The 60,948-nt window shown below is 42.7% G+C and overlaps 4 protein-coding genes and 1 pseudogene across 4 annotated transcripts; 4 read left to right on the top strand and 1 right to left on the bottom strand.

Annotated features, from left to right (window-relative positions):
• Positions 1 to 7,220: 7,220 nt before the first annotated feature.
• Positions 7,221 to 15,595, bottom strand: iqub (IQ motif and ubiquitin domain containing). The gene is made up of 12 exons (XM_045688108.1): positions 15,039 to 15,595; positions 14,765 to 14,899; positions 14,521 to 14,688; positions 14,210 to 14,385; positions 12,481 to 12,636; positions 12,192 to 12,402; positions 9,835 to 10,010; positions 9,499 to 9,669; positions 9,173 to 9,349; positions 8,106 to 8,355; positions 7,825 to 8,009; positions 7,221 to 7,620 (listed from the first exon to the last, which is right to left on the bottom strand). The coding sequence occupies exons 1-12, from the start codon at positions 15,382 to 15,384 to the stop codon at positions 7,405 to 7,407; spliced, it is 2,367 nt and encodes a 788-aa protein (XP_045544064.1). The 5' UTR covers positions 15,385 to 15,595; the 3' UTR covers positions 7,221 to 7,404.
• A 3,017-nt stretch (positions 15,596 to 18,612) lies between these two features.
• Positions 18,613 to 21,681, top strand: LOC123724552 (ankyrin repeat and SOCS box protein 15-like; annotated as a pseudogene).
• A 737-nt stretch (positions 21,682 to 22,418) lies between these two features.
• LOC106561129 (ankyrin repeat and SOCS box protein 15-like) lies at positions 22,419 to 27,346 on the top strand. Its single transcript, XM_014124771.2, has 5 exons — positions 22,419 to 22,504; positions 22,664 to 22,765; positions 22,946 to 22,983; positions 26,434 to 26,565; positions 26,735 to 27,346. Exons 2-5 carry the CDS (start codon positions 22,734 to 22,736, stop codon positions 26,755 to 26,757), a joined length of 225 nt encoding a protein of 74 aa, XP_013980246.1. The 5' UTR covers positions 22,419 to 22,504; positions 22,664 to 22,733; the 3' UTR covers positions 26,758 to 27,346.
• LOC106560956 (ankyrin repeat and SOCS box protein 15) lies at positions 26,800 to 29,376 on the top strand. Its single transcript, XM_014124427.2, has 5 exons — positions 26,800 to 26,905; positions 27,021 to 27,266; positions 28,133 to 28,260; positions 28,605 to 29,138; positions 29,239 to 29,376. The coding sequence occupies exons 1-5, from the start codon at positions 26,800 to 26,802 to the stop codon at positions 29,374 to 29,376; spliced, it is 1,152 nt and encodes a 383-aa protein (XP_013979902.1).
• A 10,700-nt stretch (positions 29,377 to 40,076) lies between these two features.
• On the top strand, positions 40,077 to 49,032 carry LOC106561026 (leiomodin-2). The gene is made up of 3 exons (XM_014124581.2): positions 40,077 to 40,500; positions 41,286 to 42,605; positions 48,680 to 49,032. Exons 1-3 carry the CDS (start codon positions 40,225 to 40,227, stop codon positions 48,704 to 48,706), a joined length of 1,623 nt encoding a protein of 540 aa, XP_013980056.1. The 5' UTR covers positions 40,077 to 40,224; the 3' UTR covers positions 48,707 to 49,032.
• The last annotated feature ends 11,916 nt before the right edge of the window (positions 49,033 to 60,948 follow it).

Raw genomic sequence — 60,948 nt, 5'->3', positions numbered from 1 at the left:
CTTTGCTCTCTGAGCGCACACTGGACACGCTTCAGGTTATTCGGCGTAGCTATGTGTGTGGAAAACATTTAATCACGGGTAAGTCTGTTTGTAACTATTGCTTGTAGCTGTATAGTCCGTTTGTTGTTGGTCTTGGCTAGGTTAATGTTCCGGTCGCTAGCTAGCACTCACTCACGTGGCTGTTAGCACTGACATGAAAAGGGGCCTGTGGGAAGCCCTACATTATTACGTTTTTCTAAGTAGTGAGAACACTTAAGAGCAGGTCATCTTTAGATTTTAGTTTTGCAATTGACTAAAACAAGCATGCAAGAAAGTTGCTTATGAAAAAAGTAACATTTTTGCTGTGAGCTAAGGTAACCAAGGTTGTTTTTCCTACAGTTGGGTGCGGCTGCGACGTTCTGATAGTGACTGGGACTATAGCCTCTAAACATGGTTGAAACTATAATTTTGATTTCGTGGATGGTCAGTCCTTGTATCCATAGCTCTGTCTATACATTTACGTTTATCCAGGCCCATCCCTCCAGCTTTTTACCAAAATAACTTTTATTGTTTCAACTGCGAAATTGCCGCTTTAAAGCCACTCTGCATACCATCATCAGTGGGCCACCACCAAAAATTAACAATGGAGCAATTTTGCATCCCATAACACTTGATGGAATAACATTCCGAATGCACTGTATAGGCTGTCATTGACTTGCCTAGTTAAATAAAGGCTACAACAACAAAAACATTTCAGTAGGCTGTTGCTTCTATGGAAAGTGTTCAGCTCCCATTACTTTTTCCACATGTTGTGACGTTACAGCCTCATTCTAAAATCGATTAGAAAGAGAGAAAGAAAGAAAGAGAGAATTAGAGAGAGCATATTTAAATTCACACAGGACACCGGATAAGACAAGAGAAATACTCCAGATGTAACAGACTGACCCTAGCCCCCCGACACATAAACTACTGCAGCATAAATACTGGAGGCTGAGACAGGAGGGATCAGAAGACACTGTGGCCCCATCCGATGATACCCCCGGACGGGGCCAATCAGGCAGGATATAACCCCACCCACTTTGCCAAAGCACAGCCCCCACACCACTAGAGGGATGTCTCCAACCACCAACTTACCGTCCTAAGACAAGGCCGAGTGTAGCCCACAACGATCTCCACCATGGCACAACCCAAGGGGGGGCGCCAACCCAGACAGGAAGACCACGTCAGTGACTCAACCCACTCAAGTGACGCACCCCTCTCAAGCTCTGTCAGCTTGGATGGGGAGCGTCGCTGTACAGCTATTTTCAGGTCTCTCCAGAGATGTCCGGGCTCTGGTTGGGTCACTCACGGACATTCAGAGACTTGTCTCGAAGCCACTCCTGGGTTGTCTTTGTGTGCTTAGGGTCGTTGTCCTGTTGGAAGGTGAACCTTCGCCCCAGTCTGAGATCCTGAGCGCTCTGGAGCAGGTGCTCATTTAAGGATCTCTGTACTTTGCACTGTTCATCTTTCCCTCAATCCTGACTAGTCTCCCAGTTCCTGAAACTGAAAAACATCCCCACGGCATAATGCTGCCACCACCATGCTTCACCGTAGTGATGGTATTGGCCTGGTTTCCTCCAGCCGTGACGCTTGGCATTCAGGCCAAAAAGTTCAATTTTGGCTTCATCAGATGAGAGAATCTTGTTTCTCAGGGTCTGAGAGTCTTTAGGTACCCTTTGACAAACTCCAAGCGGGCTGTCATGTGCCTTTTACTGAGGAGTGGCTTCCGTCTGGCCACCTTAAAGGCCTGATTGGTGGAGTGCTGCAGAGATGGTTGTCCTTCTGGAAGGTTCTACCATCTCCACAGAGGAACTCTGGAGCTCTGCAAGAGTGACCATCGGGTTCTTGGTCACCTCCTTGCCCAAGGCCCTTCTCCCCTGATTGCTCAGTTTGGCCAGGTGGCCAGCTCTCGGAAGAGTCTTGGTGGTTTCAAACTTCTTCCATTTAAGAATGATGGAGGCCACTGTGTTCTTGGGGACCTTCAAAGCTGCAGAAATGTTTTGGTACATTCCCCAGATCTGTGCCTTGACACAATCCTGTCTCGGAGCTCTACGGACAATTCCTTTGACCTCATGGCTTGGTTTTTGCTCTGACATACTGTCAACTGTGAGACCTTATATAGACAGGTGTGTTCATTTCCAAATCATGTCCAATCATTTGAATTGACCACAGGTGGACTCCAATCAAGTTGTAGAAACATCTCAAGGATGATCAATGGAAAAGGATGCACTTGAGCTCAATTTTGAGGCTCATCGCAAAGGGTCTGAATTAGGGATGCACGATATATCTTGAAGCATATTGGAATCGGACGATATTAGCTAAAAATGTCAGCATCGGCCTGATGTCTAGTTTAATGCCAATGTGCAAAACCAATGTCAAAGCTGACGTGCATACTTGTATAACCAAAAATACAGTGCTACACATGCAACACAACATTCCTAACCTAGCCAACAATGTCTGCTGTGTGGATCTATTTTGAAGTTTCAAAGGAAGATAACAATGGTCCGGGAAAACTGTGGCCTTTTAATAAACACATTTCATGCAATTCTACATCATTTTAATTGGATCGAACCTGGGTCTGTAGTGATGCTTCTAGCACTGCGATGCAGTGCCTTAGACCGCTGCGCCACTCGGGAGGCCCACAAATAGGAATTTTTCAAGCAATGCTACAATAGCTTGAGATCTCCAAGTGTAACCTTTTGGTCAGTTTTCAAATATTAACACATCAGTCATCATAAGCTTTTACTCAGAAGTCTGAGTTTCTTATCTGAATTTAGGATCTAGCCCTGTGAATTTATTATTGGAAGCTTTAGAAAATATTAAACATATATTGATTGGATGAACATTCAGAAAATGATGCACTGTTAATGATCTCAAATGGGAGTATCTATGTGTTCACAATATTCAATGTTAAAAACACAGTGCAGTCAAAAAACGTGGTTTCCCCTTTTTTATAAACACTAAGTATACAAAACATTAAGAACACCTGCTCTTTCCATGGCATAGACTGACTAGGTGAATCCAGGTGAAAGCTATGATCCCATATTGATGTCACGTCAATCAGTGTAGATGAAGAGGTCAAAGACAGGTTAAAGAGACAATTGAAATATGGATTGTGTATGTGTACCATTCAGAGGGTGAATGGGCAAGACAAAATATTGAAGTGCCTTTGAATGGGGTATGGTAGTAGGTCCCAGGCGCACCGGTTTGTGTCAAGAACTGCAACACTGCTGCGTTTTTCACACTCAACAGTTTCCTGTGTGTGTCAAGAATGGTCCACCACCCAAAGGACATCCAGACAACTTGACACAACTGTGGGAAACATTGGAGCCAGCATCCATGTTTAACGCTTTCGACACCTTGTAGAGTCCATTCCCAGACAGGGGGGTAGCATGAAATTTCAGCTGTTTGCTAGGATGGAGGTTTGACCTGTCTGGTGACATCACCAGGCAGAAAATGTGTTAATAGATCAATAAGAAAGAGTTTCAAACCTCCCTGCCAATAACAGCTAGTTTTCCGTTTCCCCGTCCCAACTCAGACCACTTCCAGACAATCCTAGCAAAATTATTGCATGAGGAATTGCTCTTTGCTAAGAATTACAATTATTTAAAAAAATCCCAGTAAGGTACTTAATTGTTAACCAGAAATAATAGCTTTACATGCTGACCACACCGCTCGCATCATGTGCGTGTTGCAAAATAAATGTACACACGTTATTCAATCATTGCACACACACTGCTCGCAAGCGTCTGCGTGGCCAGGCGCTAAAATAAAAATTGGTTCTATTTGTGACGCTCAACGCGCTGCAAGTCTGGCCTCTCCCTTCTCCTCATTGGTTTTTAGAAGCATATACCCACTTGGGTGATTTGAAAGATTAACTGAGGTCCTCACTCCAGTCGGTTGTAGTAATGCACGTAAAGTTGGTTGCCAATCGATATATAAAGTCCAAAGAAGAAAAAGAAGCCTGAAGGAAGGAGGAGAGATGATGAGAAACAAATTCGGTTTACCGTTTTATCTGTGGATTAATTGTTGAAGTAGTGGACCTTGTGCATTCCAGGTAAAATAGCAATGCAATGTTTATATCCCAGGACAAATTAGCTAGCAACAGCAAGCTAGCTAGATAAATTGCCATACATATTTAATGATATTTGACCTGTCCCCAAATTAATATAATTGGTTCAGAGTTTGTTTTGATATTTCGACCTGCTGTCCTGATCGCTTCTGGTGTGGTGAACAAAATCAACGTGCGCGCGTCTAGATTCTAAAGAGTGCTGAGGGCATAATCAAATTATTCTCGCGATAATGATCATTCTCCTAGAGACCTGTGTCTGACGTCATTTCAATGTTTATCAGGCGTCTGTGACATGACGTGGGTGTGCATGTGTCTGCATAGCAAATCTTTATTTATTGAACATTATCACCCATTAGATTTCACCTTTTGAAGATGGACACGTCTGCCGAAGCTCAAGGAAGCATTGTGTGTTCTTTTAAACTCTCACGCCTTGCCACGTGCTACTGTATCGTCAGAAAAACAGACCCAATAAACATGTGCCTTCTTTCCCTTCAGAACATTCCTACTTCGTTCTTTAACACCGGACCTTTATCTGTAGCTAGCTTGTTAATGGGTTGTTAAATGGTAACCTCAATTGACATTATAAACTTTGACCCCCAGGTAAATAGACAGACTAATAATGCACAGCATTAGATACCAATCTACTCTCCCATTAAACTGGGCTTGTTTACAATAGGGAAATGAGTCACTTTGTTAAAGTGTTTGGTTTGTCTTATTGTGTTGGAAGGGTTGTCATTTCTATCCGTGTTTGGCTTGATTTAAAGGCTAACCCTGGAAACCGACATAATTAACCTTTTCTCACATAGTTTCTAAGCAAGAAATGAAGAGGGGGAACGACCACTTGGCCTTTCTATTTTTCATTCCATTCCACACTAATTGGACTCCTTTGAACTTTTCAATTAAGTGCTGAAAAAATCTTGAAAAGAATATTAAGCAGAGTTTATCTTTGTATTATTAAGTATTTTCAGCCAGGATAGGTCAATGAACAGGTCCAGTAGGGAATTACACTTTCTTCACCTCTTGAAAAGATAATCACACACCTCAACAATACATTTGGCTTTGGAGGTGATGTTCCCTCACCTCACAAAATTAAAGTTGTGTCACCCTGTCAAGGTAAAATATCTGCACTGTAAATGTCTGTGACTTTGTGTCCTGAAAAGGACAAAGAGGGTTAACTATCTAAGTGAGTGAGTCTTGTACGTATCTTGTAAGGGAGTGAGTCCTGTACATCTGTAATTAAATGGCCAATCACCTTTCATTTACATGTGGTGAAGTGGGAATCAACATCAAAATAAATAATGGTTAATATGTTTAAGAACTGAACAGAACGGAGTATCTTGACTTGTATTTTACACAAGGCTTTCAAGGTGACATGATCCTTTTGGATGGAGATTTGATCTTATGCAGAAGTGGCAGTAAAGCCAACCAAGCTGGGAGGATTAATACAATTGCACATCCCTGTAATGTGTAGAGTCAAATTATCATTTTGTAAGAGTCTATTGCTGACACATTTCAGTTGAATGCATTCAGTTGTACAACTGACGAGGTATCCCGCTGTCATGTTGGTATAAAGGGATCGGGAGACAGGCGCAGGAATGCGTAATAGGGGTTTTAATTCACCCAAATTACAGCGTGCCGGGGACGAAGACCAAACAAACATGTATACAAAACACAGGGTTGAAATCCAAACAAAAGAGCGAGGAGTACCTTGAATAAATACACCGGGGTGAGACCCGTAACACACACGCACACAATGATACCACACGGGACGAAACCCGTAATCATCTGCACAATACAAGTGGCACGAAAGCCAAAACAACACAGCACAAGTACTCACACGACCAACGGACATTGTAACAATAATCGACCATTAAGGGAGATAGCGGGAATGGCCTGTCCGATGGCGCTGCGACTGGTCCGTCCGGCGCCGCTGCAACTGGGCCCTGACGTCGCCGCAATGGGTCCATCCGACTGCAACTGGCCCGTTCGACGCCGCCACAACCGATCCCTCCGACGCCACTGCAACTGGCCCGTCTGATGACACTTCGGCAGCTGCATCAGGTCCTGATCGACCTGCACTGCATTTAGTAGGCACTAGATTCGATTTTCTTACCAGATGCATGAACAATGAAAACACTTACTGCGATGTCGATGAGAACCTATGGCCAAATTCTCAAGACAGGCTTGATGCAAACTAGTGCCTACTAACCTATTTTGTAATTATATCTGAACAATACATGTATTTTTGTTGCATCAATGATAGTGATAGTCTTCAACCATCACACATGGAATAGAATTATATATTACTATATTTATTATATATTTTTATATATTTTCCTACACTTTTGACAGTACTGTAGCATATTAAATTCAAAAGGTAATTTTGAAATCTGGCATTTTTTTGCTATTGGATTAACTGGTTGTCATTTATATTTTGGTGGTTTAAATCAATGTACTCGTGGTATTTCACATGTATGTGCCTAGTATAAAACAATATAATTTCCCCATTGTTTTGAGCATACAATATAGCTCAGTATTTGTATTATTTATTTTTGCCTTTTTTGCCCATCTTTATCAAGGGTGCCAATCCTTTTGGACCTCACTGTATGTACTGAGAACAATGTCTTTTTGCTATTGTCGTATTTTAGCCTGGTACAACCATCTCGCGAACTTACATGTAGATCAGGCTAGTAGTCTTTGACCATACAGTACAAAGCACTGAGAATGACCCTATGCCACCTGACTGTTAATCATTTAGATAACAGATAAGAAATGTGGCTCAATAACTTATTACGGACAGACATGAACACAAAGGTTTTAGATGTTCAATGTGATGTAAAAACAATGTAATAAATACTCCTTTATGAATTTCTGGATTTACTAATCAGACCAGAAGATCAGTTTATCACACATGAAAGTGAGCAGTTTGGTAAGGTGGGTATAGTACACTATCACATTGGATTTTGAACATTCTGAATTGCTGGTCAAAATCCTAACCCAAGATCCTTTTTAGGATCTTATGGTTTTCCAGTGTAACACTGTTGTATCTAGCACTGAGGTATGTACCAGCTTCTTACCAAGATCATGAGTCAAGATCTTACGAGATTTTGCACACAAAGATCTATTCAGATTGTATTTTACAGTATCTATTTAATATCATCACTTCTATCATGAAATCAGACATCCATGTCAAAGTTGCATAAGCCAAACCAGTTCAATGATAATCAAATACACTATTTTTATTTGACATACAAGAGAGACGGCGAGGAAGAGGGGAAAGGGGGACAGACTGATAACGAGACGGGAAGAGGGCTTCACTGCGTGGCCTTGCCACCAGCGGCTTGTGGGGTGGTAGTCAGGATCCTGGCTGTCACCGTGTTGATGGGCTTGGCGACTAACAGGTTGCCGTGGGCGGCTGATTGCGAGTCCACGTCCTGGAGGTATTTGACCATGACGGGGATCTTGGAGAAGTATTTCTTTGCCACTGTGTGTTTGTGTTTGACATTCCGAATGAACACCACTCCATAGGCCTGTCCATGGTCAACAGGGGTTGAAAGTTTAGACATTTCCACCCATCTACCTAGTGGTATCATAATCTATGACATTATATTGCCTAGAACTGATTTTTTTCCTATCTCTTAATATAGGTTATGTTTACTTAGTTAAAACAAAATCTGCTGGAGAAACGAGGCAATTCATTTTAAACCCTCAAGTGTGCGGGTGTGTGTGTTTACCTTCTCAATGTTCTCCATTTTGATGTGAGCAGCAGCTTCTTCCTTGGTGAGCAAGATGCAGTTCCAGGGACTCCACTCCCACTGGCAATCCCACCTCACCATTACCAGGTCATGCATGTCGCTCCACGCACTGAGGGCCGACTGGGCCCCCCACACTACATCTACCAGATACCGCAGGTCCTGCTCCTGTAAGATACACACGACCACAGTCAGACCCACACACAAACACAAACACACACACACACACACACACACACACACACACACACACACACACACACCCTGCAGCAGGTAGGTAATCTTGGCCTCTTTGTTCCTCTGGGCCTCAGTCTTGCGGAGCCTCCTGAGGATGGTCTTGTAGTGGGAGAAGTCCTCGCGGCGGCGAGCCTCGTTGTCCAGCTCCGAACAGCTACGACACTTGCCTACCAGGCGAGCATTGGCCGTAAGTGAAAAGTCAGTGGACAGCAGGTAGCGGCTGCAGCCGCGACAGAAGTAGATGTTCTTCCTCAACTGGGCTGGGTCCTGGGGGACCTGAAGGAGAAAGGAGGGGGATGAAGAGGAGGGTGAGGGTCAGAATAATACCGTTTTCTTAATTGGCCTAATTGAACCCACTGGGCGCACACTGGTTGAATCACCGTTGTTTCCACGTCATTTCAATTAAATTACGTTGAACCAATGTGGAATAGATGTTGAATTGACGTCTGTGCCCAGTGGGAAAGTTCAATAATTATATTTTATTGACAAGAAAATACACCATATAACACCTAAACACCATACGGTCTCAGAAATGTACACTCGATATACAAAAGTATATGGACACCCCTTCAAATTTGTGGATTCGGCTATTTCAGTCACACCGTTGCTGACAGGTGTATAAAATCGAGCACACAGCCATGCGATCTCCATAGACAAACATTGGCAGTAGAATGGCCTTACTAAAGAGCTCAGTGATTTTCAACATGGCACCGTCATCAGATGCCACCTTTCTAACATTCGCATTGCCCCCTTGCGAGGTTCATACAGAAATGGTTTGTCGATCGGTGTGGAAGAACTAGACTGGCCTGCACAGAGCCCTGACCTAAACCCCATCGAACACCTTTAGGATGAATTCGAACGTCGACTGCGAGCCAGGCCTAATTGCCCAACATCAGTGCCCAACCTCACTAATGCTCTTGTGGCTGAATGGAAGCAAGTCCCCACAGCAATGTTCTAACATCTAGTGGAAAGCCTTCCCAGAAGAGCGGAGGCTGTTTATCAAAGGGGGGACCAACTCCATATTAATGCCCATGATTTTGGAATGAGATGTTCAAAGAACAGGTGTCCACATACTTCTCGTCATGTAATGTACCTTGAGCAGTTTGGCCACCTCAGGGTTAAAGGTGGGGTTTTTGATGTACTGGAGGAAGAGGGTGGAGATTCTCTTCCTCAGCCCCTCCAGATTGGTCTCCTTTACCCCCCTCATCAGGAGGTCCGCCTCCCTGTCAATCAACTCCACAATGTTTTGGGTCAGCTTGCAGTCATGCTCCTGTACAATTATGAAATTTAAAAATCCTCATAGAAAACAATGGCCAATTGTCAATTCACAATCAATCAGTATGTATATTTCATATCTAAAAACAGCTCAAGATTAATCTATCTTTTCAGTCAGTATGGGTTGAGGGTAAGTGTTCCCACCTTGACGGTGTGTTTGAGTGTGAGCAGCACGTCAAGCCTCTCCTCCTGGTTGAGGTAGTGCAGGTTGATGCTGGAGTACAGGTCTCTCAGCTCCTTGGCTCTGATGGTGTACTGGGTGTCCACCTGGGTCATCTTCCCATCGAATGCACGCCACCTCTTAGGGGCAGCACACTGGCAAATACAAAAAATATATATTGTTTGTCAAATGTTTTAATTGAAACTAAGAAGGGCCTGCATTGCCTATACAATGCTATGGAAAACTCTGGGAGAGAATTAATGGGACACCGCACATATCCCAGAGCAGTGGGAGAGAATAGAAGGGAGGGGACCTTTGACCTTCTCAAGGAAGGCCTGCACGGCCTTGTCGTAATTCCTCTCTCCGGCGGCAATGCGATGGCGTCCGATGGAGGCAATGAGCTGGCTCTCCTGCTCCAGTAGCGCACACAGAGCAGCCTTCCTCTCAGCACCATCCAGAGTGGCATCGATGTGCTCTACCTCCTCTCTTCTCCACTCTGTTACAAACACATACAGAGGATTTAAACACACACACACACACACAGTCTTGTACAGCTAACCTTGTGGGGACACACAATTCAGTCCCATTCAAAATCCTATTTTCCCTAACCCCTAACCCGTACTCTTACCCTAACCTTAACCCGATTGGCGCAGTGGTCTAAGGCACTGCATCTCAGTGCAAGAGATGTCACTACAGTCCCTGGTTCGATTCAAGGCTGTATCACATCCGGCCGTGATTGGGAGTCCCATATGGCGGCGCACAATTGGCCCAGCGTTGTCTGGATTTGTCCGAGGTAGGCCGTCATTGTAAATAAGAATTTGTTCTTAACTGACTTGCCTAGTTAAATAAAGGTTACACACAACCCAAAAACCTAACCCTTAACCTCTCTAGGGTAGGGGGCAGTATTTTCACATCTGGATAAAAAACATACCCGATTTAATCTGGTTATTACTTCTGCCCAGAAACTAGAATATGCATATAATTGTTTGATTTGGATAGAAAACACCCTAAAGTTTCTAAAACTGTTTGAATGGTGTCTGTGAGTATAACAGAACTCATATGGCAGGCAAAAACCTGAGAAGATTCTGTATAGGAAGTGCCCTCTCTGACCATTTCTTGGCCTTCTACACTCTCTTTATTGAAAACTGAGGATCTCTGCTGTAACGTGACACTTTGTGAGGCTCCCATAGGCTCTCAGAAGGCGGCAGAACGTTGAATGATGACTTTGCAGCCCATGGCTGAAAAACAGTAGCGCAAGTGGTCGATCTGAGAACAATGAGACGGGTGTGCGCGTGCACGTGAAGAGTCCATTTTAGATTTTGAGTCTTTGAACAAAAACAGGGTTTCCCGGTCGGAATATTATCATTTTTTTACGAGAAAAATCGCATAAAAATTGATTTTAAACAGCGTTTGACATGCTTCGAAGTACGGTAATGGAATATTTAGAATTTTTTTGTCACGATACGCATCCGCGCGTCACCCTTCGGATAGTGTCTTGAACGCAAGAACAAAACAGAGGATATTTGAACATAACTATGGATTATTTTGAACCAAAACAACATTTGTGGATGAAGTAGAAGTCCTGGGAGTGCATTCTGACGAAGAACAGCAAAGGTAATCCAATTTTTCTTATAGTAAATCTGAGTTTGGTGGGTGTCAAAATAGCTAGCCCGTGATGGCGAGCTATCTACTCAGAATATTGCAAAATATGCTTTTGCCGAAAAGCTATTTTAAAATCGGACACCGCGATTGCATAAAAGAGTTCTGTATCTATAATTCTTAAAATAATTGTTATGTTTTTTGTGAACGTTTATCGTGAGTAATTTAGTAAATTCACCGGAAGTTTGCGGTGGGTATGCTAGTTCTGAACGTCACATGCTAATGTAAAAAGCTGGTTTTTGATATAAATATGAACTTGATTGAACAAAACATGCATGTATTGTATAACATAATGTCCTAGGAGTGTCATCTGATGAAGATCATCAAAGGTTAGTGCTGCATTTAGCTGTGGTTTTGGTTTTTGTGACATTATATGCTAGCTTGAAAAATGGGTGTCTGATTATTTCTGGCTGGGTACTCTGCTGACATAATCTAATGTTTTGCTTTCGTTGTAAAGCCTTTTTGAAATCGGACAGTGTGGTTAGATTAACGAGAGTCTTGTCTTTAAAATGGTGTAAAATAGTCATATGTTTGAGAAATTGAAGTAATAGCATTTCTAAGGTATTTGAATATCGCGCCACGGGATTCCACTGGCTGTTGAGTAGGTGGGACGAAATACCCTAGAGAGGTTAACATAATTTGAATTCTAACCTTAACCCTAAACCCCCCACAAATAGCATTTGACCTCGTAGGGACTAACAGATTCTTGTAGGGACTTCTGGTCCCCACAAGAATAGTTAAACACGTCCACTCACACACACACAAACATGGAAACCATGTGTTTGATGGAAACCATGTGTCACATGGAAACCATGTGTTTGATGTATTTGATGCCATTTCACCTATTCCGCTCCAGTCATTACCACAAGCCTGTCCTCCCCAATTAAGGTGCCACCAACCTCCTGTGACACACACACACACACACACACACACACACACACACACACACACACACACACACACACACACACACACACACACACACACGCACGAGCAGCAAAGTGTGGTCCCTGCTTACTCTCCAAGGCACTGTAGAGCAGGGCGAAGTCGTCCCTGCACTGGGGGTTCATCCTCCTGTGGTACTCAGCCTTGATCTGCACCTCTTTCTCCTCCCTCTTCCTCCTCCCCTCTCTCTCCATCCAGGCCAGACGCATCTCCCTGTCCTGCCTCAGCTGGTCCGTCATCCGCTTGGCCTGCCAGCGCCGCGTGTACATCTGCAGAGTGATCACCTATAGGTGGAGGTAAAGGTGTGAGCACAGAGATACAAAGGCAGGTCTGTCTGTCTATGTATAGTTCAGAGGACGTACAGCTCTCAGTCTCTTGCCATGGTACTGGGCGGCGGTGACGTAGGAACCAGGAGAGATGAGCTTGTCCTCCATGTTGGACACGTAGCAGCCGATCTTGGTCATCTGGGTGGATGTGCTGTTGGTGCACTGCTGGGACTGGCTCTTCACCGTCACTGTCTGAAGGAGAACATTTGGTTGTTCGCATACCTTATGCAGCTCCAGATGCAAAAAATCATGTTTGAAAAAGATTTTGGTTTCAAACTTTTTACACATTAAATGCACTATGCCTTATGTGGGTTGAATGCTGTAACAGCAACATTTATTCACATTACTTTACTTTAATAAAATATTTCAGTTGTTCTGTATATTACATTTGTTTTATTTATTTATTTGATTACTTTATTCCAAGACATCATGTCATTTCTATAGAGCTGCTGCCTATGCTGTCTGACAAAAATCACAATTCACGAAAACAACTATCAATCACTTAGATAATGTATTTTTAGGTAGAGATACCCCACGAAGCAACTGCTCTCTATCCCTCTCGATCGCTCCTCTCCCTCTCCGTGTCTGCCCCACACAGACCGGACAAGTAGGCACGCAATGGATTATGGTCATTGTTAGTTACCACGTTTTCTGTGCTAAACTATGTAGAATATTGGGCTGTTGGAAACTACAACATTGCACAGTTCGGGCTTGATCTGTTTTACATTATATATACAAAAGTATGTGGACATCCCTTCAAATTAGTGGATTCGGCTATTTCAGTTACACCTGTTGCTGACAGGTGTATAAAATCGAGCACACCGCCATGCAATCTCCATAGACAAACATTGGCAGTAGAATGGCCTTACTGAAGAGCTCAGTCACTTTCAATGTGGCACCTTCATAGGATGCCACCTTTCCAACAAGCCAGTTCGTCAAATTTCTGCCCTGCTAGAGCTGCCCCGGTAAACTGTAAGTGCTGTTATAGTGAATTGGAAACGTCTAGGAGCAACAACGGCTCAGCCTCAAAGTAGTAGGCCACACAAGCTCACGGAAGTGCTGAAGCGCATAGCTTGTAAAAAACGTCTGTCCTCGGTTGCAACACTCACTATCGAGTTCCAAACTGCCTCTGGAAGCAACATCAGCACAATAACTGTTTGTCGGGAGCTTCATGAAATGGGTTTCCATGGTCAGGCAGCCGCACACAAGCCTAAGATCACCATGCGCAATGTCAAGCGTCGGCTGGAGTGGTGTAAAGCTCGTAGTCATTGAACTCTGGAGAAGTGGAAACGCAATGAATCATGCTTTACCAGTCCGACAGACAAATCTGGGTTTGTCGGATGCCAGGAGAACGCTACCTGTCCATATGCATAGTGCCAACTGTAAAGATTGGTGGAGGATAAATAATGGTCTGGGGCTGTTTTTCATGGTTCTGTCTAGGCACCTTAGTTCCAGTGAAGGCAAATCTTAATGCTACAGCATACAATGACATTCCAGACGATTCTGTGCTTCCAACTTTGTGGCAACAGTTTGGGGAAGGCTCTTTCCTGTTTCAGCATGACAATGCCCCAGTGCACAAAGCGAGGTCCATATAGAAATGTTTTTGGTCATGTAGTGTATATCTAGGAAACTGCGCATTGAGCTCACAGAAAAAAAACGTAACTAAATGGAATTCAAATAATTGAACCGACGTCAGTCAATTAGTTGTTTAAAAATTGAAATATAACAACTGTCAGTTAATCGCTCAGCAATAGTGTGTGTGTACCTGTGTATCGCGGCTGAAGGTCCCCACCCCCCTAATGGGTTTCCTCTTAGCTATGGTCTGTACAGCTGCATGGTGGTACTCTGTCTCTGTGGCCTTGTGTCTGTAGCCTCCCAGGAAAGCCTTCCTATGGGTGGCCCTCTCAATCTCCACCACCACATCCTGGAATGTCTCTGTCTCTGGGAGAGCAGGGGAGGACAGAAATATACAGATAAAGGATGCAACGCATATGAATATCATCCATGAAAGCTGGCCCTGCAAAAGTATGGTATTGTCTCCCAGAAGACTGGTAAAGAAAGACTAGTAAAAAATACCTGTCTGGACTCGGACAGTGATTACGTCAGGCATGTTGTAGTCCTGCTGGGGCTTGACAGGACGGATGGGGTGGTTTTCAGGGTCAGACGAGTTCATCTCCAACTGGATGGTGCCATGAGGCTGCACTCCCAGCTCTATCAGGGTCCTATGGTCTTCTACCATCCTGCCTGGATGGACAAAGACCTAAATCAAAATGCATAAACAAAGAAAATCAAGGCCTTAGCAGTTAGTTGAAAGGCTTACCGCTCTGAGAAATCTGTATGAGTTCTGATGGCACTTTCAGCTCATTTGCGAAGTGATACTTCAACTCCTTGACGGTCAGCCCAATTGCAAAGGCCATCGTCATCATGTGTCCCTCCGGCATCAGCAAGATCTTCACTACAATAGAGAAGATAAACAACATGTCCAACACAGAATATGATTGAGAGAAACATGATAAAGCAGACAAATGCCCTTCCTATCATGAAACTATTGTGGTCTATTATTATTGTGATACTTTGTAAATCCTCTTTCTTACCAGTGGCTGTTGAGTTCCCAACTTCATTAGAAAAGGTTGTTTTCTTTGGTGATGCTTCATCTTGCCTGCTGTCCTCTGGAAGGTCCGCTTGAGCTGTCGCCTCCACTGTGTCCTCCTCACCTGATGTCAAAAAAGTTGACTTGTGCACCGCTTCCCCCACCAGCTCGCCAGTTTCAGTCTTTACCCCAGTATCGCTATCTTGTACATCTGGAGGCGGGTGTTCAATGGTGTTGCTTTCAACCTGAGATTCATCGAATTCTGCTTCAGGACTTTTCCCCTCTTTTTTCACATTTTGTTCATCAGCATTGCCGTTGAGCCCCGACGTTTCTGCGTCTTCTTCGGACATGGCTGACAGATAGCTAGTTAGCCGCTGACAGCAGTAGGGGAAACAACGTTTTTAAGCGTCAGTAAAAGTGAGTGGATTTTTAATTACATAATTTTTATTGCCAGTTACTCTCAAAATGTCGATAAGCAAGCTGGATAGAAGCACGCTAGCTTTTATTTCCCTGTGTATTTTCAACTGCAGCCTACTGCTGTTTGTGCCGCAAACGCTTGGTCGCTGCCATGGTAACGTCCATGTGATCTCTGCTAAAATGTAACCAATGAAATGTCTCTGCCCACAAAGGTTACCAGAGTCCAAGTAGGGACCATCCCTTGCGAAATCAGCATTACAATCTTTGAACGTTAATTAATTTCAAATGAATGGTAGCAATATATCTTATAATTGGTATTAGTGTGGTAGTTATCAGGTAGCACTACATAATGTTTATCTTGGCAAGCATTTATAAAGTTGACCACACATGTGATGTCTATTTCAAAAAATTGGCACCCAAATAAATGATTTGGCCTTTATTAAAGTTTTCAGAGAGAGAAATTAAGGAGGCTTTTATATATTTAAAAATGGCCTCCTAGTTCAGGGATATGACACAAAACATGATGAGATTGGCAAAATAATCAAAAAGCAAACCAATTGAAGATTATTATAAAAGCCTACATTTTTCCATCTGTAGAACTCTATCCACTTCCACAATCCTCCAAGCAAAAATATTTAGGAGCATATGGAACCAAGATGGTCGCAAATTAGAGCCAAGTGTGTGATTTAGGCCTACACTTCAAAATCCAGAAAGAGTATTTTATTTATTTTATCTTTATTTTATCAGGGAGTCATACTGAGACCAATGTCTCTTTTATAGATGATCCCTAAAATTACAGAAAATACACATCAAAATACAACTACAAAATGCAAACAGAAAGAAAAACACAATCATAAAAAAACAAACACGTTCATCAGTAATAAGGTCCTCAATCAGCGTTCTGAATTGCCCTAGAGGCACCAGAACATCACATTTAAGAACATTTTGAAGATTGTTCCACAAATAAGGTGCAAGAAAACTAAACGCTGATTTACGTAACTCAGTACAGACCAAAGGAGTTTCCAGAGTTAACTATACCTGAGACCGGGTGTGGTAACTCGTATGTCTAAAGTTTAATAATGATGTTATGTACAGTGAGACTTTTTGTAAAATGGCTTCATAAATGAAAACATAGCAATGTATCAATCTATGTGACATCAAAGAGGGCCAACCAACTTTCTGGTAGAGAATGCAGTGACGAGTACTAAAATTGACGCCGGTAATAAAGCGCAGTGCGCTATGATAAACTCCATCTAAAGGCTTTAATGAAGTGTAAGCTGCTTTCATATAGATGATGTCGCCATAGTCTAGGACCAATAGAAACATTGACTGAATAATCTTATTTCTACTATTTAGTGAGAGGCAGGACCTATTTCTGTAGAAGAAGCCCATTTTTATTCTCAGCTTCTTAACTAACTCATCAATATGCTTTTTAAAAGACAGCTTTTCATCTATCCAGATGCCCAGAAGTTTGTAAGCATGGACACGATCAATATGGACACAATCCAAAGTGCATATGCTTAAATCATCAGACTTATTTTTATGCGCTCTAAACATATATTTAGTTTTACATGCATTCAGTATTAATTTAAGGTCAATCAAGTTTTTTTGTAATACAATGAAGGCAGACTGTAGTTCAGATGGAGCCTGGTCAACTGTGAGGCAATAACATACACAACAGTATCATTGGCATACAAGTGCAGGTTACAATTTTTTACAGATAAGTCAATTTTGCTAATGTAAACAGTAAAAACTTTGGACTAGTCTGGTCAGATTTGACAGCTCTGCTTAGGTATTTGTTATTGTGGATTACTGTTATAAAGCTAGGAGTTTGAATGGGTCTGATGGGTGATCTGTGTCTGGAGTTGTCACATCCTGGCCAGTATAAGGGTTAATTGTCATTTTAGTTTGGTCAGGACGTGGCAGAGGGTATTTGTTTTATGTGGTTCAGGGTGGTGTGTTAGTTAGGAGGGCGTTTGATTTATTATTTCCGGGTTTTGAGTTATGGTCTATGTTGATGTATTTCTATGTGTAGTCTGGTTGATCTGTTTCTATGTTGAGTTAATTGGGGTGGACTTCCAATTGAAGGCAGCTGTGTGGTGTTGCCTTTGATTGGAAGTCCTATATTAGTTGGGTGTGTTTGTCTGTGTATTTGTGGGAGATTGTTTCGTGTTTAGCGTGTGTAAGCATAACAGGACTGTCAGTGTATTGTGAGTTCGTTTTTTTGTTATTTTTGTATATTCATTTTGAGTTTATTAAATGTTCAAAATGAACTATATCAACTCTGCTGCATATTGGTCATCTTTTTCCGACGATGATTTCGCTATATCGTCAAACAACGAAGAAATCCCTGACAGGAGTATGTGACATGATTTAAAAGATGTAAGTAGTTCTGTCTGTCCTTGAGCTGTGTTCTGTAATATGTCATGTTTCGAGTTTTGTGTAAACCCCAGGAACAGTAGCTGATGTTTTCGCAACATCTAATGGGGATCCTAATAAAACACCAAATACCAATGATGGCTCCTCAAAAGCCATGGTAATCTAACAGTTCTATTGTGGCCGGCTGCCTCTACTACTGGGATAATCCACACTTCAGAACCAAGTACCCACTGCTATGTGGTTACAGACACAAGAGCTCGTAGCAATTTATAAGATACTGCACATTAGAGGCCTGTTGTCTGCACGGACACACACACACGCCACAAAAGAGAATAATCCATTGCATCTATGAGCTTGATCTCTGATGACATGAATGGTGGGATTCAAGCCAAACATGACTGAGAGCAGGCTTAAAACACACAATGATGACATATATAAGTGTGCCATATTTATGATAAACAGCCCATGATAATTGTCTCATAGTTGTACACTGGCACCAGGTAGTTCCAAGTGATTTAAATGCAGTAAGTACAAAAACTCTTTATAGTACCAACAAGGTACTATACTTTGTTTACATCAACAAAGCCCTGCAGTTTGTTCCATACATTAAAATAACTACCCAATTTGGTAGCCTGGATTCCATCCAGATTGAGCCCCTCCCCTGTCTGGCTCAACAAATCTAGATGCCAAGAGACATTTGCCAGTCAGGATGGCACCCTTGCAGCATAATGGTTGGTCAGACATTAAGCCCAGGAATTTCTGCCGTGACCTTTTGAATTGTTCTAGTAGCTTCACATGGGCTAACACTGGAGGAGAGAACAGCAATGGGGGGAGAGACGCCACTGACTCTGCAGCTAAAGCCGATCTGGTGGAGAATGTGAAGACTCTGCTGTGGAGCATGGGAGCTTCTCCACACAACACCAACAGCAGAAATGACTACCCACTATTGCTGGGTAAAATTGGTGTACTGCAATCTGAGGAAAAGGACACATAAACTGTAAAGAATTGTGTTGTTTAATCACATTGATCATGACACTGTTACCAAATCACCTTAAAACACCTATTTGTTTTAAGGTGTTTTGGTAACAGTGTCATGATCAATGTGATTAAACAACACAATTGTTTACAGTTTTTTAAAACCACTGAGCTGTAAAGCTTCATTCTCCTTGCTGAAGCTGTTAGGGCTGGGTCATATGAAATGGCCTATTATTTTATTGCTAGCGGAGCCTGGGTGGAGCAGATCTGTCAGAAGAAGTGGACCTTCATGCTGAAAGCAGCCAAGGTGGGCTGCTCTGAGGTCATGATGGTGTTGCTAAGGCACGGAGGTCGGGTTAACTAGAAAGATCACCAGGGGGTGACCCCGTTGGGTGTTTCCATGTCCACATACTAGACATTGTTCTTCACTATGGTATGAAACCAGTGAGGTAAAATCAGCTCGGAATGTTAATGTATCTATCTAGTCATAGGTTCTGTGAATTTACAGAGGTCTTGCTTGTAAACTTGTCTCATGTACTGTATTCTCTCAGCTGGTGTGACTTTGTTTTTACATGTCATATAAGGAAATGGAGTCAATTCCCAGGCTTTAAATGGGAAGAGTGTTCTGACGGATGCAGTTGGTACAGGAAACTCAGTTTGAATGGACAACTACCAATCCACAAGGCAGCGCATGAGGGTCACTATGAGTGAGTAAAGTCAAGATCTGCCGTAACACAGTTCATAGACATTCGGCCAGGCCTCACAGGTGTTGAATGACATGTCCATCTCCACCAAACTTTTTTCATTTCTCACTGCTATCAAACTCACTGGCCAAAGCCCGATTCACTTTGCAGTTGATAGCAACCATTCTGATTGTATGGAACTACTCATAGAAAATGACTTTGTACGTCAACGTCCTCCTGAACCTACTCCTCTCAGACAAGTACATGGACATGAGAAGAAGCACATTATACTTTGCTGTCTCTAGGGACATCCCATGCGTCAAACTGCTGTTGAACGCAGGAGCCAAACCTGAACTGGACCTACTATGCTGCCTCCTGGTGGCGGTGAGAGCTGGGAGGTATGAGATTGTGAAGCTGCTTCTGGCCAGACAGGCAGACATCAATTGTGACTTTACAGTGGTCAGTAACACAGTGCTTCCCCCGGCTCTGCATTACTGCCTGCGGGACGAGATGATGTGTCTTCTGCTCCACAATGGCTATGACGTTGAAAGGTGCTTCACTTGTAACCATGACGACAGCTTGAGTATGAAATGTGTAGAGGAAGATGAAATGTTTATGAAGCTTCTCTCGACTGAGTGACAGTCTGTCCTTTATGGAGTTTTGTGAATTCATGAGTCTCTCATGCACCTGTCTGGGTGTGTGGTACGCATTCTTCTGCACGATGTTAGTCATGTGCATATCTCTTCACAATTCAAACTCACCCTGGAGAAGCAGAAAGAATGGCCTGACATATGTGACGTTCTGGGTAAGATTATATCCTGGCAAGACTATATGTTCAAATACAATGCTTTTACTATTCTAAATGCACCATTTACATGGAGTATATCACATTCAAAATGTTTACTTTTCTGTGTATTCCCTTTCACCTAGGGAAACCCGATCACTCAAGCACCTGTGCTGACTGGAGATCAGGAAGCAGCTGACCTTGAAAAGGCTGAATGACCCCATGATCAGGGTCGGATTAATGCAGGGGCTTACTGGGGCTGAAGCCCCTGGGCGGCACAAGAGGCAGCAAAAAAATATATTAAAAAATAAGGAAATATATACAGTATATATTATATATGTAGTATGTTTTGACTGCAACCGCCAACCACAGGAGGACTCAGGAGCCCGCTCTCAATGAGTGTAGACAAGAGGTCAGAGACCAGGCCGTGCCTTGCCAGGATAACAACCTCTCCCTCAACGTGATCAAGACATAGGAGATGATTGTGGACTACAGGAAAAGGAGGACCGAGCACGCCCCCATTCTCATCGACAGGGCTGCAGTGGAGCAGGTTGAGAGCTTCAAGTTCCTTGGTGTCCACATCACCAACAAGCTATCATAGTCCAAACACACCAAGACAGTCGTGAAGAGGGCACGACAAAGCCTATATCCCCTCAGAAGACTGAAAAGATTTGGCATTGGTCCTCAGATCCTCAAAACGTTCTACAGCTGTACCATCGAGAGCATCCTGACTGGTTACATCACAGTCTGGTATGGTAACTGTTCGGCCTCCGACCTCAAGGCACTACAGAGGGTAATGCGTACGGCCCAGTACATCACTGGGGCCAAGCTTCCTGCCATCCAGGGCCTCTATACCAGCCGATGTCAGAGGAAGGCCCTAAAAATGGTCAAAGACTCCAGCCACCCTAGCCATAGACTGTTCTGTCTGCTACCGCACGACTAGCGGTACCGGAGCGGCAAGTCTAGGTCCAAAAGGCTTCTTAACAGCTTGTACCTCCAAGCCATAAAACTCCTGAACAGCTGTCATCAAGGCAAAGAGTGGCTACTTTGAAGAATCTCAAATATAAAATATATTTTGATTTGTTTAACTCTTTTTGGGGTACTACATGATTCCATATGTGTTATTTCATAGTTTTGATATCTTCACTATTATTCTACAATGTAGAAAATAGTAAAAATAAAGAAAAACCCTGGAATGAGTAGGTGTGTCCAAACTTTGACTGGTATTGTATATACATGTATCTCCTCCTAATATTGTACAATATGTGCGTCGTTTCATTGGCCTGGGCTGTTGTTTGTTTGAATTCAAGACCAAAGCCCAGTTGCCTATGATTTCTTAATCTGGCCCTGCCCATGTTCATAAGCTGTGACCTTTTCCCTCCCAGACTAAAGAGCTACTTGATGAATGATCTGTATGGCCAAAGTGTTTGCCATGTAGGGAGAAGAGACAACTGTGAACTACCAACCATGCAACCTTACTGACTGTGCAGCTTGTATACAGTATGTTTGAATTGTTAAGCATATTATACATTTCTGTTTCACACGTTTTTACACATTGTAAAGTAATTTAAAAAATGTTGATTGGATAATGTCTTCTCTCTTTTTGAGCAACATATTAGTCAAAAAGCAACATATTAGTCAAAAAGCAATAAGTAAAGCATAGATGTTTGATAAAGCCTTTGAAAGGGAATTGATGCTGGAGCTCTAGCAGTTCTGATGCAGCTTCTGAGAGATCCTATTCAGTTTCAGCACAATAGTCTTGAATCATCTTTGCGTCTCGGAAAATCAACAACACTGGATGTCTTTCTACATTTTAACCACATGTTAATACTACTCAGCAGGGAGCTCTTCAAGCCCCTTTGATGGTCTGCCAGAGAAAATGGATCTTCCCTGAACAATTCTCTTCTGACAAGGCTAATATTTTCCATCTGTTATTAAAACATTGCTGTCTCTTTCTGAACTGGTCGTATAAATATCTCTATAATTATTACAGTTGACATTATGGAAAATGAGTGTACATAAGACACAAGATTTGGATGTTGTGGTATGGCCTGCATGCTAAACAAATGACTTCAACGGAAGCAGATGACACCTAAAAATAGCATTAGGCGCGTGCGTGCGTGCGTGTTGGTAGAGAGGGGATTCAGTTCAGGCATGGCACAAATTACACTCTTCAATCTCTCTGTCTGGACTGGGTGGGATCCGTGATTTCAACAGAACTAGACTTCACAGGTGAGAACTGAAATCTGCCTGACTGGTGAATAGGACAATATATCTAATAAAACAGAAAATTGTGTTTAGATGTTTCTGGAGTCAATTACCTTTGCACACCTAAAGGTCAGGAGCACAGTGATAGTAGGCCACATGCTAACATTGTTATTTCCTCTGAAGCTATGGATCCTGACGACATGGACGAAGATCAACTGCTTGATTACGCTATTCAGATGAGCATTCAAGAGTCATGCCCCAAATATTATTATCATCTTTAGAGAGGTAATGCATGATACGAATACACTTCTGAAAATACTACATGTCCTAGTCTACTTTTGCATTTTGCTATATGCTGTCATTGTTGAGATCAAAATGACATGAACACTTTTATTAATATTATGCTTACATAAATTATTTTGGAACACTGTCTGAACATGATCTCCTCTGTTTCAATATTCTCAGTGATGAACATCTGAAGATCCTAAAGGCTATTGATCGAGGTAAATGCATTGTAACTCTGTCTGATTACTGAGATTGTCATTTTCACATTCAGGGTTTTATGGGTAACACTTTACTTGACTTGACACCCAGCAACAACACATTATGACATGGTCATAACCATGTCATAATATGTCATAACAGCTGACATAAATTGTTATAACCTGTCATAATAGGGTTATAACACTGTCATGACCAATATGTTTACACCTGTTGTGACATATATTGTGTTATTTTATGGCTGATTATGACACCTACTTAAGAGTGTGAAAACCCACATTTATTCAAATGTGTTTTTTCCCTGCCAAGAAGTTTCCTTTTGTTTGAAAGTTTGTTTCCTAAGTCATTTGTTGTTGTTGAAATTAATTATTTACAGTCATGTTTTTTCCATCATATTTTACGTAACTTGTAGAAAATGCACTTTATGACACTGTCAAGAAGCATTATGACCATCCTGTGTCACTTTACTTAGACAAAGAAAATACACTTTATGACACTGTCAAAAAGTATTATGACCATCATAATCATATAAGCCAGATAAGTCTATCACCTACATGCCCTCGGTCTAAGGCACTGCATCTCAGTGCTAGAGGCGTCACAACAGACCCTGGTTCTATTCCAGGCTGTATCACAACCGGCCGTGATTGGGAGTCTCATAGGGCAGCGCACAATTGGCCCAGCATCGTCCGGGTTAAGGTTTGGCTGGGGTAGGTTGTCATTGTACATTTTTATTTAATTTATTTTTTATTTATTGTAAATAAGAATTTGTTCTTAACTGACTTGCCTAGTTAAATAAAGGTTAAATAAAAAATTAAAATAAATAAAAAAGTTTGTCTTGTCCTGCTCCTGCATTCATCCCAGTCATCAGAAACAGAGCTTTGGGGTAGGCACATGTCTGACATCAATGTGTGCACAATTACAATGATAATTTAATATGGTACATTTCAGAAAATGTTATATAACAAAAACATACTGTTCACAAGTAGGCTATGGTGTAATGGAATGTTTTGCCTTGTTTGGTTTTGTGGGTTTTGACACTCTAATGTAGGTGTCACAACCAGACATAAAATAACACAATATATGTCATAACAGGTCTAAATATATGTGTTATGACCATATTATGTCAGATATGACATATGACACGGTTATGACTGTGTTATGACGCTGGGTGTCATGTAAAGTCCTACTGTTTTATTTCAATTATGAACCAGGTTGGATAGGCATTTTTTGCAAAAATATATTACATTGGCCCACTAAATGAATGCACAGCCCACGCAAAGCAAACCGTGGTGTTGTATCTCACACTGCTGATGTACTGTACTCAAAAAAACTTTGCAATGAAACTGCATCAAGCCCACTTGTCCCATTGTAGTGAAGTAATATTTGTCATAAACTCAGCAAGAAAAGAAACAACCCTTTTTCAGGACCCTATCTTTCAAAGATAATTCGTAAAAAACAAAATAACTTCACAGATCTTCATTGTAAAGGGTTTAAACACTGTTTACCATGCTTGTTCAATGAACCATGAACAAATAATGAACATGCACCTGTGGAACGGTCATTAAGACACTAACAGCTTACAGACGGTAGGCAATTAAGGTCACAGTTATGAATACTTAGGACACTAAAGAGGCCTTTCTACTGACTCTGAAAAACATCAAAAGAAAGATGCCCAGGGTCACATGTAACAAAACCTGCACAGGATCGGTACATCCTAACATCACAGCTGTGGGACAGGTACAGGATGGCAACAACAACTGCCCGAGTTAAACCAGGAACGCACAATCCCTCCATCAGTACTCAGACTGTCCGCAACAGGCTGAGAGAGGCTGGACTGAGGGCTTGTAGGCCTGTTGTAAGGCAGGTCCTCACCAGACATCACCGGCAACAACGTCGCCTATGGGCACAAACCCACCGTCGCTGGACTAGACAGGACTGGCAAAAAGTACTCTTCACTGACGAGTCGCGGTTTTGTCTCACAAGGGGTGATGGTCGGTTTATCGTCGAAGGAATGAGCGTTACACCGAGGCCTGTACTCTGGAGGGGGATCGATTTGGAGGCGGAGGGTCCGTCATAGCCTTCCCCGTAGCTCAGTTGGTAGAGCATGGTGTTTGCAACGCCAGGGTTGTGGGTTCGATTCCCACGGGGGGCCAAGTACGAAAAAAATGTATGAAATGAAAAAAATGAAATGTATGCATTCACTACTGTAAGTCGCTCTGGATAAGAGCGTCTGCTAAATGACTCAAATGTCATGGTCTGGGGTGATGTGTCACAACATCATTGGACTGAGCTTGTTGTCATTGCAGACAATCTCAACGCTGTGCATTACAGGGAAGACATCCTTCTCCCTCATGTGGTACCCTTCCTGCAGGCTCATCCTGACATGACCCTCCAGCATGACAAAGCCACCAGCCATACTGCTCGTTCTGTGCGTGATTTCCTGCAAGACAGGAATATCAGTGTTCTGCCATGGCCAGTGAAGAGCCCGGATCTCAATCCCATTGAGCACGCCTGGGACCTGTTGGATCGGAGGGTGAGGGCTAGGGCCTTTCCCCCCCAGATATGTCCAGGAACTTGTAGGTGCCTTGGTGGAAGAGTGGGGTACCATCTCAAAGCAAGAACTGGCAAATCTGGTGCAGTCCATGAGGAGGAGATGCACTGCAGTACTTAATGCAGCTGGTACTGTCTGTTACTTTTGATTTTAACCCCCCCTTTGTTCAGGGACACATTATTCCATTTCTGGTAGTCACATGTCTGTGGAACTTGTTCAGTTTATGTCTCAGTTGTTGAATCTTGTCATGTTCATACAAATATTTACACGTTGAGTTTGCTGAAAATAAACGCAGTTGACAGTGAGAGGACGTTTCTTTTTTTTGCTGAATTTATATTATGTTATACATAGTCTTATCACGGGTCGCATGTGGGCTATGTAATTAATAATGACAAAGCCTATTAAACTGATTATCTGACTCCATAATGATGATTTAGCAATATGCAAGCAGGACTATTGATGACTTACATTAATAGGCTATCAAGAAATATCTGAGAATTGAATACTAAATGCAAGTATCTCATATCATTGTAAAATTAATGATTACATTATACAAGGCATGAACGTAAGTTACAATGCATTACTGACATTAACAAAGCATTCATAATCTGGGCATGATCAGAGAGGGAGAGAGAGACAAGGAACCCTTGGCTTGTGCCATGGCCCATTGGTCATGGGAGAGAGAGGGTGAGAGAGAGTGTCATCATCACCTCCACTACTATTTTGGGGGCTGGGCCAGCTCGACACCATTTTATGTAGCTTAGATGAATCATGTCCAATTACTTGACAACAGAAAACTGCTAGGAAACTGTAGACTGATATTGAATGGCTGATATTTCATCTTAAGACACTAATGCTCCTGTGAAAAGTCATCATTCTTTCTGGTACATTCTCCACCCAGGTGACATTCTCGCCCTCCAAGAGCTGTCAGAATTTCAAGAAGGCTTCAGTGAGGCAGATGACAGGGGCTGGTACCCTCTGCACAAGGCAGCTGTCCAACCTCTGGTGAAAATGCTGGAGATAGTGTTGTGTGGTAGGCTATTACGGAGCAATTACATCATGGGCTGCATATCTGGACTCATACTGCATATCCCATAAATCTGCTGGCATGGATGTGGATATTTACTGATTCATAGGCGACATGAAATGTCTTGTTGGACATGCTAGAACTGGTTCCTGATCTCTTGGGTTGTGTCCAACAGCGTCTTTTAGGTTGTCCCTGTAGGAGAAGACAATGGAGGGAGAAACACTGCTAACTCCAGCAGCTATGGCTGGTCTGGTGGACAATGTGAAGATGATACTTGAACATGGAGCGTCTCCCCATAACACCAACAGCAAGAAAGAATCCCCTCTACTGCAGGTAATAGTGAAAGGTATAAAGTCTGTGTCCTTGGCATCCTTGTTGTCACAACAAGTATTATTGTTGAAATGACTCCTACCATATTGTTCCCCTGATATTCAACAGTTGTTGTGATTTCTCCCGGTCAGCTGTTAGATTTGGGTTGTATGAAATGGCATCTGCCCTGATCACGAGAGGAGCCTGTGTGGAGCAGGTCTGTCTGAAGCAGTCGACTGCCCTGCACGAGGCGGCAAAGTTAGGCTACTCTCATATCATGGAGCTGTTGTTTGAACATGGAGGTCAGGTCTCTGAGATTGATCAAGACGGCGTGACTCCAATGGCCATTGCAGCAGAGCACGCCCACTCAGAGGTTCTAGAGATCCTTATTTACAGTGGTGAGTAGGTAAAAGCACGATAGCTCCAGTTTGCCCTCTGATAGGCTAGAGCTTGATATAACTTTCAACATGTTACATAAAACAACCCAAACCCAGAGTCAGATATATATATAAGAGTCATATCTATATAGAGAGTTAGGCCAATGCGGTTTCTGTCTGAATGTTACGAGAGCGCCACTTTCTCCTCCATAGTCGTTGCTAGGTGATAATTGATGCTTCCGCTTTGTGCCGTTTATTTCTGATAATTTTCAAAACCTATGAAGATGTCCAGTGAAAGCAGATATGCAATTTATTAACACCACAACACAGGACCGACTTGGATACACATTATCCCAAATGCTAATCAATAAAAACGTATCTGAAATCCGCTGCTCTGTTCTGCTTGTTTACAGCGGGTCATTTCATAGAGAATTGTTGGAGGCACTCTCGTATTGTTATGTCATCAACATTTTGAGAATAAAGGCGCTAACATGGCGTCCGCTCTAAAAACCTGGCCGAAATCTCTTAATATATGGCTCTGCCCAAACCCATCGGACACTTGGGCTGCATTTAGACAAGCAGCCCAATTCTGATCTTTTTTTCACTAATTGGTATTTTGATCAATCAGATATGCTTAAAAAAGATCTGATGTGAAAAGATCTGATGTGATTGGTTAAAAGACCAGTTAGTGGAAAGAATATCAGAATTGGGTTAATTGTGTCAACGCCGCCAAATGACTATGGGGTAAGGTGTGATTTGGGACATCGTGAGAATCTCAATTGAATTTCCTTGATTTCTCATGTCCTCTCTCCTCGCCTTCTCAAAACCCATTGGACAGACGGCGGGAGGGATATCTGACCTTTTCATCCATGTAACGCTTGATGTAGTGGGTGTGGAGTCAGGCGCAGGAAACAAGAGCGCTTGCTATCGTGTTCCCCGTATGCTGTATGATGCTGCACAATCTGGGAATCCAGACTGTATAGATTTCCTTCTGCGACATGGAGCCAGCCCCAATGTACCTAGCCTGTGCTCAGAGCTACCCATTCATCGAACAGCATATGAGGGCCATTACCTGTGAGTACAACCTGTGAGTTCTCTAAGGAGGATGGTGGGAGGAGCTATAAGAGGACAGGCTCATTGTTATGGCTGGAATGGTATAATTGGAACAGTATCAAACACATCAAACATATGGAAACCACGTTTATTCCATTCCAGCCATAACAATGAGCCTGTCCTCCTATGGCTCCCCCTACCAGCCTCCTCTGCTAGAGTCCATTGTTTATCTTTAAAATAAAGAAGAGCAGAATGTAGTTCGAAGGAAACCTACTTCACTGATCAGAGTTAACTTTTCTCTATCAGGTCACTGAGAATTTTTATTCTGATAGAAGGGCAATCAGACTTTCAGGCCAGAGTTCCATTCACTCTGCAGCCGACGGAGTCCATGTACAATGCCTGGAGATACTCGTGGAAAAGGGCTTTGATGTCAACTCTCTCCTAGACTTTCACATCGCTGAAGACTACAGAGACATGAGAAAAAGTGCATTGTACTTTACTGTCTCTAATGGAGACGTGACCTGCACTGAAATACTGCTGAACACAGGAGACAAAACTGACCTGGCCGCTCTATTCTGCCTCCTGGTGGCGGTGAGAGATGGGCAGTACGAGATTGTGAAGCTGCTTTTGGCCAGACAGGCAGACATCATTTGTTACTTTGCCGTGGTGGGTGACACAGTATTTCCCACGGCTCTGCAGTACTGCCTGCGGGACGAGATGATGATGCGTCTGCTGCTCAACAACGGCTATGACGCAGATAAATGTTTCTGCTGTACCCATGACAGCACCTGGGATGACCTGAGTGACCAGACTGATTCCAATTATCAAGAAAAAGTTTCTGTGAGTTATCATTTAAAATCCAGAATCTCTCATAAAATCCACATATTAACGATTGTAATAAATGCCCTAACAAATCTCTTTTGTCATCCCTGTCATCCAGTTCTGTAATTTCATCAGAGTTTCCTGGCTGGTGCACTTGGCTGGGAGAGCAGTGTGGATCCTTCTGGACTACGTCAGTCACGTGCCTCTCTGTCCAAAGCTGAGACAGATCCTGGATAAGCACAAAGAGTGGCCTTAGATCAGCTACATATTAGGTGGGTAGTTTGATCAAATTTAAAGGAAAAAACAAGATAAATGTGTAGGCAATGCAATGGCCATGAGTAGGGGACATGGCCCACTAAAAACCCAAACTACCTTTGCTCCTGAACCTGAAACCTCTCTTCTGTCTTACTTCTCTGACCAAGCGAAATCCCGTTCACTGACACATCTGTGCAGACTGGTGATCAGGAAACAGATGACTCCAAAGAGACTGGAGGATCCAAACATCAGGGACTCCGCCCCCTTCCCACCCAGACTTTTTTAAATTCACCTTTAAATAAATGTCACCTTTATTTAACCAGGTAGGCCAGTTGAGAACAAGTTCTCATTTACAACTGCGACCTGGCCAAGATAAAGCAAAGCAGTGCGACACAAACAACACAGAGTCACACATGGGATAAACAAACATACAGTCAATAACACAATGGAAATGTCTACATACAGTGTGTGTAAATGTAGTAAGATTAGGGAGGTAAGGCAATAAATAGGCCATAGTGGCAAAATAATTACAATTTAGCAATTAACACTGGAGTGATAGATGTGCAGAAGATGAATGTGCAAGTAGAGATACTGGGGTGAAAAATGGCACAAAAAAATAATAACAACATGGGGATGGGGTAGTTGGGTGGGCTATTTACAGATGGGCTATGTACAGGTGCAATGATTGGTAAGCTGCTCTGACAGCTGATGCTTAAAGTTAGTGAGGGACATATAAGTCTCCAGCTTCAGTGATGTTTACAATTTGTTCCAGTCATTGGCAGCAGAGAACTGAAAGGCGGCCAAAGGAGGAGTTGGCTTTGGGGGTGACCAGTGAAATATACCTGCTGGAGCGCGTGCTACGGGTGGGTGCTGCTATGGTGACCAGTGAGCTGAGATAAGGCGGGGCTTTACCCAGCTAAGACTTATAGATGACCTGGAGCCAGTGGGTTTGGCAACGAATATGAAGTGAGGGGCAGCCAACGAGAAAATACAGGTCGCAGTGGTGGGTAGTATATGGGGCATTGGTGAAAAAACGGATGGCATTGTGATAGACTACATCCAATTTGCTGAGAAGAGTGTCAGAGGCTATTTTGTAAATGACATTGCCGAAGTCAAGGATCGGTAGGATAGTCAGTTTTACGAGGGCATGTTTGGCAGCATGAGTGAAGGATGCTTTGTTGCGAAATAGGAAGACGATTCTAGATTTAATTTTGGATTGGAGAAGCTTAATGTGGGTCTGAGTAGTCTAGAGTAGTGAAGCCAGACGGGCGGGTGCGGGCAGCGATCGGTTGAAGAACATGCATTTAGTTTTGCTTGCATTTAAGAGCAGTTGGAGGCCACGGATGGAGTGTTTTACAACATTGAAGCTCATCTGGAGGTTTGTTAACACAGTGTGCAAAGATGAGTCAGAAGTATACAGAATGGTGTCGTCTGCGTAGAGGTAGATCAGAGAATCACCAGCAGCAAGAGCGACATCATTGATGTATACAGAGAAAAGAGTCGGCCAAAGAATTAAACCTTTGGGCACCCCCATAGAGACTGCCAGAGGTCAGGACAACAGGCCCTCCGATTTGACACACTGAACTCTACCTGAGAAGTAGTTGGTGAACCAGGCAAGGCAGTCATTTGAGAAACCAAGGCTGTTGAGTCGTCCGATAAGTATGCGGTGATTGACAGAGTCGAAAATCTTGGCCAGGTCGATGAATATGGCTGCACAGTATTGTCTTTTATCGATCGCGGTTATGATATCGTTTAGGACCTTGAGCGTGGCTGAGGTGCACCCATGACCAGCTCGGAAACCAGATTGCATAGCGGAGAAGGTACAGTGGGATTCGAAATGGTCGGTGATCTGTTTGTTAACTTTGCTTCCGGTGACTTTAGAAAGGCAGGGTAGGATAGATATAGGTCTGTAACAGTTTGGGTCTGGAGTGTCACCCACTTTGAAGAGGGGGATGGCCGCAGCAGTTTTCCAATCTTTAGGGATCTCAGATGATACGAAAGAGAGGTTGAACAGGCTAGTAATAGGGGTTGCAACAATTGCGGCGGATAATTTTAGAAAGAGAGGGTCCAGATTGTCTAGCCTAGCTGATTTGTAGGGTCCAGATTTTGTAGCTCTTTCAGAATATCAGCTATCTGGATTTGGGTGAAGGAGAAATGGGGGAGGCTTGGGTAAGTTGCTGTGGGGGGTGCAGAGCTGTTGACCGGGGTAGGGGTAGCCAGGTGGAAAGCATGGCCAGCCGTAGAAAAATGCTTATTGAAATTCTCGATTATCGTAGATTTATTGGTGATGACAGTGTTTTCTAGCCTCAGTGCAGTGGGCAGCAGGGAGGAGGTGCTCTTATTCTCCATGGACTTTACAGTGTCCCAGAACTTTTTGGAGTTTGTGCTACAGGATGCACATTTCTGTTTGAAAAAACTAGCCTTTGTTTTCCTAACTGCCTGTGTATATTGGTTCCTAACTTCCCTGAAAAGTTGCATATCGCGGGGGCTGTTCGATGCTAATGCAGTATGCCACAGGATGTTTTTGTGCTGGTCAAGGGCAGTCAGGTCTGGAGTGAACCAAGGGCTATATTTGTTCTTAGTTTTAAAAAAACTGAATGGGGCATGCTTATTTAAGATGGTGAGGAAAGCATTTTTAAAGAATAACCAGGCATCCTCTACTGATGGAATGAGGTCAATATCCTTCCAGGATACCCGGGCCAGGTCGATTAGAAAGGCCTGCTCGCTGAAGTGTTTTAGGGAGTGTTTGACAGTGATGAGGGGTGGTTTGACCGTGGACCCATTACGGATGCAGGCAATGAGGCAGTGATCGCTGAGATCCTGGTTGAAGACAGCAGAGGTGTATTTAGAGGGCAGGTTGATCAGGAGGATATCTATGAGGGTGCCCATGTTTACGGATTTAGGGCTGTACCTGGTGGGTTCCATGATAAATTGTATAAGATTGAGGGCATCTAGCTTAGATTGTAGGATGGCCGGGGTGTTAAGCATATCCCAGTTTAGGTCACCTAACAGTACAAACTCCGAAGATAAATGGGGGGCATTTAATTCACGTATGGTGTCCAGGGCACAGCTGGGGGCTGAGGTGAGTCTATAACAAGCAGCAACAGTGAGAGACTTATTTCTGGAGAGGTGGATTTTTAAAAGTAGAAGCTCGAACTGTTTGGGTACATACCTGGATAGCATGACATAACTCTGCAGTAGATTGCAACTCCACCCCCTTTGGCAGTTCTTTCTTGCCGGAAAATATTGTAGTTGGGGATGGAAATTTGTGGCATTCCTAAGCCAGGATTCAGACACGGCTAGGACATCAGGGTTGGCAGAGTGTGCTAAAGCAGTGAATAAAGCAAATTTAGGGAGGAGGCTTCCGATGTTAACATGCATGAAACCAAGGCTTTTGCGGTTACAGAAGTCAACAAATGATAGCGCCTGGGGAATAGGAGTGGAACTAGGGGCTACAGGGCCAGGGTTAACTTCTAGGAGGAACAGAGGAGGAGTAGGAACAGGGAACAGGGTGGGAACAGGGTAGGAACCGGGTACGGCTAAAGGCTATAAGAACTGGTCGTCTAGTGCGTTGGGGACAGAGAATAAAAGGAGCAGATTTCTGGGCATGGTAGAATAGATTCAAGGCATAATGTACAGACAAGGATATGGTAGGATGTGAGTACAGTGGAGGTAAACCTAGGCATTGAGTGACGATGAGAGAGGTTTCGTCTCTGGAGGGACAAGTTAAGCCAGGTGAGGTCTCTGCATGTGTATGGGGTGGGACGGAAGAGCTATCTAAGGAATTTTGAGCGGGACTGAAGGCTCTACAGTGAAATAAAACAGTAAAAACTAGCCAAGACAGCAGTAGACAAGGCATATTGACATTAGAGAGAGGCATAAAGCAATCACAGGTGTTGATCAGGAGAGCTAAGACAGCAATGGAAACATGGCGATGAATGGGCAGAGTGGGTCAGTTAGGTACATACAGGACCCGAGTTCGAGGCTGGGGCCGACAGGTAAACAAAATGAGGTACCGTGTTCTTGAAACAGTCCAGGGGGCATAGCTGTGTAGCAGAGTGATCATACGGTCAAAAGAACAGCAATAGGTGAGTCAGGTTGCCGTTTTCTAGTCACTACTACGCTAGGCGAGCAGGGGACACAGCGTTCTGAAAAGTTAGCATGTTGGGGCTAGTAGCTGGTTCTTCGGCGACATCGTAACAAAATAGCCTGCTGAGACCACATCGAGCAATCACGTCGGCAGTCCAGTCGTGATGGATCGACGGGGCTCCGTGTTGACAATAAAGGGTCCAGGCCAATTGGCAAAGGAGGTATTTTAGCCCTAGAATTAGCTGGTATATGGGCCTAGCTCACGGCTAGCTGGTGCTTGCTTTGGGACAGAGGCATTAGCTAACAGTAGCCACTCGTTTGCAGCTAGCTAGCTAGAACTGAAGGAATAGACTGAAGGAATACCTATTCTACAAAGAAAATGATTTGTATGGCAAAATTATATGTATGGACAAGTGAAAGTCTGTTGTGTTTAATAGTTAGGGTGAGGCACAATGAAATAGTTCACATAAGGAAGGAGGGATGATGGTTCTTATAGTAAATGATGGCATTTACTTGGATCCAGAATAAGAATATGTATGTTTATTTTATTTATAAAGAGACTAGACCACTTAACAATGAGAACAATCATCTGTATTCATAAACTCGTCTTAAAAGTATACTTTCATTTTGCAACGTCGTTTTTCAATAATTTATTTATTTTCATTTACTGTTCGTCTTTGCTTTTACAGTGAATTGAATTCATGGCAATAAGACTCATTCCATGTTGCTGTTGTTTTTAAAACAACTTATATTATATTGTTAGTACCGAAACTGACACCTGTCTAGATGTTGGCTATCTAATTAAATATTTGGATTATCAAAACATTGAGGTTAATGCTGATTACTGACACCAGTTGATTGCTGCATGGAACATCACAACACTTCAGGAGTGAAGTGGAATGACCTGCATTCCTTAAGTGACAGATAGTGAAAGCAGGTCAACTCTAATTATAACCATATATTGCCTGGAGTGCAAACAACAAACATGCACTCTAACCTGATAATGGCAGACCTCTGACTTCCATGTGAAAAAATGATACCATGTTAACACCAGAAATGATTTTATATGGATTGAAAATACAAAATACAAAACAGGAGCCATTGAGGAGGTAGCATACTTCAGTCAATTGTCTTCCTGAGTTTCTTAAATGTTTCACTGTCCTCCCAATATGTTGTAATCTTCCACTAGAGGGCAACATTAGCATTTATGCTATACACCTATGCTCACTAGTTTGCGGAACCCATGGAAATGTCCTGGGGGAATATGGGACCTTGAACTGTTCATGGTCAATCTACTCAAAATTGGACATTGCCTGGTCTTGTTTGGGTAGTAACTGCCATAGATATTAGATCACTGTCTGTAGGGTATTATATCATATTACAATATTTACTGCTTAATGTCCTTTTACATTTGATTCAAATGTATCAAGAAGCTGATTAAACAGCATGATAATTATCCAAGTTTATCTCTAAAATGTGCAGTTTTGTCACACAATGCCACAGATGTCTCACGTTTGAGGGAGAATGCAATTGGCCTGCTGACTGTAGGAATGCTCACCAGAATCATTGCCAGTGAATTTAATGTTAATTTCTCTAGGTCATTTTAGAGAATTTGGCAGTATGTCCAACCAGCCTCAAAACCGCAGACCACGTGTAACCACGCCAGCCCGGGACCTCCACATCCGAGTTCTTCACCTGCGGGATTGTCTGAGACCATCCACCTGGACAGCTGATGAAATTGAGGAGTATTTCTGTCTGTAATAAAGCCCATTTGTGTGGAAAAACAAATTCAGATTGGCTGGGGCTGGCTCCCCCACTGCCCAGTCATGTGAAATCCGTAGATTAGTGCCTAATGAATTTATTTCAGTCGACGGATTTTCTTATATGAACTGTATCTCAGTAAAATCGTAATTTTTTTTGCATGTTGCATTTATATTTTTGATCAGTATATATTTTCCTTCTTTATTATTTTCCCCTAACCCTACCATCCCTCCCCCAATCAGAGTAAACTAATTGACAACAAGACTTCTATTTCCAGTTTATACATACTATATATATTTTACGGACATGGTGCATTTTACATTAGTTAAAGTATATTTTTCAATACCACCACTCAGCTATTATTATATTATCGATCAATTGACTATGGCTTTTGAAGTCACCGTCATAGAATGCCACCTTTCCAACAAGTCAGTTCATCAAATTTCTGCCCCGCTAGAGCTGCCACGGTCAACTGTAAGTACTGGTATTATGAAGTGGAAACATCTAGGAGCAACAGCGGCTGAAGTGGTAGGCCACACAAGCTCACAGAATGGGACCGCCGAGTGCTGAAGCGCGTAGTGCGTAAAAATCGTCTGTCCTCGGTTGCAACACTCACTACCGAGTTCCAAACTGCCTCTGGAAGCAACGTCAGCACAAGAACTGTTCGTCGGGAGCTTCATGAAATGGGTTTCCATGGCCAAGCAGCCACTCACAAGCCTAAGATCACCATGCGCAATGCAAATCGCGGACTGGAGTAGTGTAAAGCTCGCTGCTATTGGACTCGCGTTCTCTGGAGTGATGAATCTTGCTTCACCATCTGGCAGTCCGACAGACAAATCTGGGTTTGGCGAATGCCAGGAGAATGCTATCTACCCGAATGCATAGTGCCAATTGTAAAGTTTGGGGGAGGAGGAATAATGGTCTTGAGCTGTTTTTCATGGTTCAGGCCCCTTAGTTCCAGTGCAGGAAAATCTTAGCATGACAGCGTACAATGACATTCTAGACAATTGTGTGCTTCCAACTTTGTGGCAACAGTTTAGGGAAGGCCCTTTCCTGTTTCAGCAAGACAATGCCCCTGTGCACAAAGCGAGGTCCATACAGAAATGGTTTGTCGAGATCGGTGTGGAAGAACTTGACTGGCCTGCACAGAGCCCTGACCTCAACTCCATCAAACACCTTTGGGATGAATTAGAACACCGACTGAGAGCCAGGCCTAATTGCCCAACATCAGTGTCCGTCCTCACTAATGCTCTCATGGCTGAATGGAAGCAAGTCCCCGCAGCAATGTTCCAACATCTAGTGGAACACCTTCCCAGAAGAGTGTTTGGTATTATAGCAGCAAAAAAGGGACTAACTCCATATTAATGCCCATGATTTTGGAATGAGATGTTCGATGAGCAGGTGTCCACATACTTTTGGTCATGGAGTTTATTTTGCTTCCTCTTAAAATATATTGTTTGGTGAATCATTAATGACTATGTTGAAGATTAAAAAAGATTTTGGTGCGTTTTCCCCCATATTTCATCCAGTTGGCTTTATTTTTCATAATATATTACACTTGATCTTTCTTAAATAAGTTCCTCCAGTTATTTTTGTTTTTCCTCGAACATATTCTGTGCCTCTGTGGTCCAGTTTTTATTGCTATCCATCTGAACTGTTAGTTCTTCTATTTCCTTTGTTAATATGAACTCTTGACCAAAACTGTTTTTGTTTTAAAGATGAGTGCTGAATTGCATGGCCTCTGAAGGCACATTTGAAAGTTTCCAAAACAATAAGGGGATCTATTAAGGAGGAAAAAGTCAGTTATAAATTATTGTGTCTTGGTTAAAAATAAGTTGTAATCCAGTAGGCTTTGATTACATTTCCAATGTCCTCAGCCGTGTGGAAATTCTGTAAGTAATATGTATGATTATATTTCCAATATCCTCGGCCATGTGGAAATTCTGTAAGAGTAATGTGTATGCCAATTATTTGATGGTCTGACCACATTCTGTCCCCTTTGAACACTTTTAGAACTTTTGGTGGCAGCGAGAATTACATAAGAAAGTAGTCAAGACGACTAGCTTGATTCAGCCTCCTCCATGTACTGTATATCTCACTAGGTCAGGGTATTTGAGCCTCCTCCATGTACTGTATATCTCACTAGGTCAGGATATTTGAGCCTCCTCCATGTACTGTATATCTCACTAGGTCAGGATATTTGAGCCTCCATATATCCACTAATTCCAATATGTCCATAATATTTGTGATTTAAGTTCATGAGGGTGATAGTTTGTAGTGTGATTTCCTTTACAGAACATTGAGGTACTTAATATTAGAGTTGTGTATTGCCTGTAAGCGAGAAATTATTATATATATTTTCAAAAGAAGTGTGCATAATCATTATTTGGACGGTATAGATTAATGAGCCAAATCTGTTAACGGCCATTAGCATATTTAAAAAGATCCACCTTCCTTGCCGAGCTGTTTGAACATTTAGATCGACATTCTTTTTTTATTAATATCGTCACCCCTTTTGAGTTTCTTTGACCATGAGAGAAGTATATCATCCCCCTCCCCCAGTCCCTTTTACACACAACTTAATCTAAAGATGTAGAATAAGTTTCCTGTAAACAATAGATATTATATTCCTTCTCTATTAGCCAGGTAAAGACCAATCGTCTTTTCTTATCATCTGCTAAGCCATTACAATTCTAACTAGCCATACTTATTTCACTTCTTACCATAATGAGATACACGTTTCAATTATACTTACAATAATATGTTTGTAAACTTCATTAAAAAGTACCATGATGACTGAATGTCCATATAGCGGTACCATGATATCTGCACTGTTAAGCATACTGTATCTATGACTGAGTACATCTCTAATTGTCCTCCAATTTTTCACCCGCTAAAACCTCCCCCCCATCCCAAGTTGGGTTGTCGTCTAGGTGACTGGCAGACCACCCCTGTACACATGGATCCTAGGGCCTTTAAGAGACTGGGACCCATCCCTTGAAAAGAACACAAAGTGCCACCTACAGAACAAAACCAGATTAGAAGCCAACAGCATTTCTAGCGCTTTCGCCTCGGTTGTACTGTATATATATATATATATATATATACATCTTTTTTTTCAATAATACAAAAATCATGCATATCTTCATTTATTACCACAATTGACAAATAATATGCATATTAGTGTAGGCACTTCCTATGAATGATTGTTACCTTTAACAGTTACAGTATGCTTAACAGTGCAGATATCATGATACAGCTACTGTTAATAGATATTCAATCATCAACCAGAAAAAAAATACATTTTTGGCAAGCAATTATTATTCATTTTATATTACAGCTTGTGATTCCATCCTATATGGTCCCTAACATCATTACCCCATAGTAACGAATGTGGGCTGTATACATGCACACAACTCACCCCACCCACCCACCTCTACACCTCTCTCCCCTTCCACCCATAGACCGACCTATAACCCCCACACGCACGCACGCACACACACACACACACACACACACACACACACACACACACACACACACACACACACACACACACACACACACACACACACACACACACACACACACACGTGTTCAACAATTGTTCCATCCCCGAGCCCAACTCGAGAGTTGACTTGATGTGTGAAATGTGTATACCATTGTAGCTATTTGAGAAGGCATGCCAAATTGAGGAGGAATGGTAAGATTTGATTAAACAATGTCTAGTCCTAGCTGATGGAACACGGATACCCCCCTTCCCCCCAACAGACACACACACTGGTCCCCCGTTGTGACCCTTCTTCTCAGGTACCTCTGTGCAGTCAGACCATTTGATTATTCTGTGCTGCCAGGGCCACAATAATTTGCCCCCTCTCTGATTGTCCGAGTGTGTAATCCCCCCGCCCATGGGTTACCGAAGCCAGTGGTGCCAGCACCGCCACTACCTGGGTGGGGGTAATCCAGCGAATTCCCACTGGCTAAGTACAATGTCGTCAACGTGCTTTAGCAGCTTTGAGAAAATCCTTGTATATTATGCTCTCCCATCTGGGGTCTTTAGCTTTGTTGGACCAATCCTGCCAGGCATGCTTAGACTCATATTTGTTTTTATTGCGCTATATAAAATATTAAACACGTTTGTTTACTTTCTAGTGGCATTCAAAAGAATAGATAGATAACTCTAAATTCCCAAAACATGTCGCTACTTGGACAAGCCAATTTGCTTGCCCTAAGTACGTTAAACAATGTATGAACAATAAAGTTTTGTGGTGTAAAGGACTTGCATTATGATTAAAAATTAATCAAGTGTTTTTCATGGTTGCAAAAGCAAGGGATGCAAATGCAACCGCAATTTAAGAACGACCCACCAGCTGCTTAGAGCGCCACTATATTGCAATGGATTGACAATTTGTCCTTCTATATTCCATGTCCATTTTTTATATAATCTTATCACTTTCTTTTGTTGTTCTTCCATTATTGCAGTTTGTCTACGCCCTCTAAACAGATACCCACTTTTCTTTTGTTTTTGTTCATCATCTTCTTCCTCCTCTGGGAAACAAGTGCTTTTACCCAACAACCAGTACTGCATGTCCTGACACATTATGTAACACCATTCATGTTAATTTTTCATGTCTCCCTCAGGCTTTGTTGGTCTATTTTTTCTCCTTGGGTACGAGCTATAGTGATAGGTCTCTTCAGAGCCACTAAGTGGCCTCACATTGCTCCTGTAAACCTATCTTGTTGATCCCCACACCCTAAAAAAAGAACATCATTGGCAGACACTTTACACATTTCCCTCCCTTTAAGGGTCTTATGGCAGCTGGGAAGATTAGACAAACAGAGTCTCTCTTTCGCCATCAGTCTTTCTCTCAGACTCCCTACATCCACAGCATCTCTGGCCACATGCCTTTACCATTACCCAGTAGCTTTAAGAGAGTGTGCGGAAGATTCAGTTGAAAAAGATCCTCACTAAGATCCAAGCGTTTCTGACAAGTCCATCATGAGTACCTTTGGGTACCGAAAGGAGCTGAAGAAGTATGAATCAGTGGATGAAGATGAGGTGTTGGCTGGCTTGTCGTCTGAGGAGCTTCAGGAGCTGGAGAGGGAGCTGGCGGATATGGACCCGGATGACAATATACCTATCGGGCTGAGGCAGAAAGACCAGACCGCCAAGTCCCCCACAGGCACCTTCTCCAGAGAGGCACTACTGAAATACTGGGAGGACGAGACACGCAAACTGCTAGAGGATGACAGATCTGAATCATCCCCTGAACATGTAAGGGGATGGTATTTCAAGGCTTAAACCAGAGAAAACAAATATATATATTATTCTATAGATGACTTAACTTCAGAGGGCTTCCAGATGCAACAAGATCAATTTCAGGCATCCCAAAAAATATTGGCAGAACAAAACAATCTGAAGTTAAGTTGATATGTCCGACTCCTTAACATTTTTCCTATTTCGGTGATGAAAAATACAATTTATTTAAATCAAACTTAAATATTTTAGGTGCGACTTGAAAAGGTTTATTTATTTCATTTTTTATTGTGAAATAGCAGGGACATCTTTGGAATTCAGTGTCTCGCTGATTGAAATGGTCGATTACTTATATTCTGCATTACAGTATAATTTTACAGATAACATTACCTTTTGCCACCAGCCTATCTGAAAATAAAAGATAAAAGACAGATGGAGATGTTTTTACTTTTGCCAATGATAGAAATCACAATAATTTGAGATTCAATATTTTAAATAAGAATGATTGAAGATTATAAGAAATGCAAGAGGTTAAGGGAAAGGTTGAAGTATATATGCAAATGAAGTGTGCCAAACATTTATCGTTGTATAAGAGTTCAAACAATATAAAGACTGTGTTCATTGCCTACTGTGTTATTTTGATATGAGTTAGTGGAAAACAATCAAAAAAAGACATTGTCTCCGAAATACCAGCAATAATGATTCTGTGTGCTCAGATAGTTCTGGAGGTATTCCTCATTAAGAGACAGTAAGTGGAGAATGTAATGTCTCAACCTAATTTTCCACCCTGTTGTAAAATACAGGACAGAATGGAGGAAGGACAGACTGATAAGAGCGAAGAGGAATGTGTGACAGAGAGTGACAGTAACAGCACAGAGTCTGAGGACAGTGATGAGGAAGAGGAACGCCAAAATGGAAGGGAAGGGAGCGAAGACGAGGCAGGTGAGGATGAGAATGGTTCAACTGAGGCTGAAAATGAAGAGGAAAAGAAGGACAAATGCAAACAGGAGCCTTTACCAACTTCTGGTAGACATGGGCAGAACGCTGTTGACCACCTGTCAAGAAACCTAGGGAATTGTTCTGAAAGGGGAGACTGGAGAACAACAATGACTGACCAAAACCTAAATGTGACTCCAGAGAGACCTTGTGGGAACCCTATCGTGATTGACGAGGCACTTGAACGAATCCTTCGCGATGATCCCACAATGAGCGAGCTCAACTTCAACAACATCGAAGACATCTCTCAGGAGACCTTGCTGCGTATCTCCGAAGCACTGAGCACCAATACACACGTACGTGTTTTTAGCCTTTCTAACACCCGAGCCAATGACCGGGTTGCCCTTGCCATCTCCAAGATGCTCAGAGAAAACTGCTCCATCACCAACCTCAACATTGAGTCCAACTTTGTGTCCGGCCAGGGAATCTTGGCGCTGTTGGCATCGCTCCAACAAAACAGTACTCTGGTGGAGCTGCGCTTCCACAACCAGAGGCACATCTGCGGGGGGCAGGTTGAGATGGAGATGGTTCGCCTCCTAAGGGACAACAACACCCTCCTCAAGCTGGGCTACCAGTTTGATCTGCCAGGCCCCAGGATGACTGCCACCAGTATTCTGACCCGCAACCAGGACCGACAGAGGCAGAGACGGCTGCAACAACAGAGGGAGAAAGGCCATCCAGAAGCAACAGTCCAGCCCAGGGCCGATGCCGGGACAACAGGCCTAGTTTCTGGATCGCCTCCTTCAAACCAACCACCCTGGTTCTCTCCAAAACATGTGAGGAATGACCAGACTCCAAATAACATCCCTCCTCCGCCTCCCCCTCCTCCACTCCCTGGCCTTCAGTCTGAGAGGAATACACCAACCAGGAAGATTGCAGAGATGATCAAACAACATGAAGGGAGTACAAAGGGTCAATCAGGCCAAAAGAAACCCAAATCCAAGAGGGGCAAAAATGGGGCCAACAAGAAGTGCAGCTCTGACATTCTCAAGGAGCTGAAGAATGCCTTGAAGCCTTCTTCGCAAAAGAAGAAAGACAACCCACCCCGGCCACTAGCACCTCTGAGCTCTACCCGGGATGATCTGATGGCGGCCATTCGTGGTAGCAGCATTAGATCACTCAAAAGGGTAAGTATGACAGACGCACAAACATACAATCATTAACCAGTGACAGAAATGTTTTTATTAGCACATAAATCTTGATCATTATTCAAAAAAGGACTTTCAACAAACATAAGCCTACAGGAGTGATTACAGAGCGTACCCCGAATCAAAACTCAGTTGTACTCATATGATGCTACAAATAAAACTGAAACACTCTTCCAAAAGTCATTACACAGCCTTTGTGGAAACAGTGCTATCATTAGATGACAACCTTCATAACCCTGTGAATTCCTCCCACTTAAAACAGTTATAAATAGCTGAACATTACCCCCCCCGACTCGATAAGACTAATGGCTTGGAGCACTGATGCACACAGGATGACAGTGTGCCAACAGACCAAATAGTCTACAGCATGGATCACCATGAGGCTGTCAGTTGAAAGATATGGTTGACAAGAAGAGAAAATAGATAAAACTATCTGACCAGAATAAAAAAGTGATAAAGTCCATGACCCATTAGAGTAAAGAAAGGTAGCGGCGTAGGACGCATCCCGCATGGCAGAATGTTTAGAATTACAGGAAATTAGCTTTAAAACTGCAAAATAGCAAAATTCGTAGAATAGCATGAGATTAGCTATAAAACTGAAAATATGTAGAATTGCAAGAAATTAGCATTATAACAGCAACATTTTCTCTCAGCCTCATGGCAAAATATGTGGAATAGCATGACATTAGCTATATAACTGCACATTTTTCTCTTTACCACTTGGTAAAAATGTGCAGAATTGCTGTTTCCCCCCAAAAAATGTTTCCTCCCCAACCCCCCCAAAATATGCACATCTGCATGCTTTATATAGCAAACCAGGGCCATGTGACTCATGGCCCTGGCTTGAAGCAAAGTATTTTTGTGAATGGATGGTGTATCTACATACAATACCAGTCAAAAGTTTAGACACACCTACTCATTCATTTCTTACAATTTTCTACATTGTAGAATAATAGTGAAGACATCACAACTATGAAATAACACATGGAATCATGTAGTAATCAAAAAAGTGTTAAATCAATTTATTTTAGATTTGAGATTCTTCAAAGTAGCAGGTCATCTGATGCAGCACTCAATCATTCTCCTTCTTGGTCAAATAGCCATTACACTGCCTGGAGGTGTGGAAAAACAAATGATAGTCCCACTAAGACCAAACCAGATGGGATAGCGTATCACTGCAGAATGCTGTGGTAGCCATGCCAGTTAAGAGTGCTTTGAATTCTAAATAAATCACAGACAAATCACAGACAGTGTCTCCACCAAAGCACCCCCACACCATCAGACCTCCTTCTCCATGCTTCACGGAAGAGATAATCCGTTCACCTACTCTGCGTCTCACAAAGACATGACGGTTGGAACCAAAAATGTCAAATTTGGACACATCAGACCAAAGGACAGATTTCCACAGGTCTAATGTCCATTGCTTGTGTTTCTTGGCCCAAGCAAGTCTCTTATTCATATTGGTGTTCTTTAATAGTGGATTCTTTGCAGCAATTCGACCATGAAGGCCTGATTCACGCAGTCTCCCCTCTGAACAGTTGATGTTGAGATGTGTCTGTTACTTGAACTCTGTGATGCATTTATTTGGGCAGCATTTCTGAGGCTGGTAACTCTAATTAACTTATCCTCTGCAGCAAAGGTAACTCTAGGTATTCCTTTCCTGTGGCAGTCCTCATGAGAGCCAGATTCATCATAGCGCTTGATGGTTTTTGCGACTGCACTTGAAGAAACGTTCAACGTTCTTGAAATTTGCCGGATTGACTGACCTTAAAGTAATGATGGACTGCCGTTTCTTTGCTTATTTGAGCTGTTCTTGCCATAATATGTACTTGGTCTTTTACCAAATAGGGCTATCTTCTGTATACCACCCCTACCTTGTCACAACACAACTGATTGGCTCAAATGCATTAAGAATGGAAGAAATTCCAAAAATGAACTTTTAACAAGGCACACCTGTTAATTGAAATGCATTAACACTTTGTTTGCTTACTACATATGTGCCATTTCATAGTTTTGATGTGTTCACTATTATTACACACATTTTTTTTAACAAATAGAGAAAAACCCTTGAATTATTACGTGTGTCAAAACGTTTGACTGGTACTGTATACACACCAACACATACACACTCAGCAAAGAAATAAAAATCCTCTCACTGTCAACTGTGTTTATTTTCAGCAAACCTAACGTAAAAATATTTGTATGAACATAAAAAGATACATCAACTGAGACATAAACTATACAAGTTCCACAGTCATGTGACTAACAGAAATTGAATAATGTGTCCCTGAACAAAGGGGGGGTCAAAATCAAAAAGTAAGTCAGTATCTGGTGTGGCCACCAGCTGCATTAAGTACTGCAGTGCATCTCCTTCTCATGGACCTCACCAGATTTGCCAGTTCTTGCTGTGAGATGTTACCCCACTCTTCCACCAAGACACCTGCAAGTTCCCAGACATTTCTGTGGGGGAATGACCCTAGCTCTCACCCTCCGATCCAACCGGTCCCAGACGTGCTCAATGAGATTTAGATCCGGGCTCTTCACTGGCCATGGCAGAACACTGACATTCCTGTCTTGCAGGAAATCACACACAGAACGAGCAGTATGGCTGGTGGCATTGTCATGCTGGAGGGTCATGTCAGGATGAGCCTGCAGGAAGGGTACCACATGAGGGAGGAGGATGTCTTCCCTGTAACGCACAGTGTTGAGATTGCCTGCAATGACAACAAGCTCAGTCCGATGATGCTGTGACACACCGCCCCAGACCATGACGGAGCCTCCACCTCTAAATCGATCCTCCACCAGAGTACAGGCCTCGGTGTAACGCTCATTCCTTCGACGATAAACGCGAATCCAACTATCACCCCTGGTGAGGCAAAACCGCGACTCGTCAGTGAAGAGCACTTTTTGCCAGTTCTGTCTGCTCCAGCAATGGTGGGTTTGTGCCCATAGGTGACGTTGTTGCCGGTGATGTCTGGTGAGGACCTGCCTTACAACAGGCCTACAAGCCCTCAGTCCAACCTCTCTCAGCCTATTGCGGACAGTCTGAGCACTGATGGAGGGATTGTGCGTTCCTGGTTTAACTCGGTCAGTTGTTGTTGCCATCCTGTACCTGTCCCGCAGGTGTGATGTTCGGATGTACCGATCCTGTGCAGGTGTTGTTACGTGGTCTACCAATGTGAGGATGATCAGCTGTCCGTCCTGTCTCCCTGTAGCGCTGACTTAGGCGTCTCACAGTACAAACATTGCAATAGTGTTGCCCTGGCCACAACTGCAGTCCTCATGCCTCCTTGCAGCATACCTAAGGCACTTTCACGCATATGAGCAGGGACCCTGGGCATCTTTCTTTTGGTGTTTTTCAGAGTCAGTAGAAAGGCCTCTATATTGTCCTAAGTTTTCATAACTGTGACTTTAATTGCCTACTGTCTGTAAGCTGTTAGTGTCTTAACGACTGTTCCATAGGTGCATGTTCATTAATTGTTTATGGGTCATTGAACATGCATGGGAAAGTGTTTAAACCCTTTACAATGAAGACCTGTGAAGTTATTTGGATTTTTACGAATTACCTTTGAAAGACAGGGTCCTGAAAAAGGGACGTTTCCTTTTTTACCGAGTTATACACACACACACACACACACACACACACACACACACACACACAGTTGAAGTCGGAAATATACATACACTTAGGTTGGAGTCATTAAAACTTGTTTTTCAACCACTCCACAAATTTCTTGTTAAACTATAGTTTTGGCAAGTCGGTTAGGGCATATACTTTGTGCATGACACAAGTAATTTTTCCAACAATTGTTTAGACAGATTATTTCACTTATAATTCACTATATCACAATTCCAGTGGGTCAGAAGTTTACATACACTAAGTTGACTGTGCCTTTAAACAGCTTGGAAAATTCCAGAAACATTGACATCATTTGAGTCAATTGTTGGTGTACAGTGCCTCTTTGCTTGACATCATGGGAAAATCAAAAGAAATCAGCCAAGACCTCAGAAAAAAATTGTAGTGCTCTACAAGTCTGGTTCATCCTTGGGAGCAATTTCCAAACGCTAGAAGGTACCACGTTCATCTGTACAAACAATAGTACGCAAGTATAAACACCATGGGACCACGCAGCCGTCACACCGCTCAGGAATGAGACGCGTTCTGTCTCCTAGAGATGAACGTACTTTGGTGCGAAAAGTGCAAATCAATCCCAGAACAACAGCAAAGGACCTTGTGAAGATGCTGGAGGAATCAGGTACAAAAGTATCTATATCCACAGTAAAACAAGTCCCATGTCGACATAACCTGAAAGGCCACTCAGCAAGCAAGAAGCCACTGCTGCAAAATCACCATAAAAATGCCAGATTACGGTTTGCAACTGCACATGGGGACAATGATCGTACTTTTTGGAAAAATGTCCTCAGGTCTGATGAAACAAAAAAAGAACTGTTTGGCCATAATGACCATCGTTATGTTTGGAGTAAAAAGGGGGAAGCTTGCAAGCCGAAGAACACCATCCCAACCGTGAAGCACGGGGGTGGCAGCATCATGTTGTGGGGGTGCTTTGCTGCAGGAGTTGATCAGGCTGACCCTCCTCTGGCTGTGTAAAGTTTCTGGATATTTGCGGGAACTGGAACATGCCTGCATACACGGCGATCCAGAACATCCAAAACATTCTCAATGGGTGACATGTCTGGTGAGTACGCAGGTCATGGAAGAACTGGGATATTTGCAACTTCCAGGAGTTGAGACATAGGGCCGTGCATTATTATGCTGAAACAAACACGAGATGGCAGCGGATGAATGGCATGACAATTGGCTTCAAATTGCAATCGATAAAATATATTGTGTTTGTTGTCTGTAGCTTATGTCTGCCCATACCATAACCCCACTGCCACAATGGGGCACTCTGTTCACAACGTTGACATCAGCAAAGCGCTCGCCCACACAATGCCATACACGCCGTCTGCCCGGTACAGTTGAAACCGGGATTCATCTGTGAAGAGTACACTTCTCCAAGGTGCCAGTGGCCATCGAAGGTGAGTATTTTCCCACTGAAGTCGGTTACGACGCCGAACTGTAGTCAGGTCAACACCCTGGTGAGGACGACTAGCACACAGATGAGCTTCTCTGAGACCATTTCTGACAGTTTGTGCAGAAATTCTTCAGTTGTTAAAACCCACATTTTCATCAGCTGTCCGAGTGGCTGGTCTCGGACGATTACGCAGGTGAAGAAGCCGGATGTGGAGGTCCTGGGCTGGAGCGGTTACACATAGTCTGTGGTTGTGAGGCCAGTTGGACGTACTGCCAAATTCTCTAAAACAACGTTGGAGGCTGCTTATGGTAGAGAAATTAACATTAAATTATCTGGCAACAGCTCTGGTGGACATTCCTGCAGTCAGCAATTGCGTGCTCCCTCAAAACTTGAGACATCTGTGGCATTGTGTTGTGTGACAAAACTGCACATTGAGTGGCCTTTTATTGTCCACAGCACAATGTGCACCTGTGTAATGATCATGCTATTTAATCAGCTTCTTGATATGCCACACCTGTCAGGTGGATGGATTATCTTGGCAAAGGAGAAATGCTCACTAACAGGGATATAAACAACTTTGTGCACTACATTTGAGAGAAATAAGCTTTTTGTGCATATTGGAAGATTTCTGGGTTATTTTATTTCAGCTCAGGAAACATGGGATCAACACTTTACATGTTGTGTTAATATTTTAGTTCAGGTAATGATACCAATACAAATAGGGTGAAATTTGCAGTGAGATAAGAGGGTTGTAATTTGTTGTGAATAACTGGTAAGGTAGTTGGAACTCAATGCGACCCCCATCAAAATCATCACTGCTTACAAACAACTTAATGTTACCAAGCTATTTCTCTCACCACGCCAACTGTCTTGCTCTCTCTCTCTCGATCACTCGGTCTCTCTCTCGAGGTTCATTGGTCCTGAAATACCCATCTACTTATCCACTTATTGCATAGATGGTCCGATGGTGTCAGTAGGACATGTGTTGACACTGACTGACACTCTTTCTCCTTGCAGGTGACTCTCCAGCAGGATCAATGTTAACGTTGTGGTGGGAGAAAGGAATATCCAACCTGATCAAGAGCTGTTCTCCACAAATATCGCACCCACTTCATTCTGTATTCATTAAAAAAATGAAACATTTGTACCACAAATGCTAAATATATAAATACAAGTATATTAACATATCATTTGTTTATGTATTACTATGAAACTTTCTGCTTGGAAAACTGTGGACACATTTTACATATAATTTTCTTAGTCTTATGTAAATATTTTCCTGTCATGTAGTGAAAAATACTACAGTGGACTTGATTGCATATTATGAACGGGTGGCAATTTATTGATTAAAGGCACAATCCATAATATTACTGCTGTTCAATAGTCATTTCAATGAATGAGTTACACCCATTGATTCATCGCAGAAATCTTAACTACAAACTGGCTAAATGTAGGCTTATGAAAGATCCAAAAGATAAGCCTTCTCCCATCCTCGCCAGGATTAAAATGACTTGGAACAAAATTAGAACACATTAATGCTATCTGTAACTATATCACCTCTAATCCCGCCTTGCAGCTTCATGTGTATCTTGGAATTGTTCCCAATTCATTAAAGTTCATTTTGCAGCTGTTCAAGGCTAACACATTTTCCCACAAGAGGAGGTCCCTTTGTATAACCCACTAGTCTCGGAGAGAGAATCCTTATAATTGTAGTGTGTCATATATTCAAAAGCCTTTTCAATGAAATGGCATAAATTGACATTTTTTAACTGTGAAAAATGTAATTTAAAACAAGATTCATAGGGCTGGAAATGGAGTGAAAGACAAAGTGAGGAATAGCGTTATAGTGTTACTGACAGGTTATGACAGTGACATGTCAGACGCACCACAGGAAGAATTGGAGCAAATGCTTAAAATAAGGTATTGTCACTCTGTACAACTTCACTCAAGCAAAGTAATTCAGTTTAGGGAAGGCATTTGTAAAAGGTTGAACAACTATTGTCATAATTTCAATAAAAATGTGATTTTTCAGTTCTATATTTACCATGTATGTTGCAGGCTAAAGTGGTGGCTACATAAAGCCCTTCCCCTCTAATTAAAGAGACCCTCGCCTTCCCTCTGATCATTCTCACCTCTCTTCCTCAAACTCAATATGACTAGATCTGTTTTCCTGTTTAACTGTGCCGTCAAGGCTACGCCACTGAGCGCAGGGTTATCAACTCTCGTCTTTTGTGTTGGGTGACTTTATTGAAAGGAAAATGTTTTGCTTTGGGTAAGAATTAGCTTCACCGCTTTTCTTTGTTAGTATCCTGTTGTAACTAGCATCACACTGCTAGCTGTGGAGACGTAGCTAGCTTACCTGCAATTCTTGCTATCCTACCAACTAGCTTTTCGACGTGGAAGGGTATAATTACTAGTTGTTACTATGTCTAATTTTGTAATTTTCTACGACAAGCATTTTCTCAATGGAATATGGCAGTCTTAGCAGCCAAATCTAAGCTAGAAATTTAACATAATTATATAAACACTACGTAATTATGCAGTTAAATTAAATCGTAATTATTTTACAAAAATGGTTTAACTGATTGTAAAAATGTATAGAATACAGTTAAGTGCTTATTTGGTACATCCATCTCATCATGCCCATCTAGTGTGGAGGTTGATGGGAGAACAACAACAAAACCAGCTGATATTTCCAATGATTTTGCTGATTTTTTTTACAAATTTAAATGTATTTACTGAGCAATAGTGTAAACACCCATTCATCCAAACAAGCCATTGTCCAATGGATTGATGATCATATTATGAGCAAAAAAAACCCATATCTTTTAGTCAACAAATGGTGTCAGAGGAGGTGTTAAACCAATTGAAGTCATTACCCAGTGGTGAATCTACAGGTTATGATCTTATGGACATTTTTTTTTACTTTGCTATGCTGCTCCCCAGATTGCAGCTCCATTGAAATACATATTCAATGGAGCTGCAAGCAGTGTCACAGGACAGCCCAAAAAATGGTCAGAGACTCCAGTCACCCAAGTCAGACTGTTTTCTCTGCTACCGCACGGCAAGCGGTACCGGAGCGTCAAGTCTAGGACCAAAAGGCTCATTAACAGCTTCTACCCCCAAGCCATAAGACTGCGGAACAATTAATCAAATGGCCACCGGACTATTTACATTGACACTCCCCCCTCCATTTGTTTTGTACACTGCTGCTACTCGCTGTTTATCTATGCATAGACACTTCACCCCCTACCTACATGTACAAATTACCTCGACTACCCTGTACCCCCGCACATTGACTTGGTACCGGTGTACCCCTGTATATAGCCTCGTTATTGTTATTTTATTGTGTTACATTTGATACATTTTTATTTTAGTTTGGTAAATATTTTCTTAACTCTTCTTGAACTGCACTGTTGGTTAAGGGATTGTCAGCAAACATTTTGCTGTAAGGTCTACACTTGTTGTATTCGGCGTATGTGACATAGTTTGATTAGATGTTTTAATTGTTCACTGGAAAAGGGGACATTTCCAAAAGTATGGAAGCATGCTAAACTTTGTCCAATCCTGAAAGACAGCAAAGAACCCATTATTCCTGCCAATAGTCAACCAGTTAGTCTACTCCCTTCACTCAGTATGATATTCAGGGTATAGTGAGTAGACAAATAGGGGGGTATATGGAAAATAATGATCTGAGCACAGCCAATCAGCATGCTTATCACAAAAACCATTCTACTACCACTGCATTGGTTGACATGACTGACCAGTGGCTCAATGCTATGGATAATGGGTGTACTATTTTTTTTATTTTAGTGCAGCATTTGATTTACTGGATCATGACAAAACTATTGCATTATGGGTTTAAGGAGGCAGCATTGAATTGGGTACAGTCATATCTAACTGACAAGAAACAGTCCACTTATATCAATGGGTAATTTTCTTCCACTCATGCTTTAAACTGTGGAATACAGCAGGGCAGCTACCTTGGGCCACTTATTTACTTAATATATACCAACTTAATTGAAACTCAAGCTACTATATTTGCAGATACTACTACAATGTATACAGCAAGACAATCAGTTAAACAGGTTTAAAAAAAAAATGTAACCTTTATTTAACTAGGCAATACATAAATCTGGAAAATATCAGGGAGTTGGTTTGCCGGAACAAACTTGTTTTGAACACCAAGAAAACAAAAGGTTATATTGGTCTTCCACCAGGAAAAGGCCAACACAGCATGGGATACAATTAAGTATGGGGAAGTACAAATTGAGGAAGGGGCCAAGAAACTAAAATACTAGGGGTACAGCTGGACAATTGCTTATCATGGTCATCTAAAATAACTATATGTAAAAAATATATATAACTGCATGCATGATCAAAAGGATAGCTAAATATTTATTGGGAAAGATCCTTAAGCAAAACAGCCCAAGCATTAATTGAGAGTCAGGTGAACTAATGTTCTGTGGTCTGAGGAAATGCATCAGCAAGTTAAATTAGGAGGCTGCTGATTGCACAGAACAAAGCAGCAAGGATTGTTTAAAAGGTGGAGATATGGTTCTTCTGTTGTATTCATGCACAATGCTCTTGGTTGGTCATCAATCAACAAGAACTGAAAAAACACATGCTTATTTTATTCACAATGTACAACATTTAAAATGGCCAATCTCCACTCACAACAGTATTAATTTGGTAAGAGACGGCCATTCAGTTAATACTAGGAATAGATAGTGCACCATCTACAGCTGAAGTCGGAAGTTTACATACACTTAGGTTGGAGTCATTCAAACTCGTTTTTCAACCACTCCACAAATGTCTTGTTAACAAACTATAGTTTTGGCAAGTCGGTTAGGACATCTACTTTGTGCATGACACAAGTAATTTTTCCAACAATTGTTTACAGACAGATTATTTCACTTATAATTCACTATATCACAATTCCAGTGGGTCAGAAGTTTACATACACTAAGTTGACTGTGCCTTTAAACAGCTTGGAAAATTCCAGAAAATGTCATGGCTTAAGAAGCTTCTGATAGGCTAATTGAGATCATTTGAGTCAATTGGAGGTGTACCTGTGGATGTATTTCAAGGCCTACCTTCAAACTCAGTGCCTCTGCTTGACAAAAGAAATCAGCCAAGACCTCAGAAAACAAAAATGGTAGACCTCCACAAGTCTGGTTCATCCTTGGGAGCAATTTCCAAACACCTGAAGGTACCACGTTCATCTGTACAAACAATAGTACGTAGGTATAAACACCATGGGACCACGCCGCCGTCATACCGCTCAGGAAGGAGACGCGTTCTGTCTCCTAGAGATTAACGTACTTTGGTGCGAAAAGTGCAAATCGATCCCAGAACAGCAGCAAAGGACCTTGTGAAGATGCTGGAGGAAACAGGTACAAAAGTATCTATATCCACAGTAAAACAAGTCCTATATCGACATAGCCTGAAAGGCCGTTCAGCAAGGAAGAAGCCACTTCTCCAAAACCGCCATTAAAAAGGCCAGACTACGGTTTGAAACTGCACATGGGGACAAAGATTGTACTTTTTGGAGAAATATCCTCTGGTCTGATGAAACAAAAATAGAACTGTTTGGTCATAAGGACCATCGTTATGTTTGGAGGAAAAAGGGGGAGGCTTGCAAGCCGAAGAACACCATCCCAACCGTGAAGCACAGGGGTGGCAGCATCATATTGTGGAGGTGCTTTGCTGCAGGAGGGACTGGTGCACTTCACAAAATAGATGGCATCATGAGGCAGGAAAATTATGTGGATATATTGAAGCAACATCAGTCAGGAAGTTAAAGCTTGGTCACAAATGGGTCTCCAAATGGACAATGACCCCAAGCATACTTCCAAAGTTGTGGCAAAACGGCTTAAGGACAACAAAGTCATGGTATTGGAGTGGCCATCACAAAGCCCTGACCTCTATCCCATAGAAAATTTGGAGACAGAACTGAAAAAGCGTGTGCGAGCAAGGAGGCCTACAAACCTAACTCAGTTACACCAGCTCTGTCAGGAGGAATGGGCCAAAATTCACCCAAAATATTGTGGGAAGCTTGTGGAATGCTACCCGAAATGTTTGACCCAAGTTAAACCATTTAAAGGCAATGCTACCAAATACTAATTGAGTGTATGTATGTAAACTTCTGACCCACTGGGAATGTGATGAAAGAAATAAAAGCTGAAATAAATATTCTCTCTACTATTATTCTGACATTTCATTTTTAAAATAAAGTGCTGATCCTAACTGACCTAAAACAGGGAATGTTTTACACGGATTAAATGTCAGGAATTGTGAAAAACCGAGTTTAAATATAATTGGCTAAGGTGTATGTAAACTTCCAAATTCAACTGTATAGTCATTATATTCTTTCAAATATTTACATTTCGTATTCTAATGTTTTAACACCTCCATAAACAAAACCAAATGACATTGGCACTAAGGGGGGTCCAATGAGGCCAGGCCTTTCTAGCTGAATGGATTTATTAGACTGGTGGCTATTGGTACTCCTCAAGGCCCAGTTATTCTACTGTTAAATATGCATGCTTTCAGAATGAAATGCTCAAAGTTTTTCTATTTTATGATATTTGTCTGAAAGTACAGCTAGAGTGTAAAATACACACATTTAGGGACAGGTGGGTTCAAGGTTTTTTATTGAAATTAAGATATTTAAATTACAAAACGATTAGATGACCATCCTGGTGGTTCTAGTGTTAAAGGATAAGCGTCTCCAGACACAACTGTACTAACTAGCTAGGTTACTAGCCTAAGTGGCGAACGCTAGTTACGTTTCACTTTGTTCTCAGGGGGAGCCATGAAACCCATGTGGCACCGAGCAAGGACCTGGCTCTGCCTAAGCACCGGCACACCTGTGTCTATGCGGGCGATCATATCGAGCAAGGGCACGCAGTCCTTGTGTGTCATCTGCCTGGGTCTCGAACACGCAGTATCAGCATTCGACGACCCCTGGTCATGCATCCATTGTGGGGTTGTTGCTGCTAACACTCTCCACTGGAGTGCGCAGAACAACCCAATATAGTTCGTCTCCCACTCTTAACTCGAGCCGGGAAACTGCCTCGCAGACCCAGCCCTCATGGGACATCATAGAGGGCTACCCCAAGAACCTTCACCCACTTTTACAGTGCTTGGCCCTGGAGGACATGGAGGAGCTGGGCCTTGACAAGCCACCAGTGGTCACTGGCCAACCACCTCAACCCCAGTGCCTCGTCAATGAAATGCACTTCTGTCCCTGGTAAGACGGACCGCTTATTCACGTCTACCAAAAAGGTCTACGTGTCTGCTGCATGTTCTGTACTGGCATTGAACGTTACGTCCCTACTACTGGTTTACCAGGCCGATTTGATGCTAGAGATGCATAATCTCCTAGCTATCGGCAAGCCTAATACAGACTTTTGAGATGAGACCGAGCCTAACCCAGACCTCAACCTCCGAGCATCCAGGGCCATTCCATGAGCCTTGCAGTGGTAGGGGAGAGAGATTTGTGGCTCAACCTGATGGACAAAGAGAAATCAGATTTCCTTGATGCTCCTGTCGAGCTGAAGGAACTGTCTGGGTCGGCTGTTGCCGCCATGCGGCAGAAGTAAGAACTTCGAAAGAGGAGGGCAAAGCCTTCCATTTCCGTCTACCTTGTAGACCCAGGAATTGTGGGTAACTGGCCTACAACTTCACCAGCCAAGGCTTCGTGTCAGAGGGAGGGCAATTTGCTGGCACCAGGACTTTCCGCTGGAAAGCCCCCAGTGATGGCGCGGGCATTGACCTCACAGTTCGGATCCCCAAACTGGGGCCAACAGTGGGGAAAATGGTCCTTCGCTGCAGCCACATTGAGGTTGATTCCCTTGCAGGCAACAGTTCACCCCATGTTCTGGCCTGCCACCTCTCGGATGGAACACAGCCCCACTCCCCTGTGCTATTAAGATCTTTCCCTTTGTGCAGCAACCCATTTTCATGGGTTTACTCTCAAGGAAGATGGAGGGAATCCATTCTATGCGATTGCCCTCCGTGCCACTGCTCTCCCTCCAGCTCTTGTTCAAGCAGCTGGGGCAGCAAGACACATTTTCACTACCAAGCACTGTCCCCATATTCCAGTGTGTCAACCCTGTCATTTTCAATAAAAAAGCCTGTATCCAGACGTCATGCCAAGGACACAGAACAAAAATACAATTTGGGCTAGCGCTAGCTCCCCAAACATTCAGCCTTCATAGACGATTACCTGCTTTGCTCCCCATTCCAGGAACAAGTGGTACAAGACACAACTTCCTTTGTAACCCGAGCTAGGGTTCAAGATCAGAAAAAGAGCTGTTTGGTGCCAACACAGAATAGAATACCTAGGCTTAATGGGGTATTCTCTCTCTTATCAGGCCACAATCTCCGACAGTGACTCTCCCTGCTCCACAGGTGTGATCAAACACGTTCAAGATGTGCCTCCGAGTGCTGGGGTTGATGGCGTCCACCATCTCAGGAAGTACCTCTCGGCCTACTGCGGATGAGAGACTTCCAGTGCTGGGTGTTTGCCCAACGTCTGTGTACACAGCCTCACCTGAATCTCCAGATCTCAATCTCCCTTGATATTCGTTCTTGGTACTCCCTTAAAGGTTGCGGCAATGAGGAAAGTGGTGACGATAGACGTGTCAATCATGGGCTGGGGCACAGTTCATGAAGGAAATGCAATAAAACGGAGTACGGACCACACAACTCTGCATTGCTAAAAAATTACCTTGAATTGCTGACAGTGCTTCTTTCACTGAAACACTTTCTATCCTTCTTTCGGAATTGTCACGTCTTGATAAGAACAAACAATACAACTGTAGTGGTGTACATCAACTGCCAGAGTGTCACTTCCACAGAATATCTTGACAGTGTGTGTGTGTGTGTAACAGAGCACACCTACTGTCCCTACGTGTGACTCATGTCCCAGATGTACTGAACGTAGGAGCAGCCTTATCGTCTAGAGAGAATCCCCATCAATGGGACAGGAGACTCTTTCCAAATCAATCAAGCAATCAAATGCATTTATAAAGCCCTTTTTACATCAGCAGACGTCACAAAGCGCTATACAGAAACACAGCCAAAAACTCACATCCAAACAGCAAGCAAAGCAGATGTAGAAGCACGGTGGCTAGGAAAAACTCCATAGAAAAGAACCTAGGAAGAAACCTAGAGAGGAACCAGGCTCTGGAGGGGTGGCCAGACCTCTTCTGGCTGTGCCGGGTGTAGATAAGAGTATATGGCCATTAAGGCCAGATTGTAGTGGTGGAACAATCTGGAAGAGATCATTTCGCATCGCAAGAAAACGTGCACTGCCCATTGTTCTTTGCTAGCAGGAGACACACCACTGGGGGTGGATGAGCTGGCAGACCATTGGCCAAGGGTTTTGCTTACACTTTTCCTCCCCTAAGGTTCCTGCAGGACCTTTTGGACAGAGGGAAGGCTTTCACCAATGTTAGCGTCTATCTAACTACTAACTTGGCCTGTCATATAGGCTTGGACAAGAACACGGTGGGAAAACTGGATATTTGCAATGAGGCTTGTTGGTCATCCCCTCATACTTTTATGAGGTTCTACCGACTAGACATCACTGCACCTTCATTGGAGCATATTGTCCTCAGTGTCGGGGTCTCTAAGGGTTGATACGTTGGGACTACCGTGTTTCGGAGAGTATGTGCAATACGGGAGTTGGCCCTATCCCACTGTGATGTCGAAGAAAAAAAACGGGGAAAAAAACGTAACGGTCACTTGCGTAACCCTGGTTCTCTGATATTAGTAGTAAGACATCTCACCACATTACCCTACTCGCAAGAGTGTGAGGAAGTTCAGCGTGCTCGAGAATGATCAGAGGGCAGGCGAGTGGCTCTTTAGTACGAAGGGGCTCCTCATTTACAAGTCGACGTATATGAATGGTTATTCAAGCTATTTAGGAGATTCTGGTGAATCCCACTGTATGATGTCAGAAAATATCAGAGTACCGGGGTTACGCAAAAATAACAAGTTACCTAGAAGTAAAGTCAAATAAAATAGTATGTCACTTGCTTTTTAAACATGTGTCGACTAACAGTGAAATACTTACTTTCGGACCTTCCCAAAAACACAGAGAAGATAAATAATAAAAACAGAAAAAAATAACAACAAGAAGAATAAATACACAATGAGTAACAACTTGGCTATATACACAGGGTACCAGTACCAAGTCATGTGCAGGGGTATGAGGTAAGAGAGATACTGTACATATACACTAGGTAGGGATAAAGTGACGAGGCAACAGGATAGATAAACAGTAACGTATGTGATGAGTCAAAACAGAGTAAAAAAAAGGGTAAATGCAGATGGTTGGTATTGGTTAACGATTTAACTAAGACTAACTATTTATCAGTCTTACGGCTTGGGTTCAGGGTCCTGTTGGTTCGGTACTTGGTGCATCGGTACTGCTTGCCGTGTGGTAGCAAAGACAGCTGGAGTATTTTACAATTTTTAGGGCCTTCCTCTGACACCGCCAGGTATAGAGGTCCTGGATGGCAGGGGGCTCGGCCCCAGTGATGTACCCACTGTAGCCCCTTGTAGTCGGATGTCAGGGAGTACAGGAGGGGACTAAGCACGCACCCCTGAGGTGCCCCCGGGTTGAGGTTCAGTGTAGCAGGTGTGTTGTTGCCTACCCTCACCACCTGGGGGCGGCCCGTCATGAAGTCCAGGATCCAGTTGCAGAGGAAGGTGTTCGATCCCAGGATCCTTAGTTTAGTGATGAGCTTGGAGGGCACTATGGTGTTGAACACGGAGTTGGAATCAATGAACAACATTCTCACGTAGGTGTTCCTTTTGTCCAGAGGCGAAAGGGCAGTGTGGAGCGCAATAGAGATTGCGTCATCTGTCGATCTGTGGTGCGGTATGCAAATTGGAGTGGGTCCAGGGTGCATGGGATGATGGTCTTGATGTGAGCCATGACCAGTCTTTCAAAGCATTTCATGAATACAGATGTGAATGTTACAGGGCGAAAGTATTTCAGACAGGTTACCTTGGCGTTCATGGGCACAGGGAGGGACTATGGTGGTCCGCTTGAAACATGTAGGTACTGTGTTAGTGAAGACGGTTGCCAGCTGGTCAGCACAAGCTGCCAGAACAGCTTCAATACGCCTTGGCAGAGATTTTACAAGTGTCTGCATTCCCTCATTTGGTGTTTTGTTGGTGGTTGAAAATGCTGTCTCAGGCGCCGCTCCAGAATCTCCCATAAGAGTTCAATTAGGTTTAGATCTGGTGACTGACACACACACACACACTTTAAACCACCTATGCTCCTTTGCAACCTTGTCTCAAAGCATTTCATATTATTCTGTACGTAAACCCGAGACACACCATTTAGTACGATACTGTATGTTGTTTCATATGGCATGCATTAATTTGTTGATGTCCATCCTCCATTTCGTATGATCTGTTACGAATTACAATTTGTATGATGTTACAAATTGCAATTCATACAATATGTTAAATATTTGCAAAATGTACAATGTTACAAATTCCAATTTGTTTTGGCTAACGTTAGTAAGGCATGGGGTTAAGGTTAGAGATAGGGGTTAGCATACACGCTAAGAGGGGTTAGCATACATGCCAAGTAGATGCAAGTAGGTGAAAAGTTGGTGCAAAGTTGGCCGTGATGAGATTGGAACATGGAAACTTTGTATATTTGTTTAGATTATATATACACAATCGTTGAAAAGTTTGGGGTCACTTAGAAATGTCCTTGTTTTTTAAATAAAAGCACATTTTGTCCATTAAAATAACATCAAATTGATCAGAAATACAGTTTAGACAATGTTAATGTTGTATATGACTATTGTAGCTGGAAACGGCTTATTTATGGAATATCTACATAGGCGTACAGAGGCCCATTATCAGCAACCATCACTCCTGTGTTCCAATGGCACGTTGTGTTAGCTAATCCAAGTTTATCATTTTAAAAGGCTAACTCATCATTAGAAAACCCTTTTGCAATTATGTTAGCACAGCTGAAAACTGTTGTCCTGATTAAAGAAGCAATAAAACTGGCCTTCTTTAGACTAGTTGAGTATCTGGAGCATCAGCATTTGTGGGTTCGATTACAGGCTCAAAATGGCCCGAAACAAACGCCTTTCTTCTGAAATATGAAGGCAATTCCATGCGAGAAATTGCCAAGACACTGAAGATCTTGTACAGTGCTGTGTACTACTCCCTTCACAGAACAGCTTTATTAAATAGTACCCGCAAAACACCAGTCTCAACATCAACATTGAAGAGCTGAATCCGGGATGCTGGCCTTCTAGGCAGAGTTGCAATGAAAATGCCATATGTCAGACTGGCCAATAAAAATAAAAGATTAAGATGGGCAAAAGAACACAGACACTGGACAGAGGAAATCCGCCTAGAAGGCCAGCATCCCAGAGTTGCCTCTTCACTGTTGACGTTGAGACTGGTGTTTTGCGGGTACTATTTAATGTTTTGAATGGTCATCCAACTCAGAATTGAAAGTCAGGAATTCTGGCTTCTTTTTAGAGCTCGACCTGAAAATCACTGACGTCATCATGATTCGACCTTGTTTTTTCAGAGTTCCCAGTTGTCTTGAAAGCAACATAAATCCAGAGAATGCCAGACTTTGATGACAAAATTTGCTCACCAAGGACCCCCGCATCACCTTTCTGTTCAAGTGAGCACAGCACAACAAGGTGAGTCCAAAAATGTCTTGTATGCTGCTGCATTAATGATGTAATATGCCAGGGAGATATGTATACTGTAGCTAAGAAAGTAATACTAAGTGTATGTTGTGTAGTAAGCTGCTAGTAGCCCATGCGCCTCACCCTAATAATTTGGTCCCTTTTCTGCTCTTAATTTCACCGACGGATTGCCTCCTTTCCCGCTCGTCGTCCCCTTATGCTTTAGTTTGTACATCTTAAATTGTCAGTAGAAACCCCATTTGTTTAAGCAAGTCAGATATTTTTTAAAGGCAGTAAATGAAGCTGAATGAACTGACAACAGACAAGGCTCCGCTGATAACCAGGTGTAGCAGAGATAAGGTGTTGGGACAGCTTTATGTCGGCCCTTAATTGCACCATTATAGTACAATTAAAGTATTGTTTAGTGTTGTGGATTTGCTGGCATGCATCTAAAACATATTTTTTTGTCCCACCAAGATTTACGTGCTAAAATCGCCACTGCATGTAAGTCGTTTGAATGGGGGCATCACTACCAGAGCTAGCCAGGGATGAGCTCCGAGCATAGGCATGCAGGCAGCCCATGGCCCTTAC

Source organism: Salmo salar, chromosome ssa10 (genome assembly GCF_905237065.1).
Source record: "Salmo salar chromosome ssa10, Ssal_v3.1, whole genome shotgun sequence".
Taxonomy (NCBI): domain Eukaryota; kingdom Metazoa; phylum Chordata; class Actinopteri; order Salmoniformes; family Salmonidae; genus Salmo; species Salmo salar.
This window is presented reverse-complemented; position numbering and strand designations above follow the sequence as displayed.

Coding starts and splice junctions, on each gene's coding strand:
- LOC106560956 (XM_014124427.2), top strand. CDS start 26,800: ATGGCTGGTCTGGTGGACAATGTGAAGATGATACTTGAACATGGAGCG. Junction 27,267..28,132: donor AGAGATCCTTATTTACAGTG/GTGAGTAGGTAA, acceptor CGCTTGATGTAG/TGGGTGTGGAGTCAGGCGCA. Junction 28,261..28,604: donor GACATGGAGCCAGCCCCAAT/GTACCTAGCCTG, acceptor TTTCTCTATCAG/GTCACTGAGAATTTTTATTC.
- iqub (XM_045688108.1), bottom strand. CDS start 15,384: ATGTCCGAAGAAGACGCAGAAACGTCGGGGCTCAACGGCAATGCTGAT. Junction 14,900..15,038: donor TGGGAACTCAACAGCCACTG/GTAAGAAAGAGG, acceptor TCTCTATTGTAG/TGAAGATCTTGCTGATGCCG. Junction 10,011..12,191: donor GCTCTACAGTGCCTTGGAGA/GTAAGCAGGGAC, acceptor TGTTTGTAACAG/AGTGGAGAAGAGAGGAGGTA.
- LOC106561129 (XM_014124771.2), top strand. CDS start 22,734: ATGCCCCAAATATTATTATCATCTTTAGAGAG. Junction 22,766..22,945: donor TTATTATCATCTTTAGAGAG/GTAATGCATGAT, acceptor CAATATTCTCAG/TGATGAACATCTGAAGATCC. Junction 22,984..26,433: donor CCTAAAGGCTATTGATCGAG/GTAAATGCATTG, acceptor TTCTCCACCCAG/GTGACATTCTCGCCCTCCAA.
- LOC106561026 (XM_014124581.2), top strand. CDS start 40,225: ATGAGTACCTTTGGGTACCGAAAGGAGCTGAAGAAGTATGAATCAGTG. Junction 40,501..41,285: donor CTGAATCATCCCCTGAACAT/GTAAGGGGATGG, acceptor TGTAAAATACAG/GACAGAATGGAGGAAGGACA. Junction 42,606..48,679: donor GCATTAGATCACTCAAAAGG/GTAAGTATGACA, acceptor TTCTCCTTGCAG/GTGACTCTCCAGCAGGATCA.